Source organism: Phoca vitulina, unplaced genomic scaffold (assembly GCF_004348235.1).
Source record: "Phoca vitulina isolate PV1807 unplaced genomic scaffold, GSC_HSeal_1.0 scaffold42, whole genome shotgun sequence".
NCBI classification, from domain to species: Eukaryota; Metazoa; Chordata; class Mammalia; order Carnivora; family Phocidae; genus Phoca; species Phoca vitulina.
In genome coordinates, this window is record NW_022589745.1 from 2,260,478 (window position 1) to 2,330,724 (window position 70,247).

General features: G+C 50.4%; 3 protein-coding genes across 6 annotated transcripts in view; 1 reads left to right on the plus strand and 2 right to left on the minus strand.

Annotated features, from left to right (window-relative positions):
- Positions 1-12,276: 12,276 nt before the first annotated feature.
- Positions 12,277-23,994, minus strand: ADI1 (acireductone dioxygenase 1). The gene is made up of 4 exons (XM_032430107.1): positions 23,747-23,994; positions 20,879-20,998; positions 15,233-15,412; positions 12,277-14,475 (listed from the first exon to the last, which is right to left on the minus strand). Exons 1-4 carry the CDS (start codon positions 23,864-23,866, stop codon positions 14,356-14,358), a joined length of 540 nt encoding a protein of 179 aa, XP_032285998.1. The 5' UTR covers positions 23,867-23,994; the 3' UTR covers positions 12,277-14,355.
- Positions 23,995-36,202: 12,208 nt separating this feature from the next.
- On the minus strand, positions 36,203-57,941 carry RNASEH1 (ribonuclease H1). 3 transcript variants are annotated; one of them, XM_032430121.1, is made up of 9 exons: positions 57,700-57,941; positions 56,682-56,797; positions 52,916-53,074; positions 50,692-50,818; positions 49,707-49,761; positions 49,214-49,298; positions 48,498-48,622; positions 46,445-46,563; positions 36,203-36,632 (listed from the first exon to the last, which is right to left on the minus strand). In XM_032430121.1, the coding sequence occupies exons 1-8, from the start codon at positions 57,828-57,830 to the stop codon at positions 46,477-46,479; spliced, it is 885 nt and encodes a 294-aa protein (XP_032286012.1). In that variant the 5' UTR covers positions 57,831-57,941; the 3' UTR covers positions 36,203-36,632; positions 46,445-46,476. The 3 variants fall into 3 exon arrangements, with proteins under 3 accessions (XP_032286012.1, XP_032286014.1, XP_032286013.1); XM_032430123.1 differs by having other exon boundaries at positions 50,692-50,791; positions 57,700-57,940; XM_032430122.1 differs by lacking the exon at positions 36,203-36,632 and adding an exon at positions 41,212-42,180.
- Positions 57,942-69,886: 11,945 nt separating this feature from the next.
- Positions 69,887-70,247, plus strand: part of RPS7 (ribosomal protein S7) — a 6,206-nt gene continuing 5,845 nt past the window's right edge. For both annotated transcript variants that reach the window (XM_032430150.1, XM_032430151.1), the window contains exons 1-2: positions 69,887-69,985; positions 70,208-70,247. The exon at positions 70,208-70,247 is cut by the window's right edge and continues 44 nt beyond it. In XM_032430150.1, the coding sequence (XP_032286041.1) occupies positions 70,217-70,247 (31 nt within the window). In that variant the 5' untranslated portion in view covers positions 69,887-69,985; positions 70,208-70,216. The remainder of the gene's footprint in view (positions 69,986-70,207) is intronic.

Here is a 70,247-nt window from a genome sequence, read left to right on the forward strand (position 1 = left end):
GTCCTGTATCCGGCTCCCTGCTCAGCGGGAAGCCTGCTTCTCCCTCTGCTCCTCCCCCCACTTGTGCTGTCAAATAAAATCTTAAAAAAAATAAAGACCATGATACAAACATTTATTGCATAAAGCAAAACTGTTTCTATTCATTTTTATAATAAAGCAAAAACATGCAAATATAGTATCTGCAGGCAGACAGTCTCAGCATACTTGTTGAAATATAGATTATATGTTAAAAAGAGAAAGAGCCAAAAGGACTAGGATACTAAGGAGGTTTGAAAAAAATTTTTCTCTTCCAGGAGAAAAATAAAAACTGGTGAGGTCATTTGAATCCCTTCACCTTGAGGGTTTTCCTTCAAATCTGGCAGCTCTGGGGAAGTGAGACGGCCTGTCCCTCCAACCTGGGACAACAGCACGAGGGTCCCTGTGGGGGTCTGTCCATGGACTGCGAGCCTGTCAGCCCCAGGTCACTTGTGCATGGGGCAGGTGGTACTGCACAGACTCCTGCAGGACGAAGCCAAGGGAGTCCGGGAAAGGACCAAAGTTTCCCCAAGAAATTGGTATCTGCACCTTCAAATTCACCCTCCCTCCCCAACCCTGTTCACATGACCACCTCCAGGTAGGAGGACACCAGGGCAGCTCGCGAGCCGCACTCAGCCCCATGGGCTGGGGAGCCTGGCGTTTGCAGGGCACCTGGGCGGCCACCTCGCTCCTTCAAGGCGGGAGCAGTGAACCGCTGCCCGGTCTGGGGTAACTGGTGTGATTGATCTAGTTCACATGCACTTTTCCTTCATCTTAAAATTTAAAAAATAACCGCATCCCTAGAATCTATCCCAGAGCTAAACACAGTGACCCACTAACCCTGAGTGTGCCCTGCTCCGCTGGAACCTGGGGACTTGAGGGGACAGACCCAAACACCAACACCGTTCCATCAGGCACAGTGGGGACACAAACCCGTCGTCCTGGCAGCTGGTTGCCCTGTGGCCCACGTGTGCCGGCATCCAGTGGTGGGGGGAGGTGCGGCGTCCACTGATGCGGGGGGGTGCGTGGCATCCACTGATGCGGGTGGGGGGGTGGCGGTGGCATCCACTGGTGCGGGGGGTGGGGCGGACAGCTCCTGCCGGTCACTAGGAGAGGAGGGGGCTCCGCACAGCTCCGCACCACCAGTACCGGGTCCCCCACTTTTCATCCTCCCGGGGTCCCAGGCCCCATCAGCAGGCACTGGGATGTCGCCCCAGGATCTGGGAAGGCTCCTGCCCAGCACCTCTCTCCTTCCAGGGTCGCCCACGCTCCCCCCGCCCCGGGACCAGACAGGGTCTTGTGGGCGGAGAGAATCTCGAATCTAACAGCTTCACACAGACCTTCCTCCCTCAGGAGCCCCCCCCGGCCGCCTGCGCAGCCTGCGGGTCTCAGCCACTGGTGCTCCGCCACCCCCAGCAGGCAGGGCACCCCCGGTCCTCACCCCGCTTTTGCTTTCCTTCCGGAACCTCTCCACCGCCCCCGCGGGCAGCTCTGGGAGCCTCCTCCAGTGCTCCCAGGAGGCCTCCCCCCCTCCAGGCGGCCGAGTCCCCCTCCTATGATCCCGACACTCTCCCACGCTCAAGGGAATTCTAAGTACGGAGACCGCTGAGTGGGCATCGCTCTCCAGGACACGTGGCTACGACAGAGCCATTTGTAAAGACTTGCATGTTAAAAAGCCAGCAGATCAGCTTTCTTATCAACCATCATTATAATCACAGACAATAAAATCATCACCTGCCCCTCAGGAGCAGTTAGGCTTTGTCTTCCTCCTCCCCTGGGTCGTTAAAGGAAAAGCAACCCGACTAGCAGTAATGAAGTTTAGCATGCAAATTCGGTGAGCCGTTAAATAGGTGTCGACCCCTGCCACTGACGAGGACACCACGAACCCACGCCTCTGCCCTGGGGATGGGTCGCTCTGCTGGGCTGAATCCTTCCAGGTCCCATGCGGCCACCTCCACGAAGTCCTATTGGGTCCCTCTGGAAAGAAGGGACAACCCACACTCTGAACACCCCCTCCCCCCACGGCCTCCCATGCTCACACCACTAGAAGCAAGCTCACGAGGGTGGCGTCCTGGCTTGGCTCACTGGTGTTCCGGAAGAGAAGTTGGCACACGTTTTCTGGGAAGGACCAGATAGTCAATGTGTCAGGCTTTGTGGCCAGGGGCCAGCTCTAGCACAAACTCGGCTTGGTTTGTCTTTGTTTTCAAAACCTCTTAAAGACTATAAAAGCCATCTTAAGCTTGCAGGACATTCAGAAACAGGCTATGGTCCATAATTGACCAAAGGGCTGTAATTTGCAGACCCGTGTTCTAGACCACCACCAGGCACGTAGCACATGCCCCCAAGATGGTTTTTGCATGAATGTCATATTCTCTTCAGTCTGACAACAAAGGGATTGAGGGTGAGGTCTACACACCATGAACCATGTAGCCTTGTTAAGCAACTAGGATTTTGAGCCTCAGTTTCCCTTTTTCTTAGGGGATTACAGGGGTTTGGTTACAACTTCATCAGCCTTCTGTTCCTCACCCTCCCCAACCTTTTGTTCCCACAAGGCAGACAAACTGTGTCCCTTGCCCCCCTGCCCTCCACTGGTCCCCATCCCCCAATGAGGCTGCCCCCCCTCCCTTGAACAAGGGTCCGAAGTTCAGGGAGGTCTGTCCCGACCACTGCCGCACCACGTCTCCACTGCGTTCCAGCCACCCTGGCCTGCAGCCGAGGGAGGCAGCCGGTCCTGCCGCAGGCCCTTTGCACCTGCTGCTTCCCACACCTGGAAAGCTGTTCCTCCAGTGTCAGATTGAATGATGTCCCCCAAAATTCGTAGGTTGAACCCATCATCCCCAGTGTGGCAGGATTTGGAGATGGACCCTTAAGGAAGTAATTATGGTTAAATGAGGTCACAAGGGTGGGCCCTGACCCAATAGGGCTGATGTCCTTACAAGAAGGGACACCAGGAATGCATGCACAGAGGCCACGTGAAGACAAGAAGGGAGAGACCACAGGAGAAACCAGCCCATCGGCACCTTGATCTCAGACTTCCAACCCCCAGCACCATGGGAGGGGCAGTCTCTGTGGCTGAAGCCCCAGCTTGGGGTCTGTTATGGTGGCCTGAGCCGGGAGAGTCTGCTCAGTCTGCTCACCAGGTAACCCGGCGAGAGCAGAAGCCTCCTCAGAGCAGGAGCACGACGGCAGCTCTGGAGGAGGACTGGGCAGGAGTCCAAAGTTAGGTTACAGTAATAAGAAGAATAGGGGAATATATTACTAATTACCACATATACCTAAGAGAGGTTTAAACAAGACCATAAAGTTTTAATGACCTAGAAAAACACAGAGTAAAAGATACGTTTATATAAACAATGTTCATACTAAAAGACCGAAAATTACTTATGTTTTCTAATAGTTACAGGTAGATTGGGCATAAGGTCATTTTTACTTTCCCTTCTAGATCTCTGAACTTCAAAATTTTCCACCAAATGAGTGTATTTGCTTTCTCCTATAATCAGACAGAAGCATCAAAATTGGTAAAGGTTTTGCTTTTAAAAGGGGACTTAGGGGCACCTGGGTGGCTCAGTCGGTTGAGCATCTGAATCTTGATTTCAGCTCAGGTCATGATCTCAGGGTCTTGGGATGGAGCCTGGCGTTGGGCTCTGTGCTCAGCGGGGAATCAGTTTGAGACTCTTTCTCTGCCCCTCCCCCCCACACGCATTTGTCTAAAATAAATAAAATCTTTTAAAAAAAATAAAAAGGGGATTTAAACATCCTAGAGAGTGATAGGTTCTGTAATTGGATAGTAGACAGTGATTATAGGGGTGCCTGGGTGGCTCAGGCGTTAAGCATCTGCCTTCGGCTCAGGTCATGATCCCAGGGTTCTGGGATCGAGTCCCACATCGGGCTCCCTGCTCCGCGGGAAGCCTGCTTCTCCCTCTCCCACTCCCCCTGCTTGTGTTCCTGTTCTGTCTCTCTCTGTCGAATAAATAAATAAAATCTTTAAAAAAAAAAAAAAGGAATGATCTAGACATCCACTAATGAGCACATGTCTAAAAATTTGCAGGAATAGTTAGGATGGCAAGATTGGATGAACAATGAGTTATTTTAAAGATACATATACATTGTTATAGATACACATGCTTGCAGAATGGTGTAGAGACAGGTGCTGGAACTTGCCAGCCAATCTAAGGGACCCTCCCAGGGGAGCCGGTGTGGGGGGGGGGGGGTTCCTGAGAGACTACACCTGCGAACATTTTTAATTTTTTAAAAATATTTTAAGTAATATCTACACCCAACATGGGGCTTAAACTCACGACCCCAAGATCAAGAGTCACATGCTCTACCGACTGAGCCAGCCAGAGGCCCCCAATAAAGCATTTTTTTTTAAGATTTTATTTATTTATTTGATACATCACAAGTAAGCAGACAGGCAGGCAGAGGGAGAGGGAGAAGCAGGCTCCCTGCTGAGCACAGAGCCCGATGTGGGGCTCGATCCCGGGACCCTGGGATCATGACCTGAGCCAAAGGCAGACACTTAACGGACTGAGCCACCCAGGCGCCCCAAGCATTTTTTCTTAAATGGTGTTTTTATGTTAAAGTAATGAACCAGTGGTTTGCAGATGGCCCACCGGCTGGAGCGCCGACTCCCAGCGCCCTTGCTGCAGAAGGCAAGGTTGTCCCTCCAGCTCCGGAGTCACACACACCGACGCTCAGACCAGCTTACCTTCCTAGGGCCAGGGAGCTGCCCGGGGAACGGTGAGGACTCCCTCAGCCACGCGCCGGGCTCCCAGGACGGTGACGGGGCGCGGGGGAGGGGCGCAGGGCACTCTGCTTAGAAAAAAGTTCACGCAGCATGCGGTCACGGATGTGCACGGATCACTCACCCGGACCCTCCCTAGGCTGCTCAGGACTGTGCCCAGCGCCCTCCCCCGGGCGCCCCCCCCCACCGCCCCAGTGAGGCCCTTGAGAACCAGGCCCCACCAGTGCAGGGGGCCTGTAACCCGTTCCCCAGCCACCACCTGGAGGGGAGGGTCCTCCAGCCCGTGAGGCCCAAGTAGCACTGGATGGACAGCAGCTTCCATGGGCGGGCGCCCCAAGGAATGCCAGCGTTACCCCACGCAACCCTGGAGACAGATGCTGTCACCCCCGTGGGACAGGTAAGGACCCACAGGTGGCACCAAGAGCCAAGACCAGCCCGACCCCACTGGCCCCACTCGGCCCAGGCCAGGCCCGGGGAGTGTGGCCTCAGGGTCTACAGCCCACCACGCACCCCCCTACACACCACGGCTCCCCCCACCAAGCACTTACCCTGAAGACTTTATGAAATACTTAATTAAACAAAGAATCTGGTTAGTAGTTTTCATATAGATCACCTGCTAAGCCGAGCAGGTTGGAGATACTAGATGGACATCATTCGAATTCAGATCATCTCTGCTTTAAGCAACACCGTGGCTCCCCTCAGGCCACCGTGGGCAGTGAAGAAACAAGAAACTCAACAGGAAAGGACGGGGATGGGAGGAGCACTGTTAGGGAACCCGCAGGAGGGGTAACGCAGGCCCGGAGGGCAGCACACGGAGGCCGGAGGATGACGAAGATGCTCGTCACCTGAGCGGTGGCACGGGGCAGAGCCAGGCCCCGGCCCGGTCAGTGGTGCCCGAACCAGCTGCCAGGTGGGACCCGCAAGCTCACAGAAGGAGGTTCTGGGGTCTTCCTCCCCCTGGGGGGTTTGGGGGGGACAAGTGTGGCTCTGCCACATCCACTGCCATCATGCGGGGGGAGGGGCCCCATGCTGATCCTCCAGGAGCGGCGACCCCAGCCAGGCTGGCCCCAGGCCAAGACGTGGGACAGGCCGGGACGCTCACCCCGCCCGTGGCCGCGCAGGCCCTCCTGCCCAGCGTTCTGGTGGCCAAGTGACCCTCTGAACCTTAGGCCGGGGCCTCACGTGTTTGTAGCAACGTTCGAACAGGATCACTCCGCGTTAAGTTCCCAGCACATGAGCAGCACGAAAGATGTCAGTACCAGCCTTTCTAGGAAGTGGATCGAATCTTCTCCAGGCGCTGGGGTTGCTGACCCACTTGGAGGTCACCTTGCCAGGGAGCCTCGTGCGGGGTCACACTCCGTCACCGGAGGAGCCGAGGCCGGCCTTCCTCCCCGAGGCTTCTCCCCCCACAGACGTTACTGCAGCCGGGCCAGCCCGGGCGGCACCGGGACCAGGAGGGGGGAGAGGACAGCTGGGGGGCTGCTGACCGGGCTGAGGAGCAACACAGGAGCACTGGGGGCCCCCACGTGTGGCCCGCAGGACCAGCCAACCACCCCCGACGGTGGCCTCTGGGCACGCTCGCCAACCGTACGTGAAAGGCCACGTCAGAAAGGACAGGACCAGGTGCCAAAGGGTCCACGGCCAGAGTGATGCCCAGGGCAGAGCCACAAGGGAAGGGTGAGAGATGGGGGCGCCACCCACAGGACCCCACAGCTGGAAGCGGCAGGGGGTGGCAGGGTCAGCCTCAGACAATTCCCGCTAGAGCCACCCCACCCCTGCTGTGCGGGCCGGGTCCCCCTGCACGTGGCCTGCCCTTGGCCGCCTGCTTCCACCCTGGTCCCCGCACCACCCCCGGGGGGGGCGCAGGCCGGAGCCTCCTGCCCCTGCCAGTGACCTTACTGACCTTCACGACTCTCGTGGGAAAACAGGAGACTGTGCAGGTTTCCTGAAGCTGCCGCAGAAAAATCACCAGACGGGGGGACTGAAGACGACACTGGCCTGTCCTCTCACGGTTCGGGGGTCAGGTGTCCGCAGGCCCGTTCGTGTCGGGGGGGGGGATGTTGTGACCACAACCTCCACCTTCACACACCCGCCTCCCGCTGGGGTCCCTCCCTGTCTTACGGGGTCCCCGGTCCGGGAGTCAGGGCCCGCCCTCACCCAGGAGGATCCCACCGAGAGCCTTACCCGACCACAGCCACGAAGATCCTAGTTCCAAACAAGGTCCCGGCTGACACGAATTTTTGCGGATCGCTGTTGCGCTCACTACACCTGCTGAGCGGCGCGCGAGCTCGGGGGACAGCAGGTGTGGGCGGTACTCGGCAACAACCCGCCGGCCGCCGCGCCCTGCGCTCCTCAGGGGACCCTGCCCTCGGCCCTACTCCCTTTCCAGGAGACAGACCTGAGGCAGAGAATCTGAGGAACTTCCCCAAGGCCACACAGCTATGCGGGTGGCAGAACCGGGCCCCGTGCCCTCGCGGAAGGGTCAGCATCTGCACTCACCCAACGGGACGCCCACACCTGTGGGGGCAGCAGGGCTCCCTTTCTGTCCTCTGCGCGCCCGGGGAAGTGTGTGTGTGGAAATGGAGGCACCTCTCATAGGATTCCGGGGCGCTGTGGGCGCGGGGAGGCCCCGGGCAGCTCAGAGCCCCCCGCACTGATGCCAAGATGCGTGACCGCGGCTGGAAGGCCTGGCCCCGGGCAGCAGGACGCGCCGCTAGAGGGCGCACCTCCGTCCCTGGCTCTGCCACTGTCGTCTCCTGTCCTTGGGCACCCCCGCCATGTCCTGCAAGGGCAATCTACAGCGTCAGGCGCCACCAGGGGCCTGTCTCCCCAGAGCCACCACGATTAATTAACCATGAGCAGTCGGAAAATACTCAGGCACGAAAGCAGATCACATCGATCTCACTGATCTGTCCGGTGCCAGGCTGTTGTATCACGTATCGGATCCCACTTGGGTTTTAGGTGGAAGGTGGCCGGGGGGACCCGGGGATTTGGGGGAACAGCCTGCGTAAAATACAAGCATGTTTAACGTGGAAAAGACACTAAACTATAATGACAAAGGAAGCAGAAAGACAGGGGCCTTGTCGGAGGGCTTCTTGGAGAAGCGCTCTGCAGTGCAGAACAAGACCAACGTCCCTGGGCGAGGTCACTGTGCACACAGGCCCCAGGGCCCAGCCGCAGCGACAAGCCAGCCCCAGCCCCACTGGCCTGGGGTGTCATTCTCAGCCTGGATCGCTTCCAGTGCCCTGGGCCCACTGCCTTCCAGAGAAGGCTTTGAAAAATAACCTCCTAAAGCAGAAAACAGAACAGAATACACAGAAATTCAGAAAAGGGCTCCTACTCCCAGGAACACCGACCCCAGCTTCTTTCCAACTGAGCGGGGCCTGGCTGCGGGCCGATGAGCGCAGACGCTCCAGGGACCCCTCCTCCCCCGCCAGGCGCACCCTGTCCCCCCAGCCCCCTGACCCAGCTCCTCCACCCTCTCACAGGCCGCCTTTCCCTCCTCAGGGCCCAGCCAAGCAGACGGACAGGACAGACAGCTGGAGGTTTCCAGCATCCTTGTCCAGAGCTGGGTACGGGCATGCGTGTGTGTGCGTGTGTGTGTGCGTGCGTGTGCACAATACACACTTGGACATTTTTCACACCGGAGATTTTCCCCGCATTTCGTCAGCCTGTCAGGGCAAGCTAACGACTGCTCCGGTGCCTAATTACGAGCGTGAATCATCCTCTCCAGCAGCCAGGTGGAAGCTCTCTTGTTCGGGGAGGGCTGTTCACGGCTGGGGGAGGCCTGCTGGGCAGCCTGGAGGCGGAGGCTGGTGTTCTCAGCAACAGAAAGATCTTAAATTCCAAATTTCCAAAGGGAAGCTTTTCAGCTTCTGCTGCCCATGTGTGGTGGGCTGAACATACTCCCCCAAATTCACATGGTGAAGGCCTAGACCCCAGGGGATGGCGTTAGGAGGCAAGCCTCTGGGGGTGACTGGGGTCAGGGGAGGCCGTGAGGGCGGTGCCCGCGATGGGATTAGTGTCTGCGGAAAAGGGCAGTTCCAGAGCCACCTCCCCCTCTGCCATGTGAGGACGTGGCGAGCAGGCAGCCCTTCTGCAAGAACCCTGACCTCGGACAGCCAGCCTCCAGAACTGAGGGAACCCGGGTTGGTGAGCCCCAGCCGCAGTCAGGCGGCTCCTGAGGGGCACAGAACACAGTGGGTACCAGGGGCCATCCATTCTGCTCAGGAACTGCAGCCTCCAAAGTCTGCGTGTAATTTTTTTTTTTTTTTTTTTTTAAAGATTTTATTTATTTATTTGACAGAGAGAGACAGCGAGAGCAGGAACACAAGCAGGGGGAGCGGGAGAGGGAGAAGCAGGCTTCCTGCCGAGCAGGGAGCCAGATGTGGGACTCGATCCCAGGACCCTGGGATCATGACCTGAGCCGAAGGCAGACGCTTAACGACTGAGCCACCCAGGCGCCCCGCGTGTAATTTTTTTTTTATGATTTTATTTTATTTATTTGAGAGAGAGAGATCACCAGAAGGGGGAGGGGCAGAGGGAGCAGCAGACTCCCCGCTGAGCAGGAAGCCTGACGTGGGGCTCAATCCCAGGGTCCTGGGATCATGACCTAAGCCAAAGGCAGATGCTTAACCAACTGAGCCACCCAGGCATCCCCCAGGTCGCATGTAATCCTGATCTGGCTTTCTGGAAACTGAAGGACGGCCGTGGCTTGGCAAGCTGTCGGCTTGGCAGGTACGGGGCCCAGTGGCCAGGGCAGTGCACTGTGCAGATGGGTCTGTTCCCTCCCTAGATGGACCAGAAGCCCCTATGCCAACTTTGTGAGGAGATGTTTTAAAACACAGGGAGACCAGCTCCTCTAACAAAGTAATAAAACCAAGGTGGTTTCTTTCCCCGGGAATGGAGTTCAAGACATCTGTGCCCTAACAATCCAGAACTTACGCTATGGCTGAATGCGCCAAGCTGTTCTTACTTCAGGCCCACAGGACTTGCAAGCACGCAGGAAGTGGAGTGCACCGTTTGGGGTGGTGGCCCGGGCCCCATGGCTGCCCCTCCTGAGGCCCCACGTGGCCCCTCGCAGCATGACTGCTCCAGTGGGCCTGTCCTCAGAGCTGCCACCCCAGCGGCAGCCACACAGAACCCTCTACGGGAAGCACAGGGACGACAGCTGGGCAGACAGTGGGACACCACATTCCCAGTGTGAGGAGACGTCTTACTCGCAAAAGAGAGGAAGACCAACACGCAGAGGGGGGCAGACCGAGGCAGTCCCCTCCCACCCAGATGCACTCCGTGTGTCCTGCCAGCCTCGTGCTTCCTGGCGGAAGCTCCCTTATGTCGGGTTTCTGTCACCGCAGCGAAGAGCCCGACAAAGACCAGAGAGGAGCTCGCATCACACACGTGGCACAGGCGAGGACCAACCGCTGGGGCTAAGCCTCAGGTGCGGAAATCCACCCTCTTCACGTCTCCCGCCGCTGCCAGCCGTCCCGCAGGGGGACACATCTTCTAGCACCTTCTCACCGGCTGGGGTGCCACACACCCACCCTCTGCCCCTGGCTTCCCGGTTGGACCAGCAGCTCTGTTCCTGTCCCGCTTCCCCACAGGTCTGATTCCATTTGTTTCTACTTCTCAACAGTGCCTTTTTTTTTTTAAGGTTTTATTTATTTATTTGACAGAGACACAGACAGCAAGAGAGGGAACACAAGCAGGGGGAGTGGGAGAGGGAGAAGCAGGCTTCCCGCAGAGCAGGGAGCCCGACATGGGGCTCGATCCCAGGACCCTGGGATCACGACCTGAGCTGAAGGCAGACGCTTAACAACAGAGCCACCCAGGCGCCCCAACTTCTCAAAAGTTCTGGTCCACCAACAGCACCTTTCTGGGTGGAGGGAAGCACCCCTGTTAAGGACTTACAGTTAACCTATCTGTGATCAACACTGGGCAACACAATTCCTCCAAAAGTTAGTGACTTCAAAAAACGTTTTAAGGCCGTAACAACAAGGGGATCCATTTGCCATCACCCAGGCCGCATGCAGATGGCCCTGGAGGCTCCCTTCCCTGCTAACGCACCCGGGCCCTCACTGCCCCTGCGTGCACTTCTGTGAAATTTCTTACCTCCTTGACGATTAAATCTATACTCATCTCAGCACAACCACCTCTAAGGAAGTTGGAAGCCATCTGGGGCTTATCAAGCCTTAATGAAAGACAAATGTTTTGGGGCACCTGGGTGGCTCAGCCGGTTAAGTGTCTGCCTTTGGCTCAGGTCCTGATCTCAGGGTCCTGGGATCGAGCCCCACGTCGGGCTCCGTGCTCAGCAGGGAGTCTGCTTGTCCCTCTCCCTCTGCTCCTCCCGCCTCGACATGTGCTTGTGACCGCTCTAATAAATAAATAAAATCCTTTTAAAAAGGACAAACGTTCCCTCCCAGTCCTCCGCTGCCCACCACCAGCTCCAGCAGTGCAAGAAGGTGTGGACGCCTGGTTTCCCCGAGCCCATGCGAAGCGGAGCGTGGGGACATCTGTGTGGTGGGTACCGTGGTGTGGGGAAGACAGGAGGCCTGTCAGGGGTGAGAAACAGCCAGTGTGAACCCCCTGAAAGAACCTGCTGAGCCGCAACAGAAGCCATACAAGGCTGAACCCGAGATTAAATGTGAGCTTTGTATGTAATAAACAGAGTCACTGTCTCATCCTGGCAAGATCAGAATTGAATGTTTTTATATATTTTTTTTTAATTAAAGATTTTATTTATCTGAGAGCGAGCGAGAGAGGGAACACAAGCAGGGGGAGTGGGAGAGGGAGAAGCAGGCATCCCACTGAGCAGGGAGCCCGATGCGGGGCTCGATCCCAGGACCCTGGGATCATGACCTGAGCCGAAGGCAGATGCTTAACGACTGAGCCACCCAGGCGCCCCAAATGTTTTTATATTTTAAAGCGCTATTTTGAAGTAAGAATTAAATCCGGTAGCCTATTTTCTTAACCAAGGCTCAGGATACGTGGCCTGTTGTGGAGGCAGGACGAGGTAGGAGAAACGTCGTGAGATCCGCTGAGAAGCAGCCAGCGCCGCTCGGGCTCTTCCCGCGTGTTACTCCAGCAACACTTCGGATGCACTTGCCATGCTTCCCGCACTTCTGTGAGCACTCAGCTAGGCCTGCGGCACCTGGGGGACTCAGTCCGGTGAGCATTTGACTCTTGATTTCGGCTCAGGTCATGAGCTCGGGGTTGCGAGATCGAGCCCTGTGCCAGGCTCCGTGCTAGGCGTGGGAACCTGCTTAAGATTCTCTCCCTCCCTTAAAAAAAATACAACAAAAAAAAAACTCCATTAAAAAAAGTCAATTAGGGGGCGCCTGGGTGGCTCAGTCATTAAGCGTCTGCCTTCGGCTCAGGTCATGATCCCAGGGTCCTGGGATCGAGCCCCATGTCGGGGTCCCTGCTCCGCGGGAAGCCTGCTTCTCCCTCTCCCATTCCCCCTGCTTGTGTTCCCTCTCTCCCTGTGTCTCTCTGTCAAATAAATAAATAAAATCTTTAAAAAAAGTCAATTAGGATTTTTAGTTCAGAATGGTAAGTTGATAGTTGGGAACTCTATTATTTGAAGGGCAGAAATAGCAAAATACATGCAAAACTCTGCCTGGTTTAATTAGCAACAATCACTGAAGCATCTGGCTTCTCAGAGGCGGTGGGGACCCTCCTCCCTCGCCAGCTTCCTCTTCATCCCCGCACAGTCGGGGACCGAGATGGTGGCAAGGAGGGGCATGAAGACCAGAGGGAGGAGAGGACCCCACTGACTCAGGAGCCGTGGACAAGGGCAACCCCGGAGTGAAAAAGCAGGCACCCGGGAGCCTTACAGACCAGATTCCAAACAGGGAGAGTATCTTGGGGTGAAAGGGTGAATCTGGATCCAGACCCAAGGCTGACAAGTTCCTGGATTATTTGTGCCTGCCTCTTCATCAGGAACACCAAGGCATGGCCCGAGACCTCACTGGCCCTGTTCGCAGCGGCCTTTAGCCTAAGTCGGAATAAGGAAAACACGGAGCTTTCTTACGACGCCAGCACACAGACCAGCGTGAAGCTACAGGCAGGCATGTAATGCGTGCACACTGACCGATCAGTGTCCCAGCCATGTAACACCACGGCAGGGAGTGCTCCGCACCTTTAAAAAGAGGACACATTTGGGGTGCCTGGGGGCACGGTCCGTTGAGCGACCGACTCTTGGTTTCAGCTCAGGTCATGATCTCAGGGTCGTGAGATCAATCCCCACATCCAGTTCGCGCTCAACAGGGAGCCTCCTTGAGATTCTCTCTCTCCCTCTACCCCCAACCCCATGCTGTCTCTCTCTCAAATAAATTAAGCTTTAAAAAATAAAAATTTAAAAACGACACATTTGCAAAGCAACACCCATGGAGAGCTACCTTGTTCAGCAAGCAGGCCTCTCTCTCTCTCTAAAGTGATAACCACACAAACTTGACAGCAAAGCAAGAACTGTTCTACTGGGAAGACGAACATCTGTGCTCCCTGGGAAGATTCTGGTCTCAGAGCCCTGAAGGTGGTGACTGTACGAAGGATCCGTCCTCTCCCACATTCACCTCGGATGAGCGACCCGACCACGCAGGAGCGCCGCCCTCAGGAGGAGCCTCCCCGACTTCCCCGTCAGAGGCGGACACAGCCCGGGTCGCCCCTTACCATCCTCCTGCTACCTGCGCGCGTTCCAATCCTAAAACTCCGTTTACTGAATCGTCTAAAACGAGTTTCCTCCATGCCTCGGACACACATTCCCAAGGCCCACGCGGAGGCAATGAAAGGAATTTTAACATGAAGGTTTTTAATCCAGTTTAAAAAATCCTTAAAACAATCTGCCTTCAAAACATGAAATTGATTTGGGGTTTTTCTATTATTGTAACAAATCACGCAAAACTGTACCTCATAATTGTTGAGGAAAAAGATAATGTATTAATTTTCCTATTAAAATCAAAAACTTGGATGTAGAAGAGTTAACAGGGAAATCAACTTAGGAATCTCAGTGAACAACACCAACGCAGGTAAAATATAAATTCATCACATACATGTGCGAACCACCACGACCGTGATGAACAAGGCCTGCAAGCCAAGGGTATAAAATTAGGGCAGCTACTTTGTTCTGAACAAGAAAGTGGCGTGAGCGACTCCGAGCACCGCCCCACTAGCAGGAGAGACCTCGCCCCCGACAGCACGCCCCACCCGGTGCTGGGAGAAGTGTCTTCTGTCTGGCCGGCCCTGTTGTCCCCTGCGACACCTTCTTACAAGGCAGGCACCGCGCGGGCAGACGGCTGCTTACGGTCGAAGAAACGGGTGCGGGCGGAGCAGCCCCGCACTTAAACGATCGGGGAGACGACTCTCATTCGGGCTGATCTTGAATTAGGTAAGATGAACGTGGTTTGTCCACAGTCCCAGAGTTGCTTCCACGTAAAAATCACTCTTGTAATACAGCTCCTTCCATCACACACACCGATCGAACCGCCTCGCCCAGACAGCGCACCAGCCCTAGTCTCCGGAGTGAGAGGAGGAGGAAGGACCGGCTCCGCGGGGGTTCAGGACGCTCCCAAGGGGAAGCGCCGGGAGCCCGGGCGCCGCTAGGCTGTCTGCGCCAAAGACGCCACGTAGCGCCCCCGAGCCTCGAAGTGGTCCGCGGGCCGGTTGTACGCCGTCCACACGGGATCTCCCACGAACAGCCGCATGGCCTTCACGTAGTTCTAGGAAACAGACACACCGGATGTGAAGCCCGCCTCCGACATACGGTCGTGGCCGTGTTCGTGGCCCCGGCCGCGCGCCTCGGCGACACGTCACCCCGCAGACCGCGGTGTCAGCGGCCGCGGCCGGAAGCGCTCAGGCTCAGACAGCGCGCCTCTGCCGCGGGGGTTCGCTGCGGAACCCCACTGTCTGTGACCCGCCGTCTGCGCGGACAAGCGCGGACCCGCCCGCTCCCGGCCGCGGCCTTCGTGCCCTCCTCACGCTCAGCGGCCCTCGGGCTGCTGCACACCGGGAGGCCGGCGCGGCATCGCCCCTCAGAAGTGAAAACGAGGGGCGCCTGGGGGGCTCCGTCGCTGAGGTTCTGCCTTCGGCTCAGGTCACGATCCCGGGGTCCACGGACGGAGCCCCGAGGCGGGCTCCCTGCTCCGCGGGGAGCCTGCTTCTCCCCTGCCTGCCGCTCCCCCTGCTGTGCTCCCGCTCCCACTCCCCCTGCTTGTGCTCGCTCGCTCGCTCGCTCTCTGTCAAATAAAGTCTTACGAATAAATAGAAGGTGCAGAGCTTTCAGCCCCGTTTCCGCCTGTAGGAGTCTGTCCTATGCGCGCTCACACGTGACAAGTGACAGAGGCATGCGCTCCCGGATCCCGGCGCCGGGGACGACAGGAGGAGCCCGCACTTCCCGCACGCCCGACATGGGCGCCGCCCCCCGGAAGGGCTCCCGCCGGCCGCCCCGGCCCCGTCACACTCCAACAGCCGTCCTACCTTTTCATCCAGCGTGAAGCGGTGATAGATGCCCGCGGGCAGAGTGATCAGGTCTCCTTTCTCCATGAAAATGCGGATCCACTTGTCCTCCGCATCTCGCACGTCGAAGTACCCGCTGCCGTCCAGGACGTAGCGGACCTCGTCGTCCAGGTGCAGGTGCTCCTCGTAGAACGCCTTCCTCTGCGGACCGCGGGGACGGCGACTCAGAGCGGGCGTGCAGGTCCGCACGGCTCCGCGACAGCCCGAGCGCCCCGAGACCCGTGAGCGGCAGCCTTCTCCGCGGCGGGACGGTGACGACACGTACCGGAGCGGGAGCTCGGGCAGTCCGGGAAGCCCGTCATCAGACCAGCAGCGACACAGCCCTTCCGTGTGCCGGCGACATGCTCAGGGCCGCACACGGAACGACTCAGGGCACTGGTCCTCCCCCCGCGACCCTCGAGGGAACGCGCGGACAGGCCGGGCGCTCGCCCCACCTCCCGCGGCTCAGCGGCGCAGTCAGGGCTCCCACGCACATCCGGGCTCCTGCTCCCATCCGCCGCACACGGCAGCCTCACGGGCCTCACACGCACGCGCGGTCGTCACGGGCCTCACACGCACACGGTCATCACACGCCTTCCGTGCACACGCAGTCATCCCGCGCCACGCATGTGCGGTCGTCGCACGCACGCACGCACAGTTGTCACACGCCTTACGTGCGCGCGTGCAGTCATCACACGCCTTACGCACGTGCAGTTGTCACGCGCCTCAAACGCATGCGCGGTCATCATGCACCTTACGCACGCACACACTTGTCACACGCCTTACGTGCGCACGCAGTCGTCACGTGCCTCAAACGCACACGTGGTCATCACGTGCTTCAGATGCGTGCGCGGTCGTCACGTGCCTCGCACATATATACACACACACAGTCATCACACAGATCACACCAGGTCAGAAGCCACGTGTACACGTGAGGAAGGCAGTCACTGTTTCCAGAAACAAACACTTTCCATTTGTTCAAATCTTTTATGTCTTTCAAAAAGTCCTTATCCCCCTAAAATTGATAATAAAAATATTCAAATACGGAGAATAGTTGAAAGAATTTTACAGTAACCACCCCTGTACCCTTACCAAGATGCCATCATCGAACCGTCTCTACTCGCACTGTTAGTATCTCCCCAGCCCTCTGTGCCCCATGCAGGTGTGTTGCAGCTTTCCTTATTTAATGTTTACACATTTCTGGAAAATCCATAAATATCTGGAAAATGGCCACGTACAGTAAGAGCAGCACATTAACACCCGTCTTGAATGCTGGCAGGCTGTGGTGACGCAGGGGTCACGGCCCCCAGGAGGGGAACGATCCAGCCAACTACATTCGCATTACTCACGCACCCAGCAATCCCCTTCCCAGAACGGACCCTGAAGATTCGCCTCCGACTACATAAATATAAATTTGCACAAGGTTACTCTCTGCTGTAGTGTAAAACACCGGAAAGAACTCAGATGCCCAAACACCAGAGAGTGGCAGAATATTGAGGTCTACGAGCACCGCCATAACAAGACGCTAAGACAACCACTGTCGACGGGCAGACGGTGGGAACAGTGCAGTAAAGGTGGGGAAAGGGGATGACCCTTCTGGCAAAGTTGAGATTTTAGAACTTTGTTGGGTTTTACGTAATCATAAATAGGATAAGAGAAGCGTGGGAAGGAAAACTTAAACCATACTGACCTGAGTAATTTGTGACCATTATCACTTCACCCTGTCCTCAGTCTGAGAGAAAGACCTGCAAACCGGCCTCACACCCCACTCAGCAGGGCTGCCCTCTGCAACGGACGGGTGTAGCAGCCAGGCCGAAACTACTGTGTGTGCTGAGGGAAATGAGTAAGTATGTGGACACGATCGGGGGCCGGGGTCCTCACAGTGGGACAAGAGAGGGGCAAGCACTGAATGAGGGAGGATGAGAAAAAGTCCTGTGGAGTTGACCAGAATGAGAGGCATCAGCTCAAACCAACGATTTCTCTCTCTCTCACAGACACAGAATTCACTGCCCCATCTGCTGCAAGGACCTGGGGCAATGACCCCCGAGTAGCAATGAGGACTCCCGTCTGGGTTTCCAAGTACCAGTGACAGGTACCAGGAAGAGGGGCTGATTCCAGGGCGAGATCAGGGACCTGGAGGTGCCTGGCACAGGTGGGTCCAGCAAGTAAGGAGGTGCTCAGGAAAATGATGGGGATCTGCCAAAAGGACAGGAACCAGTTAGAAACGCTCCTACTTGCTAAGTCTGGGGCAATCCGAACATCAAAATTACTCACTGGCCTGTAATCCATGCCTGCCATGATTCAAGTAAGACTCTGTGAGCCCACACTGATGTAAACAGGAGGAACAGGCAGCTTTTCCTTACAGACGGAGGCCGATTCAATACTGGATGATAGTTAGAAGGTCACCATTTCTACCACCCTGATGGCGGTGACTGATTCAGGCAGGAACCATCAAGACTTACTGCAAACACTGAGTGAAAGTTTGAGAAGAAACAGGGTGTTCACAGACTCAAAGAAACTCTTCACAAATTTCTTATTAGTTATGAGGGGGAAATGGTAACTTCACATGAAGAACCCAATGAACATGAACTTAACCAAGTTTCCCATCAGCCAGGAAGGGTCCTCTGACACCACATGCCTCCCAACGGGGTGCACCGAGCAGACACAACACCTTCTGTGTAGGATTCCTGCCAAAAATGCATCACTTGAATCTAATCATGAGGACACCTAACACAGACATGACATATTAGAAAGTAAAGGTTTGTTTCAGAGAAACAAGAGAGATAAGCCTGTATCAGCGAGGGAGTTTTCCTCCAGGAGAGAAGCTATTCTGCAGGACTAGGATGATGGGGGAATATAATTACTAACATTAACAGCATCCGAGCCCCTTCGATGTAGTAAGACAAAGCACTGCTGGGGCGCCTGGGTGGCTCAGTCAGTTGAACGTCCGACTCTTGATTTCGGCTCAGGTCACGATCCTGGGCTGTGCGATCGAGCCCCGCACAGGGTTCCGCACTTACTGTGGAGCCTGCTTAAGATTCTCTCTCTCCCTCTCCCTCTGCCCCTCCCCATTCTCTTTCTCTTATGCATGTGCGCCTGTGTGCATTAAAAAAATAAAGAATAAAAACTAAACTAAAAAAAAAGACAAAAGCGCTGCTAAGAAGATGAGTAATCTAAAATTCATGGAAAAGCACACCATTTAAATCTGAGAGAATTCATGACCCGTTAGGGCATTTGGTGAGAAATGACTTCATCTTGTAAGGTACCGTAACACTCATGCTCTGACCGGCAAGAATAATTTGACAGCAATGACACCATGTGTGTATGTTTGCAGGGTCCGTGTTCTCATGCTGCTTTTGTTCTTAGTTCAGTGTGTTGGTATACCTGCCTGTTTCCTTTCTCCAAAACACACACAGAAGACATCCAAGCTGATGGAAGAACAGTCTGGGTGACTTTCCCTAGATCCATCAGAGGACTGAGGTCACAGGATAAAAGGCTCCCCTTAGCTCTGAGACAGAGGTGGACGCAGAGCCTCCTGGAGCAGGTAAACTGGTACAACACACAAGTGGTCATCCTGGCAAACTGCAGCAGGCTGAGTGTGCACCAGCTCGAAAGTGAAAAACTCCTGGGAGCCCAGTATTAAGGGAGCCCCACAGGTCTGTGGCTTTTATATCTAGAAACCCCACCAGGTTCTCATGATGAAGATCCCAGAAATAGCCTTTCACGTTGCAGGCAATGGGAGGGGAAAAGTAGCCATTTTTAAAAACTCAGAGAACATCCTGCATACCAAAGGCCAGTACTCCCAGGGAAACAACTGTACCAGAGCCTTATCTGACTTGCAAGAAGGCCACCTCCAGCCCCTCTAGCCCAAAGGGAGAATGAAAAGGCCACAACCGAAGAACTAAGCCCACTAAAAACTAGACTGAATCGTGAAATCACAAAGCACTTTTCCTCCCCGACAGCTTACCGCATGACAAGGCTTCAGAAGGATAATAGTGACTTAAAGCTCTGGAAGAACCATGAGACACAGAATCTATGTGAGGAAGAGTGCTTGGAGAAACAAAGACCTCAGGGGAGAAGAAAAACAAGGAAACTAGAAGAAACCAAACCCCTGACACCCGCAATAGCAAACAGGACTCCCACCCAGGTAACACAAACCCTCACACTAAAGGCCGACTTGCCTTGGTTCCTCTTAACAGACACTACACTCTGGCTTTAGCCAAAAATAACAGGGCATGTTAAAAGTTAAGAAAAAATCTGTCTCCAGAGACAAAGCAAGCATGAGAACCAGACAGGGATGTGACACACATTTCGGAAACTGAAGCCCAAGGTTACATAGCTAGTAAGTACTGGAGCCAGAATTTAAAGATTTTATTTATTTATTTGACAGAGAGAAAGAGAGCACAAGCAGAGGGAGCAGCAGGAAGAGGGAGAGGGAGAAGCAGGCTCCCCACTGAGCAGGGAGCCCAATGCGGGGCTCGATCCCAGGACCCTGGGATCATGACCTGAGCTGAAGGCAGACGATTAACCGATTGAGCTACCTAGGCGCCCCGAGAATCCCACTTTAAAATAAAGACACAAATAGGTTAAAAGCAAACTTGGAGAAAGATACACCATGTTAACAGTAATCAAAAGACAGCTCAGGGAACTATATTAATTTCAGACAACACAGACTTCAGAACAAGGAAAATCATCAGGGATAAAGATGGATGTCATGTAATGACAAAACAGTCAAATCTCTAAGAGGACATGACAATCCTGAACATGTATGCACCTAACAACAAACATCAAAATACACAAGGCAAAACTAACAGAATGAGAAGAACACATGAATTCACTATTTTAGTTGGAGATTTCAACACCACCCATCAATAAACAACAAGTTCAGCTTGCAGAAAATCAGAAAGGAACAGTTGTTGAATTGCACCACCGATTCATAGAATGAGTCAACCAACAGCAGAATACACATTCTTCTCAGACTCACATGGTGCATTCACGAAGATAAACTATGTTGTGGCCCATTAAAACCGCCTCAATATATTTACAAGGACTCAAGTCTTACAAAATATATTCTCTGATTACAGTGGAATTAAATTGGAAGGCAATAAAAGAAAAGTCTCTGGAAAAGTCCCCATATAATTAGAAACTAACACGTATCAAAAAACCCACATGGGTCAAAGAAGAAATCAAAAAAGTTAATTTGGAGGTATTCTGATGAAAATGAAGATCATTCAAAATTTGTGTGATGCCACAAAAGCAGTACTTAGGGGAAATCTACAGCACTAAATACCTACGTTTAAAAAGAAGGCTGCAAGTCCATGACCTCAGCAACCATGTTAGAAATTAGAAAAAGGATGGCTCAGTCAGTTTAATGTCCAACTCTTGATTTCAGCTCAGGTTGTGATCTCAGGGTCATGAGATGGAGCCCCATGTCTGGCTTCCTGCTCAGTAGGGAGTCTGCTTGGGATTCTCTCTTCCTTGCCCTCTGCCCTTCCTCCCCCCACTTGCATGCTCTCTCAAATAAATAATTAAATCTTAAAAAAAAAAAAAAGAAAAAACAAAGAAGCTTGTGTTTAATAAGAGTGAATATAACGATTCCCCTCTTCAAAGAATTTAGAGTTACCTTACCTTTTCTTCATAATTTGGTAGTTTATCCTTGCATATGGTTATTATGTCCATCCAGGAATAGTTTCTCTCTTTTCGGATCTTTTCTAATTCTGGATCATTCTCATATTTGTCAGCATCCAACTATTAGAGTTTAAACAACAACAAAAAGGAGGTCACAGGAACGCAAGGAAACAAAGAAGTGTTCTCTCTCTGGATCTCCAATATGATTGCACTCCAAATTTATCATCCAGTCCTCTGTCAATTGCAAACTAACCTTCCTTCCCCTCTTTTCCCTATTTCTCTGGAGGGTTTCCCAATTCTCCATTATAGCTAAGGAGAGTGCAGTTGTACTTAATTCTTGCCTCCCTTCTCCCCAGCAGTTCTTCCTGGGGGATTCTACATCCCCATTCTAGTCCCACTGCTAGGAGCCCAGGTGAAACATCCATGGCCAAGCCTGTCCAAGGTCACCAACCCCACCTCCTCCCCAGTCCTGTTCCTCCAGCACCAATCCTCTGCAGGTCTAACTGGTCCCTCTATGGCATCTCTTTGGTCAGCTGTTTCCCTTGGCTGAAATGACTGATGCTCTGGAAGCCTACAAATAAAACCCAAGTTCATTACACTGGTATGAGAAGCCTTCCATCATGTGGCCCCAGCTGCCTTTTCTACTCCTCTGTCCCTATCACCTGTTTTTTTAAAAAAATCTACATTCTAAACCAAATAGGATTATTTGCTACTCTCCAAAAGATGCCTCACATCCCCACATCCTTGCTCCTGACAGCTTCCTACACCTAGAAATCTCCTTCATTATTTTCATTTATCACAACCCTCTCTCTTCTTCAAGGTCCCATTCTAACACGTTTGTCATGAAGCACTCCCCTAGGACCCCAGCCAGAGTTATTTGCACTCCTACTTCAAACTATTGGCAACGAATTTAGCATACCTTGCATTATGTTGCGATAAAATGCACATTTTATCACAACTACTGAACAGCAAACTCCAGAATATCTTAAAATACTGGTCATCAACACATTAAGTTCTACAAAGATGACTCCCAAAATTATCAAATCCACCTCATGATATGCACAGTACTGCTCCACACTAAAACAATCTAACTTCAAATGATGTGTATGAGACAGAGCTTTTTATCACTCTGCTGTGTCACTGATACCAGATATGAAAAAATGCTCCATTTGTTCCCACTGACCAAGAACAGTTATTACGAAGGAAGTGTTTAGTAGAGAAGTCCTCTTAATGGCAAGAAGGCTAGCCCTGGCTTCATTTCCGCCCACCGTGAACGAAAAGGAACCCTGTTTACAACGGAGCCAGGGGACCAGCAGGGGTAGCCCTTACACCCAGCGCTGTGGGTCAAGGGCCGACCCAACAGGAAAAGCCCCACCTGGCAGGTGGATGCCACTCTACCACAGCAGGAGCAAGGAAGGGTTCCTCTGCCCAGCAACAGCCCAGCTAAGGAGAAGCCACTAGTCCAGCGGACTTGTTATAACAGCCCACCCAATTCCACCCCCCATTTTTTAATGAAAGATTGTTCATTTATTAGGGGGCCTTGCCTATGGTTTTTGCTGTGGTTTGCTTATACTGGATTGCAATTCTCTGCTATTCCTAAATAAACCCATTTTTGCTGGTGAAATAACTGGCAGCTTTCTTTCTTTTTTTAAAAGACTTTATTTGAAAGCGAGAGGGAGAGAGCACAAGCAGGGGCAGCGGGAGAGAGAGAAGCGGACCCCCCACTGAGCAGGGAGCCCGAGGCGGGGCTCGATTCCAGGACCCCGGGATCATGACCCGAGCCGAAGGCTCACCGCTTCACCACTGAGCCCCCCGGGCCCCGGTGGCAGTTTTATCTAGAAAGTTAACACTAGGGGCGCCCGGCTGGTTCAGTCGGCAGAGCCTGCGGTGAGTTCAAGCCCCACGTTGGCTGTAGACATTACTTAAAAATAAGGGAGGGGGAAATCTTTAAAAAAAAAAAAAAGTTAACACTACTCAACCAGAGGTACCATGGAAAACCGTCTCGCGTCTCCTCTGAGAGAGACCAGACGAGGTCTAAAGAGCCGCTGGGCTGGAACATTCTCTGAGCCTGTCTCATGGGGGAAAAGCGCGGCTCCGCGCACACCGGAGTTCACTCCACTCTGGCCCCAGATGGAGCCAGCGCCTTGGGAGCGGACATCACCGCGGGCTCGGGCAGCGGGGGCCCTGCAGCCGGCGGGGGCGAGGGCGGTCCCACGCGAGGAGACCCTCACCCCGCACCGCTGCGCGCACCTCGCCCGAAGAGCGCACCTGCCGCCTGCGGAGGAGGCCGGCGCACCACGGGGCACCGCACAGGGGTCCTGGGGACGGTCTCCAAGGTCTCCCAGGTCTCCCGCCCCGCTCTCGCCCCGCATAATCCACTAATAATGTGCCCGGCGCGAAGCCACCCGCGTCCTCCCGGCGCACCGCGTCAGACCACACACCCCGGCCCGGAGGCCATCTCGGGTGCCCGATTCCCGGCCCCGCCTGTCTGCAGGGCACGCGCACGGAGGCCAGGCCGCCGACCACAATGCTGAGCATGCGCACGGCGCCCGGAACGCCTAAAGCCGGGCAAGCGCAGCATGCCCCGGACGCCGACCACCCGCACCCCTACTGAGCATGCGCACCGCTCCCAGGGGGAGGGGTCCCGGCGCCGCCGACCACCCGGCCCCCCTACTGAGCATGCGCACCGCTCCCAGGGGGAGGGTTCCCGGCGCCGCCGACCACCCGGGCCCCTACTGAGTATGAGCAGCACCATTCCCCACCCCCCACCCCCGGCCCTGTCCCGGCCGCGGTCCCCACTCGCTGCACGTTGGGGTGTGCAGGGAGCACGGGGGACCCGATGGGGGGACTGCCCCCGCCCCTGCGTACCTTCCAATAAAGAACCCCGAGCCGGCGCAGCTGCTCCAGGCCGACCGGGCGGTTGGGCTCGGCGCGGTGGGGCCGCCTCGGGTCGTCGGCGGACTCGTCCATGTACCAGGCCTCCACCATGGCGGAGCCGGGGCGCCGCGAGCACCCCCTGCACGCCCGCCCGGCCCCCGCCCCTGACCCTGGCCCGCGGCTTCGGGAGGCAGCGGGGGAAGAGCGGGCGCGCCGCGCGGGGAGGCCCTTATCCCGGGGCGGCGGGGCGGGGCGGGGCCGGCGCTCCCGGCGGGGGGAGGGGCGGCGGGACCGGGGGCAGCTGCGAGGGGGAGGGGCTCAAGGGGGCGGGACGGAGATGGGGGAGCAGCTGCGGGGAGGGGGGCCCAGAGGTCATCTTGACTGGAACAATCTGGTGAAACAAGCAATACTGACGTGAAACAATTTATACTTTAGAGGACGGAGATTAAGTGCCACCAAGGAACCCACGCCACCCATGTGGGGCACAGCGTGGCTTCAGGTCAGGTCGCGTCACCGCAGAGGACCCAGGTGTCACTCAGGGTGGCATACCGCGTCCTCTCCATTCCCCCCATCTTTGCAGTATCAACAGTCTGCTCTGCATCTCCCTTCCCCATATGGCGGGTTATGTTCTAGGGGAGGAAAAGCAAGCCTGCCCTTCCCATTCCTTGAATTGGTCATCTGTTTAGCAGATTAGGAAAAAAAGGTTCATTTTTTCAAAGCAATCAACCAGAAAAGATCCGATCATCCCGCCATCCGGCACAGCCTCTACAGGGAATCAAGTAACTGGGAAGCCCATGGGACAGAAACTAGACCAAGCCGGCCCGTCTCCGGAGCCTACAGCCCGCTCTGAGCTCCAGGACACTGTGCGCGAAGCACACACACCCTGCGTCGGGTCTGCTGCTGCACTCCCACCTCTCCCTCTTCACACGCGTGGCCAGCTGCTGCTTGTCCCCCAGGGGACACCTTCCACGTCACTGCCCATCTCCTGTGCTTCATGACAAGGCTTCGTGACCTTGTCTGATGGGGGTCGCGCCCCACCAGTAAAGCTTCAGGGCTCACCCCTCCCTGCAGACTGCTCACACAAGGTGACCCAGGACCCTGAGTGGCCGGATCCGATCACGCACTTCTGGTCTGATCTGCTGTTGCCCACAGCTGCCCCCTCCCTTCCCAGAACGCTTCCTTCTCACTTGCCTCCAGCTCCCTCCTGGTTCTTCTCCTTGGCGGCACCGCAAAGTGGACTGTCCTGTCCTCTGGCCACACACACTCCAGGTGACCTCATGTAGCCCAGGATGCGCGGTGACTTCCACAGCTGTCTCCAGCCGGGGCCTCTCTGAGACCCGGCCGGCTGTCTAACTCGGCATGGCCACACCCGTGGCGAATCAGCAGGTCAAACCTAACTCAGCCAAAGCCGAGCTCGATTCCCCGCATGTCCAGGCAGGTCCCTCCCCAGCCTTTCCCAACCCTGTCAACAGCCGCACCAACCACCCAGTGCCTGAATCCCAAAGGCTAGGGGTTTTGTGTTTCCTCTCTCTTACCCTCAGCATCCAACCAAATCTAGCAACAGCACAAATCCACTCACTTCCTCCCAGCTCCTTCTGCCCTCTTCTCCGGACTGGTGACAGACTTGAGAAATGGACCCCTGCTCCCACTCGTGCACCACTGCAGGCCGTTCTCTGCAGAGCATGTATTTTAAAAATACAAATGGGGGTGCCTGGGTGACTCCATCAAGTGGGTGACCAACTCCATCTCAGCTTGTCATGATCTCAGGGTCGTGAGTTCAAGCCCTTCACTGGGCTCTACATGGGGAGTGGAGCCTACTTAAAAAAATTAAAAAATAATAAAAAGTAAATAAAAATACAAACAGGATCTTGTCACTCGTCTGCTTAACCCTCCTTTCCTGACTGCCGTGGCTCCTGACCACCTCTCCAGCCCCTCTCCCTCCCGCCTGTTCTCTGCCCTGCACACACTTGGGCCTCTCAGCGTCTGACCCTGGTGTCCTCCTGTGTGCCCTTCTGTTCTCAGCTTAGATCGCCCTTCCTTGCAGAGGCCTTCTCTGGCCCTCCCTACACCTCTGGGGAGGTCTCCCTGTTACACTGGTGCTGGCGTGTACTGGTTTGACTAATGTCAGCCTCCACCTTAGGACTGTCAGCCCCAAGTGAATTTGTATTGCCAATGACAACTTGTGCCTTGGGGTCAGCGTGTGTCCTATTAGTCTTCCAGGGACCTCGTATAGGCAGTAAAAGAAAGTTTGCTGAATGACTGTGGAAAGGATGTGAAGAGAACACTGCAGAGTTTTCACAGCATTACCGCAACTGCCCTCCTGACGCAAACCAGATCTTGTGCCCTAGGACGGAACAGCTCTGTGTGCTGGGTAATCTTACAAAGGCTTCCCGAGCACGGTCTCATCCAGGCTTACGAGCAAGGTGGGCAAGACTTACCACCGACCTATTAAAGACGAGACAGCTGGGGCACACCCAGCTCCGGTGACTCGCTGGAGGTCCCGTGGCCAGGAAGGAGCAAGGCTGGGATTTGAGCCGGGAGCCAGCCCCAAAGCCTGCAGACGTTACCGCGGCAACACAGCGAGGGAAGGAGCAAGGCTGCTCTCCTCCGGGGGGGAAGGACTGCTTCTTGGAATGGGGACAGTGCTTCCCGCCTGCTGGGGCTGCGGTACGGACAATCACGCGTCACCATTTGGGGGCCTCCGTCTTGAGCAGACTTGTTTTTTCCTATTAGGGAGGAGAGAGGGAGCTGTGTTATATTGTAAAACAAAAAACAAAAAACTTTGGGAAAGCAAGACCATCGGGATGCCCTGAAGAATTGTCACGGAGCCCAGCACTTGCAGCCAGAGCCCATTCAAGCAGGCAGACTCAGACCAGAACAGCACTCATTACATTCCCATGACCGTTGCTGGCCCACGGGATTGCTCCTTTGAAGGGAAGTCTTTTGAAATTGAACTACTCCTTCCAGAAGAATAGCCAGCAGCAGCCAAAAAATACGTTTTGCGACCAGAATTTATCACCCTAAAGTAGGCAACTCGGGAAGAATCTATTTAGATGTTCTGAAAGACAGATGGTGCCCGTCGCTGCAGCCCTGCCCGCGAGCACCGTTCTCCATCCCGGCTCTGGGAAGTGCTCCCAGCCCAGGGCCCGCCAGCCAGCGGGGCAGAGCAACGGCACAGCAGAAGGCCAGGGGCGCCGAGATGCTGGAACATGAAGGATGTGGACGCTTCCTCTGCGAAGGCCCAGGGAGTAGATCTTTTAGGCTTTGCAGGCCAAGAGGCAAAATCAAGAAAAATAGATCAGTCCTTCGGTAACAACCATTTTAAAGTGTAAAAACCATTCTTAGCTCACAGAACATACAAAAACAGGCAGCAGGCTGGAACCTGCTGACCCCATTCTATCCCATTAATGATATTCACATTTCATCTGGTCACCAAGTACTTTATTCCCCTGGCCTGTGGGGAGAGCTCTGAAGGGTTTGAGATTTCACGCTACTAACGAGCTGTGGAGTGAGCCTGCCGTCAGCTCACCAATGCTGGCAGAAGACGCGAGTCTCCTGGGTCAGAGGCTCAGTGCGGGGATCAACTGCAGGAGTCGTCGTCAGCATGTCTGACAGGTTCCCAAACACCAGTTCCTGCTGGGGACGTCAAGAGGCTGAGAGACACCTGCGTGCTCCGCGAGTTGCATTATAGGCAAAGAACCTTGAGCTTAGGACCCAAGACCTTTGCGTGCTGGGCAGGAAGCACAGCTGCCCTTGCTCCAGGAAGATACTGCATCTGTCTCGCAAGGCCATTCACTAAAGAAATCTCCCCGACAGGCCCTTTAGGATCTCATCTGTGGCTGCGCAGAAATGTCAGAGACCCACGGAGGATTGTCTCCTGATGTGCTCCAGGGGCTTCTGTTTTATTTGCATTCAATGGATACAGTCTAAGCCGTGTGGCAGAGGGCTCCCAGCCCTGCACGTCGGAAGTGTGGGCACAGTGGCTCTTCCTCTGCTCGGCGTCCCACAGGCTGCACTCAGGGGTCACTGGGGCTGCGTCCTTTCTGGAGCATGGTTGTTGGCAGAACTCGTGTGGTAAATCTGAGATCCCCATTCTCTTCCTGGCTGCTGGCCAGGAGCGGCTCTCCCTGTCCAGAAGATGCCCTCAGTCCTCTGCCCGTAACATAGAAGCTCAGTTCTCTAAGCCAGCAGGAAAGGCTTTAGCCCTTTGAATCTCTTCTTCTAAGAAGACCTCACCTGATTAGTTCAGGCTCACCAAAGATAATCTCCACTTTGATTAGCTCAGAGTCCAGTGGTTTGGGGCCTTAATTACATCTGCCAGTAATCTAACCAGTGGTCAGATGCACCGTTCCACCTGCACTCAAGGGTCTGATACACTGGGGGGTGGAAATCTCAAAATGCTGCCTACCACATTAGTAAGTCTATGAATTGTCCTTATTCACCGCTGCGGTGCCTGAGCAGAGACTGAAAATGGTTAAGACCAGTGGCACCTCTCTACTTTTATTTATTTACCTGAGTCCATGTTTTAGATAGAAGCACAGTGAGTGAATGTCACTGTTTCGTTGGAATTAGGTTAAAGGACAGTAAAACGAACTCTACGAAAGCAAGTAGAATCACCTTTAATCAAACTTAACACTTGCTGAAGCTTCTAGGTAAGCCTTAGAAAATGACCACACATTTTTTTTGTTGGCAGGGAGGGTTGTGCCCTCACTCCATACCCAGTGTAACACTGTCCTTAGCAAGAGTGGCTTGTTTAGTGTCTCATGTCTGGCCCAAGCCCGCGTGCCCAGCTACTGCCCCGGCACTGAGTACGGTCGGACTTTACCACGGCGGCCTCATATAGTCCGTTCTTGAGAAGATGTCTGCCAGGCACCCTCGCTGGAACATCCGTGGTCCTCTGGTGGCTGGTTGGGCTTGCAAGTCCCTCGTACGGGCATCTCTCCTAGCCACCATCACCCTTTGGTTTACAGTAGAAATGCTTTCTGTATGCCTACCATTTTGTCACAGAGAATATTACAACATGTCCACTCAAAGGTCAAGATTTAATAAAATGAAGTTTTACGGCTTCATCCAGGACATTCTATTTTTTTTTTAAGATTTTATTTATTTGATGGAGGGGTGGGGAGCACAAGCAGGGGGAGTGGCAGGCAGAGAGAGAGGGAGAAGCAGGCTCCCCGTTGAGCAGGGAGCCCGATGCAGGGCTGGATCCCAGGACCCCCGGATCATGACCCGAGCGGAAGGCAGATGCCCAACGGACTGAGCCACCAGGGGCACCGGGTGGCTCAGTGGGTTAAAGCATCCGGGACATTCTTGAGAACTTGGGCTTCGTGTTTGTTGCTGCACGTGCGTGCAGAGCAGTGACCTCGGGCGGGCCCTCCGCGGCCTTTGCGTCCTCACCGCGGGCTCAGCACAGTGAGGGCCACACGGCACCCCAGCGTTATCACAGAGCTTGTTTTGAGAAACATGCTTTAGGAAGGCAGCTGTCATCTCTACTGTTCTGGGTATTCGGGCTGCAGGAGACAGGAGTCCAGCTTGCTCAGCAAACAAGGATGTGTCGGCTCAGGAAGTTGAGACCGCTAGGCAACCTTGCGAGAGCCTGGTAACAGCTCCCACCTTCCCTGCCTCCACTCTCTCCTCTGTGCCCGGCTCAATTTCATCTACCGTAGTGAGCTTTCTGTAAGTGCAGGAAACACGGCCACCAGCAGCTCAAAACCGTGCTTGCTTGGAATTCAAGAAAAAAGGAGCTCTTTTATGTGGTGTCTGGAGATCTGGTCTCACGGAGGATTCCAGATGGCCCAGTTAGAACCACGTGTCCGCCCCTAGGATCTCTGCAGAGCCCAAGGTCTGGTTGGGTGGCCATGTGGGTGGCCATCAGGGGAGGCTGAGCCTCGCAGCCCCTTGGAGCCCCGGGATGGGTGCAGGGAGAAAGCCGGGTCCCCGAGAGACGTGCTGGGCAGACAATGGGCGGATGTTCACTAACACTGGACTGCCAGGTGTTTCTCCCAAAGAGAGCATGCGGGAGCTCAGCAAACTGCTCTCGACTTAACGCTGCCCCTGTGTCCTCAGGCCCTGGGCCCCGAGGCCCCTCCTCGCTGCTGAGACCCGTCCGTGCCATGGAGAGCAACCCAGTCCCCGAGGAGCCCGCGTCCGAACTGCTTTCCTGTCAGAGCCAACACTCAGCTAACGTCTTCTAAATGGAAAGCCTGGAGGGCTTTCTGGAAAATAGAGCAAATGTTAAGGGAGAACGGGTGTCATAAATAATGGCAGACATGCCAATAGCTGGAAGCAACACAGGAGCCCCTGTATAGAAATTACTGTCCCAGGGCATTTTGAAAGAAAGAGCTGAAAATAAGAGTTTGCTGTGACACACAAGGGCCCGTCTATAAATAAACAGAGGGTCGACACTAAGACCTTGGGAATGAAAACCAGTGGGACTGTCCAGATCCTCCACGTCAAGGAAACCTGGCAAGTTCACTGACAGAGACTTGACTACAATGAACCTGGGTGACAGAGACATATGGACATTCATGAAACTATTCTTTTTGTCTGTATATTTGAAAAATTCCAATGATGTTTACAGAAAGTTATGGTATTTTGAATTAAGAAACAAGCCATCTGTGCATGAAATTTTCTTAACTGAGAAAAGGGAGTATGGGCTGCATTTCTTAACCAGAGGAGAAGCACTCAAACATCACTGCCTGGAGGCCACAGTCAGCAAAATCTCGTTCACACTAATTAAAGGAAAGCATTTCTCTCGGTCTTAATACATCTTTGAAATAAGACAGAAGACATTCATAGGACTCTAGGCTCTCTTTCCCTGGGGACAAATGCAGGCTTATTTACAGCCTTTCAGTGAATTTTCCCACATCTCTGTGCTTCCAGGATGAAAATAAAACCGCATGTTTATTCCAGTGTGTGGGCACCTGGCCCATTCTCCAGTTGTCACCGTATCTGGGATCATACTGTCCCCTCGAACACTTGCTCCAATAAAACTCTTCCTCAAGCGTGTTCCATGTCACATACATTGAAAGAAATGATGAGCAAAAAGTGTTTTGAGGTCAAAACCTTTGAGGAAACTGGAGCGTCTCGGTGGCTCAGTCCGTTAAGTGTCCAACTCTTGATTTCGGCTCAGGTCAGGATCTCAGGGTCGTGAGATCGAGCCCCATGTCAGGCTCCACATAAGGCATGGAGCCTGCTTGAGACTCTCTCTCTCCCTCTGCCCCTCCCCCACCCACCCGCATACATGCTCTCTCTCTCTCAAATAAATAAATAAATAAATAAATAAATAAATAAAACATTATTTAAAAAAAACTTTGAGGAAACCTCCTATGCTGTCTCTCTTCTGAAAAGTGGTAAGGTTCATAATGAAGAAATTGCTTATGGGTAACAAAACTTTTCCCCATGGGGTGGGGGTGCATGCACTAATTCCAAAAGTGTCCCACCCAACATTCTTCGGTAAACACTGTCAAAGGTGCAGTGAATCACCGAAGCAGTAATTAGTAGAAGTTTACTGGGCATACACCAAAAAGACCCTTTCCAAACTGCGAGCACTTCACCAAAACAAGGACAGGGCTCAGGTGGTGAGGAGACAGCGACTTCCCGACTCACAGTGAGTGGTTACAATATTAGAATTTCACATAATTGAGTAGTGGTTACCTAATACCAACTTTTGGGAAACAGTGTAATTTTCGCTTACGATTTCCAGGGGCATAAAGGGAGAAATGATTCAGGTCAAGCTAGTCTTGCAAAATAAGCTAAATTAATCTTTGTTCGTATGACCAAACTGGTTTTGTCTGCTCAGGGAATGTTCAAGGCTGGTCTCTGTTTGCTTTTGATTTTAACCCCCACCAATGCTGGGGGGCAGGGAAGCAGAAACACGAGAACACCAAGCAACTACAATAAGGGTTAGGACTAAATCTTCTTAGTAATAAAACCCACAAGAATGTATAAATAATAGATACTGAAATTTGGACTATAAGGATAGTTTTTCAGAAAGCCAATCTCACTCTGATGGAAAATAAACTTTGACCAACATCATAGTTTCTCACGGGGCAGCGGGGATCCCTTGACTTTGGCACATTTGAGCCATTAGACTAATGTCCCACACACTGGAGCCAACGGTCCCAAGTTACTCCTGGAGGAGTCAGTGGGGGAAACTGGTCTGACCTCAGGGCCTGCCCTGTGTCCTCTCCCCCTGCCCCTCCCAGCCCCCCCTCCATTCTCAGCCTGCTTGCTCTGCCCAGGGTCCCACTTCCAGCGGAGAGCCTAAACCTGCTTTTCTCCTATGCTCAGCCCCTTCGGACTGATGCTTTATCAGTCCCTTCAACAAATATTTACTGGGTCCCTGCCCTGTGCCAGGACTTGCTCTAGGCTCTGGGTAAGCAACAGAGAGCAAACAGAAGAGCCACACACAGTAGGTCAGAGGGTGGTGAAGGATAGGTAGGAGCATAATGCAGGGAAAGAGGAGTAACAAGTGACCTGTGTGTGTGTGTGTGTGTGTGTGTGTGTGTGTGTGTGTGTGTCGGGAATGATCACACTCTGGATCCGTTCTGCACGAAGGCTAACCAGAGCTGATGATGCAGTGATGGGAGGCATGGCGCGGGATGGTCAGGGGCATTCCGGGGGTGCAGCCTGAGCGCCTGGAAGGATGCCACGGTGGCGTGCTGAGGCCCAGGAGCCCGTGGGCTGCGCTGATAGGGGTGGGGGCGGGGCTGTGAGGTTGGATTTGCAGACGTCTGAGTGGAGATGCTGTGGGATGAGGGTAGAGCCCGGACTGGGTGCCCCTGTCTCGCAGAAGTTGGAACAGTGAGTGGGAGCTCCACCCTGATGGGTGCAGACGGCAGGGTCGAAAGGACTCGTGTGGTCTGATGTTGAATGTGAGCTACCCACGATGGGCGTCTGTGCTGTTTCCCTTGGAATCTTAAGCCACGGGGGAGCATGCTGCGAGTTCCCTGCAGCACGCTGGGGTGCCTCGGTGCACACCTCCAGTGGGCTCAGGTTGACTGGGCTTCCTTGGGCAAAGGGGGTCCTCTGGGGCTATGCAGCACGGTGGGCAAGGAAGGTCCCCTGGGTGTGGAAGAGTAGAAAGAGCATTTCAGGAGCAGAGGGGAGGCTGGTGCATGCAGGAAACCAGGTGAAGCCAGATTCAGAGAGGCTGGGGAGGCAGAGGCTGGAGGTGAGGGAGAGGACAGCAGGAGCCCAGGGGCCATGGAGCTTCAGAAAGCCTAGTTACTCTATAGCTGTTCTTTGTGTAATGCAACCACAGAAAAACCCCACAGTGCATTTTTGGATGGTGGGGATATGCCAAAGATGAGCAGGAGACGGCGCTAGATTTTACAAGGTTGAGAAGCATACGTAATTGAAAATGTTTTTGCTCTGATGCATTCCATCACCAGTTTGTCACCTGCATGGGGAATGTTCAGGAAGTGCCAGACGAGGCACTTAGACACAGCTGTAATAAGGAATGTAAGGACAGGAAAGAAGAAACGAAATGATTATTCTTAGCAGATTACAGGATCGTAAAACCCAAGGAAAAGAATGGGAGCAGTTTTAGAAATAGTGGGAGCCCTATAAGTTGGTATTACAAAATTAATGTTAGGTAAGACCGAGGCTTTTCTGTATACAAACAATAGTCAGTCTTAATAACTGCATTAAAAGCAGATTAGCTTGGAATAAACTTAACAGGAATTTTGAAGATGCCACAGGAACGCTGTTTTTCTTTTTTCCCATTTATTCATTTAACACATTCTGTGTGCATCCTCTTCCCCCGGCTTTCCTGAGGCATAACTGACAGGTACGACTGTATGCATGTAAATGTATGTGATGTTTAAGAAGACTTTATTATTTTAGAGCAGTTTTAGGTTAGGAGGAAGGTACAGAGATTGCCCCTCTAGCCCCCTCCCCAGCCAGACTCCCCCGCCGGAGTGTAGATGTGTTACAACTGAGGGAACGTGAACTGAGGCATCATCATTACCCAGAGTCCAGAGCTGACCTTAGGATTCACTCTTGGTGTTGCACGTTCTGTGGATCTGGACAAATGGTAACAAAGTGCATCCAACACTATGGCCTCCCAAAGACTACTTTCACGGCCCTAAAACTCCTGTGTGCCCCACCTATTCATCCCTCCCTCCACCCCCACCCCACCCCCAAAACCACTCATCTTTTACCTGTCTCCATAGGTTTACCTTTTCCAGAATGTCACATAGTTGTAACCATTCAGTACGTGGCTTTTTCAGACAGGCATCTTCTACTTGGTAATGTGCATTTCAGACACTCGTGTCTTCATGGCTTCATGGCTCACTGCTTTTTAGTGAATACGGATGTCCCACTGTTCACCCAGTCACCTGGTTGCTTCCACCAGGTTTTGGCAATTACAAACAAAGCTGCTATAAACATCATGTGCAGGTTTTTGTGTGGACCTAAGTTTTCAATTCCTTTGGGTGAAGACCAAGAGAGTGACCGCTGATCGTATGGTGAGAGTATGTTTAGTTTTGTAAGAAACCACCCAACCATCTCCCGAAGCGGCCGCACCACTTTGCGTTCCCGCCGGCGATGAGAGAGAGTTCACGTTGCTCCGCATCCTCGCCAGCGTTTGGAGTTGTGAGAGTTCTGGATTGTGGCCCTTCTCCCGGGTGTGCAGCGCTACCTCACTGTGGTTTTAATCTGCATTTCCCCGATGGCATGTGATGCCTGTGCTCACTCGCCATCTTTGTACCTTCTTTCGTGTCTGTGAAGGTCACTGATCTATTTTTTAGTTGGTTGTTTGTGTCTTATCCTGGAGTTTTAAGAGTCCTTCGTATATTTTGGGTAACAGTCCTTTTGCAAATATTTTCCCCTGGCCCGTGGGTTGTCTTCTCATTCTCTCCACGTCTTTCACAGAAGTTTTTTATTTTAACAAAGTCCAGCTCGTCAGTCCCTTCCTGGATCGCATCATTGGCGTTGAAGCTAAGAAGGCACCACCATGCCCATGGGCTTCTGGGCTTTCTGCTATGTTCTCTTCTAGAAAGTTTTATAGTTTTGCATTGTACATTTAGGTCTATGATCCATTTTGAATTATTTTTTTTTGAATGGTGTCCGGTCTGGGTCTAGATTCATTCTTCAGCATGTGGATGCAGTTTTCCAGCAACATTTGTTGAAAAGACTACCTTTGCTCCATTGTAATGCCTTTGCTCTTTTGTCAAAGATCAGGTGACTATACTTATACTTTTGGCCAACTGATGATTTGTGTATACATTGTAAAATGATTATCACGATCAAGTGAATTAACACATGATGATGACTTCGCAGGTAACCTTTTATTTGTATGTGCGTGTGACAATGCTTAAGATTTACTCTTAGCAATCTTCCAGTATACAACACAGTATTATCAACTATAGTCACCATGCTATACACCTGTTTCCTTTTCTGAAGAATAAATTGATGGGAAGCCATATATACAAGTGACCAACAGATTTACGGAAAGATGATGCCCAACTTCTCCAGAAATCTCTAATGTAAGTCAGAGCAAGGAGTCTGGTAAGGGCCTTGGCAAAGAGAAAAAGAGTATTTCCAGTGAAGGTCTGGGAAGACTTAATATTAGCAAGGGTGCATCCTTACAGGCACTCTTTTGGAAAAATGCAAACTTGTGTCAAGTTTTCTGAAAAGCAGTATGGACACACACACACACTGTACATTTGGCCTGGAGTTGCCTCGCTCTCTCTGGGGATCACAGAACAATGGAGGGTGTCTTCCCTTAGAGGAGATGACCCAACAACTGGCCCTCTCACGACATCCTTCTAGACAAACTATTCTCCTGCCCTCATTGCAGAGGCTAAGGAGACCCTCAACTCTCATGTCTTGGTGTGCATTCAAGGCACAGGTGCCACGGGGAGTTAGTAGGAAGAAGACATCACGTCCCCCAACCACAAGCTAGTTCATGATGTCGTTCATGGACAGGTCCTGTGTGAAGCCTAGCAAATTCACTGTGACCAGCAGTGAGCCCCAGACGGACGCCCTCCTGAGGGTGGGTCAGCCTCATAGCCCTAGGAAAAGACATGGGTCACGCTGAATCATGACAATGTGGTGGCCAAGGAGCCCTAATTGAATGATCCAAGAATCTTTTTCAGAGCCGTTTTAATAAAAACCATAAAGGGAGGGGCGCCTGGGTGGCTCAGTCGTTAAGCGTCTGCCTTCGGCTCAGGTCATGATCCCAGGGTCCTGGGATCGAGCCCCGCATCGGGCTCCCTGCTCCGAGGGAAGCCTGCTTCTCCCTCTCCCACTCCCCCTGCTTGTGTTCCCTCTCTCACTGTGTTTCTGTCAAATAAAAAAAACAGAACAAAACAAAAAAACATAAAGGGGGCGCCTGGGTGGCTCAGTGGTTAGGCGTCTGCCTTTGGCTCAGGTCATGATCTCAGGGTCCTGGGATCAAGTCCCGCACTGGGATCTCTGCTCAGTGGGGAGTCTGCTTCTCCCTCTCACTCTCCCTCTGTGCTCTCCCTCTCTCTCTAATAAATAAAATCTTAAAAAAACCAAAACCATAAAGGATGTGCTTCTTTGGGGTATTATGGGGAGAGGAGCCACATAACCTTTTAAATTCTTTAATTCCAATTTCTCTTTTTACATTTCATTCTCTTGCCATCCAATAATCTCCATGCAGGACTTCCCCATCACATTTTAACAAACACACAAAAAACCTCATTGTGGGAAGTGACAAACGCCCTCAGCGGGGAGACTCGATGAAGCCCTCCGCTCCGAGGGGATGGCAGGCTTACTGAGGCTGGGAGGGAGGTTTTTGAGTGAGAAATCCGTTTCCTGACCAACTGAAACTCCTCTTGCAGTCTTCTGTCTTCACAAAGTCCTGCCATCCTCTGTAAGACTCTTCAGATCTGGTGAGCTTCCTCTGGAAAGAAAAGCAGTATTCAGTAATACTGAGGTGGTGATCAGAGAGATTTTTAGCATGTGTAAACATTTAAGAAAGCCCCTGAGAATTTTTTTTGAGAGAGTGAGCACACGTGTGCAACCCAGGGGGAGGGGCGGGGGGAGAGAGAATTTTTTTTTTTTAAAGATTTTATTTATTGGGGCGCCTGGGTGGCTCAGTCGTTAAGCGGCTGCCTTCGGCTCAGGTCATGGTCCCAGGGTCCTGGGATCGAGCCCCGCATGGGGGTCCCTGCTCCGCAAGGAGTCTGCTTCTTCCTCTCCCTCTGCCCCCACTTGTGTTCCCTCTCTCACTGTCTCTGTCAAATAAATAAATAAAATCTCTAAAAAAAAATAAAGATTTTATTTATTTGACAGAGAGAGACACAGCGAGAGAGGGAACCCGAGCAGGGGGAGATCATGACCTGAGCTGAAATCCCGAGTTGGGACGCTTCACCGACTGAGCCACCCAGGCACCCTGAGAATTAACTAAAAATTGAACAAGATTATTTACAGAACACACCAGAGCCAAGAAAGGTCACTGGCCCCTTGTCAAAAGTACAGCCATTCAGGGCCGGGCCAGCAGTGCCTTTACCTGCACTAGGGTGCTGGGTCCTGGCTGACAGGGAGCTGCCACAGCCCCTCACGGGCGCGTCTCAAGAGATGGGCCCCTGGGCCCTCTGGGCGGCTGGGCAGAGCCCCCGGGCCACCAGCAGCTCTGTGCAGAGATCGTGGGAGGGATCAGGCAGCCCCGGAGACCCGCGCACGGGGCAGGTCACAGACGGGGTCCCAAGGGCACGGGCGGCCTCTCAGCAGCTGGCCCCAGCGCACATGGTGCCCTCAGTTGCGGGCCTGGGGCTGCTGGACGTGAGGGGCCTGGGCGGCCCTAGAGGAGTGATGTCATCTGACGTTGCGGCTGTTGCGTGGCAGGTGGGAGAGGGCAGACCTGTCAGGAGCTCCGGCACTCACGCAGCCGGAGCGGATGTGCCCGCAGTAGGCTCAGAGGGAGGAGCGAGAGATGCCCAGACTCTCCAAGTGCTCTGAAAGCCTCTGCTGACAGAATGCCGGGGGCGGTCCCCACGTCCGGTCCTCCAAGCCTGACCACAGTCACTCTGGTGGGCCTCAAGACGGGTTTCGTGTGCGGCTCTCAGGTATTTAAAACAAAAAGCGGAAGGTCACCACCAGAGGCCCAGACACCAGAAAGGCTCTTGGTGCTTATCAGTCCCTATCTTCGAAAATGGAAAACAAGGACTTGCTGGAAAGTACTCATTTCACTGATCTCTGCCTCTTAGTTTTCTGAAAGTCTATCTGAATAACTTTAAAAAGATCAATCAACTAACTAGTGCCTGTCACAGAGAAGGAAGTCCCCACCAATGTTGAGATTCCTGACTCTAAATAAATAGACATTTTTCTGGTTTAAAAAAAGTCACAGACCAAATATAGGAGTAATAATTTTGTTTCTCTACAGTTCTATTTCTTAATTTTTATTTTTGTTCTTCTGGGCTTCAGCAAAACGATGTGGATGCTATGAGCTTAACAATCCCATTCAGGAAAACCTGTCACCCAACAAGGCAAAGCTGTCTCACTGACACGTTCAGAGCGGAAGCCCGCGCCCCGCCTCCGGAGTCGGGTAACGCAGCCCCGCGGCCAGCAGTGAGGACAGCCAGCACCCGGGGGGCAGACGACCGGACCGCAACGTCACTGCCTCCCCAAAAACGAGGAGACTGGACTTCGCCAGGCGTCCTTCACTGGGGACCCAGCTCAGGCTGCCATTCACAATGCCACCAGTGGGTCGGGGGGGCCTTAAAGTATTTATTTCTCACAATTCCAGAGGCCAGAGTCCAAGATCAAGGTGTCAGCTGACTGGGTTTCTGGCTTCACTGTGTCCTCACGTGGCCTTTCCTCTGTTCCCAGTGGCAGAGCAGGGAGGGGGTGAGCTCATTTGACCTTAATTACTTCCTTAGAGGCCCCATCTCCAAATACAGCCACACTGGGGGTTAGGGCTTCAACACAGGAACTTGGGGGGCACGGTCATTCAGCCCACCACAGCTCGGACTCAGCTGTTGGCCTCTGGGTATTCAAATGTTAGGTTAAAGCAGGTTGTGTACCTGGAAGAGGGCCTGTGCTTGTTCTGTGCCTCCCAGTACAAACGACGCCAGGGCCTGAGCAGCCTGTGTGGCTCCAGTCGATGTGGATGAGAACACAGAGGCCCGCACTCAAACCCTCAGCGAGCCCCACCCGCTGGACCAGGCTTTCTGCCAGCAGGAGTCCTTCGGGCGAGCGCACCAATCCCTCCCGTTCCCTAGGAAAACAGACCTCTCCAATTGTTTCATTTTTGAGCAGGCATTCCAACATGATTCAAAATCAAGACAACGTGCAGGGGTTTACACGTGGAGAGGTGTCTTCCTGGCACCTGCTCCCGCCCGCCTTGCACCCCCTCAGGGTACCGTCTCGGTGCTCCAGCACGAGGGTCATATCCCACCCTCCTGCACAAAACGCTGCAAGCCCTCCGTGCTCTGCTTCTCGAGGGGTCAGGGGACCCACTGTGAGCCGCCCGTGGCCACTTTGGCGAGCCCCAATACCATTTCCTTTTCAGATACTACAAACCTCGTCTTCTATTTGGATGTCTGCAGGTCTATCTGCAGTGCAAATTCCAAAAAGTGGCAAAGGGCGGATGAGAGGTAAGTGCCCTCATCATTTCAGTACACAGGGCAAACTGTTTTCCATTTTGTGCTCACCACCATAGCACGGAAGCGCATGGTTTCCCAGCAGCCTCACTGACTTTTGGATTTTTGCTAATAAATCCTGCACTACGAGGTATTAATAGGATACAGAAAAATGATGTCTCTGTAGTGTCAATTTGCATGCTCTCAGGAGTGAAGCTGCATCTCTTCCTTGCCCGAGGGCATGTGCATCTGAGTGATTTATGACTGGCCCGTTCTTCTATTATTAGGCGTTTTCTCACTTTCCACAAGTTCTTTATGTATCAGAGAAATCAGCCTCCTGTCATAGCAGTTCCAGATTTTTTTCTGAGTTTGTCTATGCTTATGGCTTTTTAAAGCCTTTTTAGTTCAAGGGGCACCTAGGTGGCTCAGTTGGTTAAGCATCCAACTCTTGATTTTGGCTCAGGTCATGATCTCAGGGTCGTGAGACTGAGCTCCACCTTGGGCTTGCGGAGCCTGCTTAAGATTCTCTCCCTCCCTTTACCTCTGCCCCTCTCCTCTGTGTGCATACACACACTCTCTAAAAAAATCAAGCCTTTTCAGTTCATAACTTTTTGATTTTTATGTAGTCTTTACTTTTCTTTTATGGTTAATGGTTTTTGAGTCCTAGGTAAAAAGGCTCTGTTTACACCACTGGTGAGTTACTGCCCTTTATACTAAATTCTTGTGTACCTTTGGGATTAAGAAATAGAGCTTATAAAATGGGGACAGGGCTGGCACCTGCCAGTCCTCTCTCCCACTTAACTGATCCTGTTTGTGTTCATCTAAGATCCTTCCTTCCACTGTGGCTCCCCAGAAAGCACCAGGGAGGAATCCTAATTTTGAGCATATTTTGATGAAAGCTGTTCTTTGCAAAATCGTAACTCACGTCAGTGTTCAGACCAGAGTGGTCCTGTGCCGATCTCTCTCCCTTCCATCCCCTTGGTGGACAATCAAGAACCACAGCTGTTTCCACAAACTGGCACAGGTTTTCTTCAAGTATCTGAACACCTTCCACGCGCCGGGGACATGACACCGACAGGAGCACCCTGCCCGTGAGCTCCCCTCCCGCGTGCCCCCCTACTGGAGGCGGTGATGAACGCCAGAGCCGCAGACCGAGGGACAGCGGCGCTACAAGACGCTCTGTGCCGACGGCCTGCTCTCACCCGGTTCTGCGGGTCCGATCAGCACGGTACATGAAAAGGGGCTCTTACTGCGCAGCTCCCTGTCCTTGTTCCAGAACTACCAGAACATGAGCATGAGGGAGACATCTAGACATGGAGGCCGAGGTCTTCCTTTGAAGGCCCCAGGCTTGTCTGACTCGGGATAAACATCACTGGAAATGAGAGGTGCCCAACGGCCAGAACTGGGGTTTCGGTTTGGTTGTGTTTAGCTGGTATTTCATGTGCCTGACCTGAGAGACTGCACAGATCCTCTCGATTTTCTCAAACCCCAGCAAGGGAGTCACCTCATCGCTCTGGCGTGGAAGCTACAAATTACAATTCAACAGCCTCCATTTGCAAAGCATTAAGCTCGTATTTTGAGAGGAGCTGCAGCTGAGAAGCTTCTGTATTCCACGACACAGAGCGTATGTTCTATACTGTAGTCCTGACCTTGACAAAGCTGACAGAATGACACATTTCTAAAGCTGTTATGCAGCTACTTTTCATTTATTTTTTGAGACAGAGAGAGAGAGAGAGAGGGAGGGAGAGAGAGAGGGAGGGAGGGAGAGAGAATCTCAAGCAGGCTCCATGCTCAGTGCGGAGCCTCATGTGAGACTCGATTTCACAACCCTAAGGTCATGACCTGAGCCGAAATCAAGAGTTGGCCGCTGAACCGACTGAGCCACCTGGACGCCCCAATGCTGCTGGTTTTACATAATCAATAAGATGTTTTCTGTTAGTAAGAAGGAGTTTCCTGTACCTTTATTATTCCCCTTCCCACTAAAAGTGGCTGGGCTTCATCTTACCTCAAGCTCCATGCACTTCCTGTTCTGTATGGATATTACTTGCATTGGTGCAAATCCCCTAGCTCACTGGAAAGTTTTGGAAGGCACAATCTTTCATCTCTGTACTTCCAATCTTGGGCACATAAAGAGGAACTGCCCAATTAAAAAAAAATCAGATTTTTGGAGGGTAGTGTCAACAGTAAGAGCACTTTTAGATCCTCCCAAACCCTCACCTGAAACAGAACCACAGATGTCTGTAACAAACCTAGGTGACAAGTACCACTGACAGGGATGGGGAGCACACTGGAACTCTCCTGCCCCGTTGATGGGAAAGTAAAATGGTAAAAGATGTTGGTTGGTGTTTCTTAAAGTCGAATACACACCTGCCATGTGACCCAGCCACTCCCCTCAAGAGAAATAAAAGCACATGTTCAGGAAAAGACGAGTACATACATGTTCACAGCAGCTTTATTTACAACAGCCCCACACTGGGGACGACCAAATATCCATGAACAGGAGAGTGGGCACACAAGCTGTGGTGTACCCATACAATGGATACTCCTCAGCAATAAAAAGGAGTGAACTATTGATAGACACAGCACGCGTGAATGCCAAAATAATTACACTAAGGGAAAGAAGCTCCTGACTTAAAAGGAGTTTATACTGTAGGATTATATAAAATCCTAGGAAATACAAATTAGTCTATAGTGACAGGAAGATCGGTTGTCGTCTGGGGATGGGGTCAGGGAGGGAAGGATTTCAAAGGGGCATGAGAAAACCCCGGCGGGGGGTGACAGGCAGTTCTGGCGGGGACTTCACAGGGGAATCCATAGTTCACTTTCCACACGTGCCATTTGCTGTCCGTCAAGCACACCTCCATAAAGCTGTTAAAAAGCAAAACGGTATGGTGACTCCAAAAAGCTGACACACGGGAACGAAGGACAGGGCCTGCCCACCACAGCCTACACACCTGTGGGGCAAAGCACAGTGGGGCCCCTGGGCCCCTGACAGATCTCTGAAAGGACACCCCAACGGGGCCAACAGGTGTCCACTGCCAAGTGTGGCGGGCCAGCCTGAGGCCAGTGGCTGGAGCAGGACAGCTGTCCCTACCCTGGGGGTGAATGGGTGCAAGGGACCCACTGCAAGAAGCTCTGAGGGCTGGAGCCGTAGAGCCCAAGAGCCACCGCAGCTGACCCGCAGGGACCCAGGTGGTGGGGACAGAGCCAGCACCAGCAGGACAGGGACAGTGGAGAGAAAGAAGGACTCGATGCAGGTGCGGTAGGGCCAGAGCTGCGAGAGCTCCAGAAACTAGCTGCCATTTTTTTAGCCATGATTCAAAATTCAACAGGAAAGAGAACTCTGTGAAGTGAGGAAAAACTATCTCAACTAAATGTTTAGGAAAATGAGTGACGGTAAAGTATCAATCCCACAGAGAGCTATTCTAAGACAAAAGAAAAAGGAGCAGAACAAACACCCCTACATACAGCGAGGGCATGCCAGAAAGACGTACCCACCAAAGAGACCAAAATTAACTGCTTCGAAACATCAAAATATAAGATCCAAGATGGGAGGATGACACATGGGCATGAAAAAATATCAGAAATAAGGTGACAGAATTCAAGGAAACTAGAGAGACAAGAAAATTAATTTCAGAAATGAGAATCAAGAGCAAACAAAGACAAATAATGCCTTTAGAGATGGGACATCAATAGGAGGACAACTTTTAAAAAACAAAATAAACTTAAAAAGAGATGAAAGACAGTCAAGAAAAAGTGGAAAACACAGAGGATGGACAAATCAGATTTCAACACAGAGATACTAAGGTCCCCCAAAACAGAAGGCCAAAGCAAGAAAAACAGAACACTAAGCCGCAGTTCAGGAAACGCTCCTGAAATAGCAGATGTGAACGTACACACACAAAGAGCCTACTGTGCTCCTGCAAACACTGACCCAGGGCGACCAACACACGACACAGTCTAACACAACTTCGGACTGGAGAAGCATGAAACCAAACCTCGGGACACTGAAGCAAAAAGGGGACATGACTTGTAAGAAAGAAAGTAAGACTCCTTGGGCTTTTCATGCTGGAAAAAAACCGAAATAAATACTTCAGACACTCAAGGAAGCAAAATGTGAGCCAAGGATTTCATACCCTACAAAACTGATTTCAAACATAAAGCAAACAAATTAAGGTCAATGTGGGGAGCTCAGGGAGTATGGTTCCAAGATGACACTGACCAAACGCTGGTTGTGTAACCACTGAATACACAGAAGAGAGCTGAGATGAGGGTAAGAGGGGGAGATTTTACTGTGTGACGGCTGACCATGGACATCCAGTGCTGTTTCACCATCACAGCAGAACATTAGTATTAGTACCCACATACTGCATGTTACAGTGGGATAAAGCAAGAGCGTAATTAGGGAGCATCTCTCCCAGGATTCTCAGTGTAGGACACAGACATAACACAGAAGAGTTAAGGACTCTGAAATCCTGAGTTTCTATTGGAAATATCAATATGAGCTCAAATATTTTATCTTTAAATGTGTGTACATGTGTGTATGCTTTATAATTCTGTCCACTGAAAAGCCCTAGAAGCAATGACCAACCCCATAGCGACCAGCACCAAGCATTTGAAATACCTTTTCTGCCATTAAAAGAAATTGGGATTCTAGGGCATCTGGCTGGCTCGGTCAGAGAAGCATGCGACTCTTGATTTTGGGGTCGTGAGTTCAAGCCCCACTTGGGTGTAGAGCTTACTTAACTTAAAAAAAAAAAAAAGAAAGAAAGAAACTAGAGATTCTTAGAGAAATAGGCAATTCCAGATCTGGAGCAGGAAAAGTACAAGAAGGGTCTAGAGCACCTTGACACACCAGACTGCAACGGAGCTACTGATGACCGGGTGCACATGCGTGCGTGGTCCGTACACGTGTGTGTGTGAGCCTACGGTGCACACCTGTGTACACGCGTGGTCAGTGCATGTGTGTGCACACATGAGGGTCAAATCAAAAGAAATAAAGAGCCAAGCTGAAGCGCCCCCCTCCTACAAGCCCTAGAAGATACAACTTGGGTTCAATAAAGATAAAAATTGCAATGACCTGAAACCTATCCAACAGCCTTAAGTAGATGAGTTCATGACACATAAGTGTTATAAAAACGTATAAATAAAAAAACCTTAAGTGGCCACCTTCTAAGGATGACAGGGAACTAATTTACTTTGCATTTATCCTGCCTTTCCTAAATGAACACTACCACTGGGTAACCAAACAGCAGACGAGAGGAAGCGTCTTTTTCTAAAACCATCCCAGCCTAAGCAAAATCACAGAATATAAGATTTATAAGCAAAATCACAGGATATCACCATTTTGGAACCTCCGAATCATTAACAGACCTAGGCACTGAGCTCCAGCAGCCGCCAATTCCAGAAAAATGCAAACAGCCTATGCCTGCTGATGAAAGCACGTGGCCATCTATCATTCGCCGAAGGTGTGGAACCTGATTCTGATCAAGCCTCTGGGACCAGCTGCCAATTTGCAGAAGTACAGAGGCCAGAAGAAAATGCTGGACTGTGCCAGGAGAATGCATGTGGCAAATCTAGACTCTGGGAACCAATAGGACAAATGGCCCAGGTTCCTCAACAGGTAAACCTTACAAGGAGACCAATACATGCAATAAAGAGACTTCAGAAATACCGAGTCTAAAAAAAAGTAGGCGAGGCTCAATTGCCATAAAGAAACACAAAGAAGTCATTTTTATAAAAGTCAGGATTAACTTTGGAGGGAGGGAGGGGCTGGGGTTGGAGGAGCACGTGGAGAGCCTTCTGGGGTGTTTGGCAAAGTTCTAGTTCTTGCCCTGAGTGGTGGTCATAAGGGTATTCACCTTATAGTAATGAAACTCAATGAGCTAAACATTCGTGTCATTTTCTGTACCTTTTTTTTTTTTTTTTTTTTTTTTTAAAGATTTTATTTATTTATTTGACAGAGAGAGAGACAGCGAGAGAGGGAACACAAGCAGGGGGAGTGGGAAAGGGAGAAGCAGGCTTCCTGCCGAGCCGGGAGCCCGATGTGGGACTCGATCCTGGGACTCCAGGATCATGACCTGAGCCGAAGGCAGTTGCTTAACCAACTGAGCCACCCAGGCGCCCCATTTTCTGTACCTTTTTATGATAAAGTAGTAAAAAAAAAAATTGGGGTGCCTGTATGGCTTGGTCAAAGTGTCTGCCTTCGGCTCGACTCATGATCCTAGGGCCCTGGGATCGAGCCCCACATTGGGCTCCCTGCCCAGCGGGGAAGTCTGCTTCTCCCCCCACTCTCATTCCCCCCCTTGGGCTCTCTCTCTCGCTGTCTCTCAAATGAATCTTAAAAAAAATGATATCAAACTTTAACTTGCATAGTGCTTTTTTTTTTTTTTTTAAAGTAGACTCCTCCACACCCAGCATGGAGCCCAATGTGGGGCTTGAACTCATGCCCTGAGATCAAGACCTAAGCTGAGATCAAGAGCTGGACACTTAACTGACTGAGGCACTCAGGGGCCCCTGGTTGCATAGTGCTTTTAACAAAAACAGCCAAAGAAATTTTAAAAGATTTATTTATGCATCTTGCTCTGTAAGATACTTCTATACACAGTCAAGCAGCCAGGGCTATGTGCAGGCTTGCCTGGTACACGGGTGTCAGCCCGTGAAGACTCAGCCCGCATTCCCTCGGCTGAGGTGTGGGCCCTGGCATGGGCTGTGGCCACCAAGGGAGCACTGCCTTGCTCTAACCCACGGGTACGTACGTACAAGTCAACCTGAACATTCTGAGACTCAATCCTGCCAACTAGAAGATAAATGAACACTTTCAGAACGGTTCCAGACCTTGTCTGCATTTTTAAACCACTACTGTATTCATGCCTTATTAAATCAAAGTCCTAAAATTTCTGTCCAGACTACAATAAAACTAATGAGAACAGTGTCAAACCCAATAAAGCATAATGCTGAAATTTCAAATAATGCTCAAATCTCGAAGGATGCTCAATTTATTATAATTTAATGACTTTTTATCACAGGATATCACAGAATGACTGATTTACTTTTGCAAGTTGTATCTGCCCATCTACTGCAAATTTTATTTTTCACACCAGTAAGGAATGGTAAGAAAATAGTCACTCACTCAAGTTTTTCCAAGAATTAAAATTACTTCGTTCAGTCTTCTGATTGCTTAGCTCCTTCTCTTGCTAATCTGTCAGCTTCTTCATTGCCTATAAATCCCGAATGACCAGGAACATGCATCTGTTAAATAAATATTTTTTCCTTTTATCTTTACTGATTTTTTACACAAGCAACACACAAGTACATCCTCACTGACTTCCCAGTGGGCGGAGTGGGAGAACACTCCTCCCCCCAAGGCCCCCCCCCCCCCACAGTTCTAAATGGCACAACATGTATGCCCAGTGGATTGATGCAACGCAGGCATCTACAAAAATCCCATTTTGATTTTCCACAAACTGTACTGATTTTTTCCACCTTAATGGTGGGACTTGGAAAGTTTTCCAGGTAAAACATACATATGTATAGATGGGGACAAATATATATCCAACACACATACTTTAAGTGCTGTCAGAAAGAGCAGATATACTTATGTGATTAGTTTTTGTTTTTTTTACTAAGTAGGCTCTACACCCAGCACAGCCCCGACGTGGGGCCTGATCCCACAACCCTGAGATGAAGACCTGAGCTGAGATCAAGGGTCAGACGCTTAACCACTGAGCCACCCAGGCGTGTGCTTCTGTGATTTAACCACTGTTTACATCCTCATTGCTGAAGGGCAGATTTAAACCTTACATTACCAAGCTGTTCTCAGTGGTCCTGAGGCGGAAGAGCAATATAGGGTTAAGAAATGGTTGCAGTTTAACTTGCTCTGTATTGTTTGAAAAAAGTTTTTTTTTTAAAGATTTTATTTATTTGACAGAGACAGAGCGAGAGAGCATGAGCAGCGGGGAGGGGCTGTGGGAGGGAGAGAAGAAGATTCCCTGCTCAGCAGGAGCCCAACATAGGGCTCAATCCCAGGACCCTGAGATCATGACCTCAGTCGAAACCAAGAGTCGGACACTCAACTGACTGAGCCCACCCAGGCACCCCCTGAAAAAAGTTTTAATAAAAACTATCTATTAATAAGAAAAATATTTCCATTTTGGAAAAAAAAGTCATGTTACTAAAGTCTTATCACACTTCATTTTTAACAAAATACCTTATAAATTAGTTTTATTTTGACATTATGGCTGATTCCAAAGAAACCAACAGGTTGACTATCACGAAGTCACTTTAACAGTGATGAGGTTAATGAAGGATAGTGGGAAGAAAGGTGGGCAGGGACAAGCCCCCCGCCCTCCACCAAGAGGAAACAACCATTAAAAGGATTTTACACCACCCTGGAAGGAGCCTTCTACCCTTTCCCACGTGATAGATGTCAAAAACCTGACTGGGTGACAGGCGCAAGGAGGGTTACTCAGATTAAAACAGCCCGCCAACAAGCCCATAAAAACCCCTAGACTTAGAAACTCTGGTGGCAACCCTCTCAGGTCCCCCCCCTTCAGGAGCTTTGTATTATCTATCACTCAATAAACTTTGCTTTGTTGCCCACCACTCTTCATCTGGTCTACCTCTTCATTCTTCAAAGTGGCATGACCACAACCACGGGCACTAAAGAAAAAGAAATCCTGCAACAAGGTGAGCCCAGACGAGGCACTCCTAAGCACTGCCAAGACAATGTGAGGAATACTGAACACCCCTAAAGTCACGCTGCCCCAACAGTGTGTTCTACACACAATCACACCAACGATAAGCAGCATTACTTATACGGTAGTCAAGACTCAAATGAGTTCCAATTTCTAATACACACTATGATATAGTACATATTCATGTAAACGGTTACTTTAACTTAAGTCATTAAATCACTTACAGAAAGCACTAATCTCTCCAGTTAATTTAGAATATTTGGTCCTGGGCACCTGGCTGGCTCAGTCAGTTAAACGTCCAACTCTTGATTTTGGCTCAGGTCACAATCTCAGGGTGGCTACACAGAGCCTCACATCGGGCTCCACACCGGGTGTGGGGCCTGCTTGAGACTCTCTCTCTGCTGTCCCCCCCAACCTTCTCTCTCTCCCCCCTCTCAGAGTATTTGGTCCTCACAGCCATGTGACAGGACTGGTTCAGACAACACGCACCCACTGGATGTCCATGCCCTGGATGAGCTGCTCCAGCGCCATGAAGTCCTCCTTGTTGATCACCTCTTTCCCTGTGCTCGTTTTCCACCCATTCTTCTTCCAGCCTTGAACCCAATTAGTGATACCTACAAGAAATGCACACTCACAGCCCACTGAGCTTGAATGTCCTGGTCTCCTCCTCCCTAGACTTCCCTCTTCTACCCGCTCTACTCATCTTCATGGTGGCGTGTGGACCTGCCACTGGCCCACAAAGGCTGTACTCTGACAGGAGGTACAGACCTGGCACACTCCTCTGCTTGTCCCTTTGCTCGGACTGGTGTTGACCCACAGCTCCCAGCCTAAGAGGACGCATCCTCCGCCTCTTCAACCCCCTCCCCGTGTCCTAAACATGATTATTTCTCAAAGGAGCCATCAGCACGCCACCTTAAGTTACTTATGCATGTTTACACTCGAAGGACCACAAGAGCAGGGATATATCTATCTTGCTGCCCTATCTTAGGAGCCTGGCAAAGACATGTCTATGTGGCAAACTCCAGAGCAGCAGAACTGAGCTCCAGAATCCCCAGCTTTCTCTTTATACCCGACAAACCAACTGCTGTCCTCATTTACCATTTGGGTCCTGCCCTGATACAATACTTCCTACAGGGAAAGGAAATACCTATTCTCCTTCATGTTTACTAGAAAAACACTAGAAGAAGTAAAATGTAAAAACTTACCATTTATAGTAAACATACTGTCCGTATATAGAACCAACTTCTTGATGTTCTGAGCCTTTGCTTGCTCGATGGCTTTGCAGGCTGCCTTGAAGAAATGACGAGTCAGTCATCATGCTATAGAAACTGTTCAACTTTCAATGTTACTGATGTTCAAAATCACTTCACCACTTAAACATTTTTTTTCTGAGCTAACTGTAATGATTATATGCTCTGTGTGAAATAATGCTACACATATAGTTCTGCTTGCACACCTATTTGAAGTTACTTTTAAAATTCTTCTGGAAAATTCCTACTCGTCAGAGTCGTTAGTAACCCCAAACCAAGTTTCTTCTGGGCTCTGAGTACCTTGTGCACACAGAGCACACAGCTCACCGCTAGGATGGACTTACTCTCAGCGGGAAATGTGTCACTCTGAGTACCTTGTGCACACAGAGCACACAGCTCACCGCTAGGATGGACTTACTCTCAGCGGGAAATGCGTCTGACAACTTACATGGATTTCTGCTCTTTGGTTGGTCTGCCGCCCGGGAAGCCTAATGCCTACGTTCCTGGGATCGTAAAAAGGAAAATGAAATCAATTAAAAGAGCTAATTCTCAAAGTGATTCCTTAAGCTTCTCAATGGACGATAGGCTTGATACACTTTTTTGACATATGAAATCATACAAAAATACAGCCTTTAAAAATCAAACCAAGAGCACTAACGTTTTACAGAAAAGCACCATGGGATGGTCTTGTGAAGAATACTGGGCCGGAATTCAAAAGCAAACTTTTATTTCTGGCCCTGAAATACATTAGCGTGTGGTCTTGGGTGAGCACTAAGCCCGCAGACACTCAGTGCCACACAAGCTCGCTACCTCTTACAGCGTTTGAAGCTAAAATGAGATATCACAGGGAAAGAACTTTGTAGACCACAAGTCGAGAGAAATATAGTCTTACTGTTACTGAACAGTTTATGTTACATTATGCCCAACAGTGCTGTGGGCACCTGCAAATGCTGGAGACAAAGCTCAGAACTGATGTGGCTACTTCACAGACTCAAATCCCTCTTTTACACTGATTTTTAGGCTGCCCAGTGTATCTGAATGATCACATTTTGCATCACCCTGGCCTTGTGCCTGGTGAAAAACTAGGAGTCGCCTCTAAGCTCACACGTCCTCAGAAGAGTCGTGGGGACATGACGGGTTCCAGGCCTGGTGACCTTGGACATCCTTGCCAAAACCATCCCACAGGAGACATGTGACTCTCCTAGAGGGCAGGGAAGTCATTCTGGTAGAAGATGTCATCAGCGGGACACAGAGACTTGTCAAGATTCAGGGTGAAGAAAGCAATGCCGGGGTCTTTTAATCCTGAAGAACAAAGCTGTCAGTGTTGACATGACCTGGTCCTGCGTTCCCTCTGCCAAAGCTAACCAAACAGTCAGCAGACCTTGCCTCACTCCTTGACAAGTTTTAGAATGCGATTCACTTCGTTTACTCACAAAGGATGGCCCGGCCCCCAGTAAACGCCGATCCCTGCTCGTGCCCTCCTCCGCCCGTTGCTGGAGCAGCAGCCGTCAGTGTAGACGACGACAAACTCTCCTGGAAGAGGGGACTTCCTGAGTGCCACTGCATCCAAAGCACCCAATTCAGTAAGCCTGTATTCACATTTTAAACTGACAAAGTACTGTGCAATGGAAAACATTACCGATTCCTTACACAGGGGCCCTCAACCCTTTCTCATTAGCATGCACTCCTATTTCGGTTCTGCATGACAGGCAAATTAAGGGTAAAGGCAGTCATTTTGTGAACCTAGAACCCCCTGCAGCGAGAGCCGCTGCTGCCTCCCCCACTACAGAGGTCAGAACGGTGCCACTACCCCTCTCCCCGTGGGGGGCAGGGCTCACACTCACTCCCAGGAGCTGTCCTGGCAAACAAGTAGTGCCTTGGCATGATAAGGACCTGTCCGCCGGAAGGTCTAGTCCTCTGACAAATGTTGGTCTAATTTTTTTTTCTTAGTATATTTGCCATTAGTAAACTATGGTCCCCTGTCTTTGCTTCTTTCCATCAAGACAGAGGGTCAGGGGCACCTTGGTTGCTCAGTCGGTTAAGCGTCTGCCTTTGGCTCAGGTCATGATCCCAGGGTCCTGGGATGGAGCCAGCCCCCCCCCCCCCCCGCCCCCAGTCAGGCTCCCTGCTGAGCAGGGACCCTGCTTCTCCCTCTCCCTCTGCTGTTCCCCCTGCTTGTACTCTCTCTCTCCCCGTCAAATAAATAAATCTTAAACAAAAAAAAGAAAAAAGAGGGTCTGCCCAACATAACAATGCTGTAAAGAAGTAGGTAGAAGAGATCTGATATGAGGCCACTCTAAGGCCACTGATGACTAGAACACTCTTAGCAGGGGGGCAGGAGAAGTCAGGTTGGCAGATCTTGAAGAGTAGGGCCATGGGGGCAAATAGAGGCTTTGTGCTGTTTCTCAAAAGGATTATAGACTGGACAAGGCAGAGGCAAAGGGAAGAGGAGGGAGGACGTTAAAGGAAGAACATGTTCCTAGCCAGAATGGGGATGGGAGTGTGGAAAAACATGGGTGTTGGACAAGAATCCTTGGTTCAACCGAAATTGACACCATCCACACAACAACCTTTCTGGTCACTGAATTCGGTCTCAACCTATCAGGCACTGCGTTAAATGCCACTGTACTTCAAACCACTGTTAGTACCTTGGAAATGGCTCATCACCCAATCACTCCACACATATGTGCTCTGATTACTACTGGCAAGTAACCAATCCAGAACATCTGGTTTTTTTTTTTTACATAACTGCAAAATTGATTTATACAGTTTTAATACAGCTTAACAAAAAACATTTTCTATTGGTTTTCCTTGAATTATAAGACAGCTTATTCTTGGAGAAAACTTGGAACCTACAAACACACTGATTTATATAAAAATCTTACTTACTAAAAAAAAAAAAGCTACTTACTCCTATTTTCTGTTCATACGTGTAAAAAACAAAAAGGAAATTTATATAACATAAGTAATTAAATATAAACCGATCCCTGGAGTTAAAGATAGAGGAAAAATTCAGCTCTTTTGCTTCTCGGGACTAGGTAAAATCATTTATGTTTTGCAAAGGCTAAATGTAAATGGTATTAAGATACTGGTTCTAAGAAAGAGCTCTGTCTGGCCCTTACTTCTTCTTTTTTAAAGATTTATTTATCCATTTGAGAGAGAGAAAGAGAGCGCATGAGCACATGTGCAGGGGAGGGGCAGAGGGTGAGGGGAAGCAGACTCCCTGCTGAGCACGGAGCCTGACATGGGGGCTTGACCCTGAGATCAGGACCTGAGCACAAACCAAGAGCCAGATGCCTAACCAACTGAGCACCCCAGGCGCCCTCCAGGCCCTTTCTTATTTGAAGAAGCTGAAGCCTCTGCATTTTCTCATAGTGACCTGAAATGCTGTGTGCACAAGAGAATACTAGGGTTTCAAAAGATTACGGTTTTTCATTTGTAGGCCACATAATGCTTTTCTGATGAATGTCCAAAGTTTTAATAATTCTGCAGTTTGATCAACTATAAAATAGTAACCTTAGAAATTTTTAAATAACCTTTTCAGATGAGAATGAAAAGGCTAAACATTAGCTCAACTTCCCCCTATTAAGTGGGAAACGTTCTTACACTTATTTTCACGATTATTATATGGAAAACTTAAAAATCCAAGAGATATACCCATATAAGAAAACGAGTCTTTGTTAACTGAAGGCACGGATCCTGTGTTCTGTCTCGCATGCTTCACACAGGGCTCTGCGTTTTCCTCTCCATCCGAGGGTTCACGGAGTCGCTTGTTGACTTTCACCTGTGATTCTTGTTCATGCTTATTTTCTGTCCCTGAAAGATCGAGTCTACTCATAAACCAGGAAAAAACAAACATAACATGAAATGCTTAAGAATCCAGAAACTCAGTAAGTGATTTAGTATCACTAAATCAGACTTACATACACTTTGTCTGTGGCCCTATAGAGGCTATGACTTAAGACAGTCCACACCGTGTCAGATTTTGATGTTCTACGAAATTACTCTAAATTTTCCATAAGCTTGATTAAGGGCAATATGAAGACAAAACAACATTTCTATTAAAGTAGAAGTCTGCTTTTGACAGAGATAGTAGAGATACCAAAGGTTTTGAATCCTACAGGGATGGTGGGCAGTTTGACAATCTAAGGGACTCTTAACCCAGAAAGAAAACAAGGGCTAGAATTTTGTAGCTACTACTACTCTAGATACTTCAACTCCATCAATGCCAAGTTGAGAACCTCCAGGAAAGTTGAGAGGGCACGGGTAACTGGACCTTAAGTAAACCGACAGTGGGCTACACTGAGAAAGGAAAGTAGAAACCAAACAGCAGAAGGGACTGGGTTCCTTCAGGGCGGTAGCTGCAGAGCTTTCCTTCAGGAGCTCAGCCAGGGGACGCAGGATTAATCCCAAAGGTTCTCACACACTCTCTCAGGTTATGTGGGAGCAGCTTTTCCTACATTCTCATTTTATGGAGTGGGAATAGGGGCACAGAAGGAGCAACTAATTCTATTTCCAAAATAACAACAAAGCCCAACACTACAGAGTTCACTTTAACCTCATCCCTGAACCAGGGATGGAGAAATGGGGCTCCAATGTTGACTGAACACCCACCACTTGGGTCCAAGCCAGAATGTCCTGCCTGGAGTAGCTTGTCCACCCACACCTGTCAGAAGACTGCTAAAGGTTATCTAAGCAAAATCTGAGTGAAGCCATTATGGAGAGCAATGTTTGGTTTTCCACTCTGCTGTATTTACCTTTAAAATATTCCTCTAGGGGGGCGCCTGGGTGGCTCAATGGATTAAGTGACTGCCTTTGGCTCAGGTTATGATCCCAGGGTCCTGGGATGGAGTCCTGCGTCAGGTTCCCTGATCGGTGGAGAGCCTGCCTCTCCCTCTCCCACTCCCCCTGCTTGTGCTCTCTCTCTCTCTCTCACTCTATCTCAAGTAAATAAATAAAATCTTTAAAAAAAAAAAATATTCCTCTAGGGACTTTACATAAGTAAACCCAAAAACACAAGTATAAGTCAAAGGGTAATTTTATAGAAGTTTAATATCAATACAAATATTGATTTTACTTGTAGTAACAGAAAGTTAAATTGGAATGAAAGTTTTTAAAGGACAGATAAGACTTGGAAGGAAAAGGAGCCCATAGCTGTCAGATAATTTTCCCTTCACAAAACTTGGTTAAGTTAACCCCAAATCAGTTTACATAAATCATGATAACTGCCAAATAGCTCAAGAATCACAAAATAAAAATATATGTCACATTAAGAGAAAATTTGGGAAAGGGGCTAACACTTCTACTTTGACAGAGTTCTTGAACATTAAAGATGTCAAATTCCAGTTTATATATATAAGTCAGTAACTTGGAGGTCTCTGTAAACTTTTAAGAAAGGTGATTCATAGATATAAAGAACTATCTTGCCTTAGGATTTAGAGTATTTAATAAACAGAAACATACTTCTATTCTTCTGTTAGAAGAATTGAAGTATAAATAAATTACTATTTGGTTAAAACAAAAGAGCAGTGAAAAGGAAGCATTAAGAACCCAACTAAGACAAGAGCCATACTTGCACATTGGTTTTCTGTCCCAAACTGATTTCTCCATCAGGGCAGAAAATGTAATGGTCACATCACAACTTCCTTAAAAGCTGCTCGGGAGACAGGGTGAAGCAGATGCACAGTGAGTGAGGTTCTGCCCTGCTTCAGAAACTTGTCATGCAGGGTAGATTCCTAAGCGTGATTGCCTCTCCCTGAATTCTGCTTTGACTGCAGTTGTTACGGCCTCCCAAAGGAGCAGCTGTTCAAAGCTTGAGCATCTCAGTGGGATTGTAGAGAGCCTGCTCAAAAAAAGTGGACTCAAACTATTGTCTCATCTTAATCCACTAGTAAAAATATTTGTGAGTAAAGCTAATGAGACACAACTTCTTCAAAATAGGTTAAGATATATAGTTTGCCCCCAAACAACGTGGGGGTCTGACGCCCTGCTCAGTTGAAAATCTGAGTACAATCTCTGATTCCCTAAACACTTAACTACTACTGATAGCCTACTGTTAACTGGAAGTCTTACTGATGTGAACAGTTGATTCACACATATTTTATGTATGTCTTTATGTACTGTAGTCTTACAATAAAGTAACAGAGAATAGAAAATGTTATTAAGGGGCACCTGGGTGGCTCAGTTGGTTAAGTTGTCTGCCTTTGGCTCAGGTCATGATCCCGGAGTCCTGAGATCGAGCCATGTCTGCTCAGGAGGGAGCCTGCTTCTCCTTCTCCCTCTGCTCCTCCCTCTACCCCCCGCTCATGCTTGTGCTCTCTGTCTCTCTCTCAAATAAATAAATAAAACTCTTAAAAAAAAAGAAAAGAAAAGAAAATGTTAAAATCCTAAGGAAGGACACCTGGGTGACTCAGTCGGTTGGGCGTCTGCCTTTGGCTCAGGTCATGATCCCAGGGTCCTGGGATCGAATCCCACATCAGGCTCCTTGCTTGGCAGGGAGACTGCTTCTCCCTCTGCCTGTCCCTCTCCCCACTTGTGCTCACTCTCTCTCTCCCCGACAAATAAAATCTTAAAAAAAAAAAAAAATCCTAAAGAAAATTTACAATAAATGTATATTATATGATAAATGTAATATAATGAAGTCCACATATAAGTTTACCCACGCAGCTCAAACTCATTGTTGTTCAAGGGTTAACTGTATTTTAAAAATTTTGTGCTCTCAAGCAGTCACCCTTAGTTCTGCATACTTGATGTTCTTTATACTGGGACTTAAGCTTCAATTAATTATACTTTCTGCAACATGTGAAACTGTAGGAAATTCTGATTGTGTGACCCTGTCCTAAAAAAGAAGGAAACACCATACAGGTGCATGCCAGGAAACAAACTACATTCAACACTTTAAAACTGTAGCCCATTCAGTTTGATAACAGAACAAGTATTTTTTAAAAGATAGAATTAGGGGCCCCTGGGTGGCTCAGCTGGTTGAGCATCTGCCTTCGGCTCAGGTCATGATCTCAGGGTCTTGGGATGGAGCCCCATGTCTGGCTCCCTGCTCAGCGGGGGGGCCTGCTTCTCCCTCTGCCTGCCGCCCCCTGCTTGTGCGCTCGCTCTCTGACAAATAAAATATTAAAAAATATATTTAATAATAAAAAATAAAAATAAATAAAACAGAATTAAATAGAGGACTCCAAATGAACATGAGATTGGAGTCCCAGCTTATCTCTAATACTGTTACTAACAGAAACCACTAAGCTAAACCATTAAGCTGAACTACTTTCTGCCTGTTTCCTCATCTGTAAAATAGGAAAGTGGAAACAATCATCACATCTTCTGTTTGGAAGACAGCAATACAGACCAAGTGACGCTGGGGTATGCAAGGTTTTGAGCAGGTTAAAACGCCACAGTGACGAGCGCAGCTGACTACCTTCTGAGCCATCCGGGCTTGCAGGCTTTCTGACAAAGGCCCAGGCCTCCTCCTCCGTGGCAAATTTCTTAAATCTGGCAGCAGGAAACCGGTCCACCTGGGCTCTACATTCGCTCCTGGAATAGAGTGGGGGTTACTTCCTTCCTCCCTTGCTGATCCTCTTTTTAACAGATTCCTTTCTTAGGTTGGGAATAGTGTGAAAAGGTTGGGGCTGTCAGCTCCAACTGGACAAACGGTCAGGGCTGTTTGTAATTTTGTCCCCGGCCCAAGCCTTCACCCGGTGGTGCTATGTACCAGCCAGACAGGACACCAGCATGTCACTTTCCTCAATCTGAAAACATACTAGAAATTTGGGGTCTTTGAAGAAGGAAATCCTATCAACCATTTCACTACAGCTAAGGTGAGCTTCTGAGATGCTTCTGCCGCAGCAGCATAGCGACGAAGGGGAACAAGTGCCCGCCCACACACAGGTAACAAAGCCTGCTACCGTATGGCGGGGACAGTCCTGCTCGTGGCGTCAGGACGCGCGGATACAAGTCCTACCTGTGTCACTTACTAACCCCAAGAACGTCCTGACCACAGTAACTACCCCTGGAAATGATAAACCCACCTCAGAGGACCGTTACAGGGATCCAGATTTAGTTTATAAGAATTTCCCTTTTTAAAAGCACAGGGAAGACTGGGTTCGGTATCATCAGAGTTTGACTACGTGTAACCATTTGGAAACTCTTTCCCTGAAACAGGAAGGATTAAGTTGAGGCCCCCGGCCACCCTTAAACTACATGTGGCATTTCCGATACTGCCAACAAAAATGAAACCGACTTGGAGCCTGCGGACGGGACCAGCAAGCCCACGTCAGCGGAGACCCGCGGCGGCCGGCCCGGGGTCCCCACTGCCCGGCCGGCGGCGGGGCTCCCACGCGCTCCAGCCCAGGCCGCCAGCCGGGAGCTCCGGGCCAGTCAGGAGAGCCGCCTGCCGCCGCCCTGCCCTCAGCCTTGGGGAGTAGCAGCCCACTCACCAGGTCTGGAAGACCCCGGCCTTGCGGCCCCTCCTCACGGCATAAAACATGCTGAGACCGCTGCTGCCGTGGGTGCTGCAGCGCACGGCGGCCAAAGCAACTCTGCGCGCCACGGCCAGAAGCCTGGTCATCGCGCACAGCTGGCCATCGCCCAGCACCTTAATTCCCCGGCTCCCGCCACCACCACCACCACACAGACCCAACTTCCGGCGGCGGCGCGGGGGAAATGACGCACGTCCCCGCAACGCCTGCGGGGCGGGGCCTAGGGGCCGAGCGCCCTGCGCTTTTCCGGCTCAATTTCCCGGAGGTCAGGGAGAAAGTCGGGCCTGGGCGGTCCCGGGAGGGGCAGGACCTACGGAGGTGGGTGGGGACTAGAGCGGGGCGGGGTCTGGGCCGTGGGGGCGGGGCGGCCCCGGGGGGAGGGGTCTGGGCGGTGTAGGCGGGGAGATACCGCTTGAGGGGCGGGGTCTGGGGCGGTGCCGAGTGAGGGGCAGGATCTGGGTGGTGTAGGCAGGGAGGTGCAGCGTGAGGGGCGGGGCCTGGGCGGTATAGGAGGGGTAGGGCCGGGCGAGGGGCGGGGCCAGGGCAATGTGGGCGGGACGGGGGCCGAATGAGGGGCGGGACCGTGCCTGTGGCGGGCGGGGTCTGGGGAGGAGCCGCGCGAGGGGCGGGGTCTGGGCGGTGTGGGCTGGAGGGACAGCTAGAGGCCCCTCCTCTCGCCGCTCCTCGGCCTCGCAGCGGTTTGGGGGGCTGTCCCGGGCCCTTTGTGTGCAGTCGGGGCTGTCCAACCAAAGAAATAGTTGCTTGCCCCCTAACTGTCGTAGAGGCCGGAAGGACTGGCATTCCGCGATGAAAAAGAGAGCCGAGGCCGGAGGGAAGAGGAGCGCTCCACCCACGTGGGTGCGTGACCAGCAGGGTGTCAAAACCTAATGCACTGGGAACCAGGGAGAAAATTTAGTCGTAAAGGCGATTTGTTAGAATTCTGCCCGATATTTGACTTTTTGCTCTGTAAGCAAAACAACTTCTTTGCAAAGTCCTGTCCACTGGCAAGTACTGCTTTTCGAATTAACTTTAAATGACTTTAATTTTCTCTAGGTGTTCAGTTGGGCAAACCTTACCGAACACCTACTGCGCGCTGCCCAAGCCCGGGGTATGCACGGTTGAGTAAGACAGTCTGAGCACCGAGAGGAACCGCCGAGGTGGGCACGTGAACGAGGAGACGACAGTGCAAAGCCACCAGTTTGAGAAGTGCGGGGCGGACAGTAAGACTGCGTGGGGGGTCCGGGATACGGTTTTGAAGGACAGAAAGTTCGTTCTCATGCATTAAGCAGAGCGAAGGAAGAAGGAACAGCAGAGGGGAGACAGACCTTGCTGTGGTCAGGTGTGTGCTTGTCTGTGAACTCAAAGAACATCCATTTAAAAAATTTCAACTTTCCTCATTTAAATTTAAATTGGCTAAAGTCCATTCCTCATTCCTATTTTTATTGCACTTCAAGATAGCTTCTTAAAAAAAAATTGTCCTGGGGGCACCTGGCTGGCTCAGTTGGAAGAGCGTGGGCTTCTTGATCTCTGGGTTATGAGTTCGAGCCCCGTGTTGAGTGTAGAGATTACTAAAAAAATAAATAAGCTTAAAACATAATTTAAAAATTGTCCTTAAAAATCATTAATGACCGATCATGCTATCTCTTCTCGTGTAGCTATGAAACCCAGAGATGCCCTGGCCACTGCTCTCGGGATGACCGCAGCCCCTCTTTCTACTGCAGTTCGTTCTGTCTTTACTCAAGGCCTTGGAGCGCCATGGGCCTCTGAGTGAGCTCAGGCTAGACCTTGGACAATTTATTTCTAGACTTGCGTTCTTCAGAGACATCACTAGCCCATCCTTTCCAGGTGACAACAGGTTCAGTTAGGGACACAGATGGCACCGGAAGACCTGGTCGCAGGTTAGGAGGCTGAGTGGAAGTAGATCAGGGTAGTGGGCCAAAAGCAGAAGTTTTCACTCTAAAACTGAGCTGGGATGGTCAGTCCACTCTGAAATGTTGACAGTAGAACAGGTTATAGACGCAGCTGCACTCACAGTGTTCCCCTGAGGAGGAAGGAGGCTGGGCCGCCGTCAGAGTTCGGCCCACAGCTGCTGCCCCCCACTGGCTTGATCCTGGGCTCAGACCCACTTGGGACTTGCTTTTCCATGTAAAGTGGCTGGCTGTGGTCCTTTATCACAGGGCACTCATCATCCCTGTAAAATTGTAGGTTAGAATTATCTGAGTATGGTAAGAAAATCGCCCATGCGGCTTTCTGTAATTCCAAAACTGTTTCTTCCGGTGTTTCATTAACCAGTTACTCGTCTGAAAATCTTTTCTATCTTAATCTCGGGCTCCAAGTGTATGTGACTTTACCTATCCTGGCAAATACTAGCCCATTCGCAATACGGTACTGAGCACTGACCCAGAAAGTGAGACTCGACAGCGTTCAAAATGAGTGAACTAAGTTTCACTGACACACAATTATGGATAATTATTAGCAATATGATAGTAAGTGAATAAAGCAAGTCCCCGAGTGGAGATAGGACATCCTTCTTATAAATCTAAAAATGAAAATGAAAACATGTACTCCTTGAGTTACACATGCATGCAGAAAGCAGTAAATCTAAAGGAGAAGAAGAGAGGCGTGTCCTCTAGGCCAGACATTACCGACATTTGCAAAAGGTAAATCAATGCTACTCTTCTCACTTTGGGGGCGAGGGATATAGTTATTTTTATTTTTAAAGATTTTGTTTATTTATTTGACAGAGAGAGACACAGCGAGAGAGGGAACACAAGCAAGGGGAGTGGGGAGGGAGAAGCAGGCTTCCCACTGAGCAGGGAGCCCGATGTGGGGCTCGATCCCAGGACCCTGGGATCATGACCTGAGCCGAAGGCAGACGCTTAACGACTGAGCCACCCAGGCGCCGGGATATAGTTATTTTTAATAAGATAACTGATATTAACTTGAAATGGGTTTATTGTTTCAATGAGTAATTTAAAAATTTTCTCCATTTTATGTTGCATGCAGTAAATATCAATAGTCATAACCTACAAAAAAATTCTTCAAGGCCTTCAATAACTTTCAAAAGTCCAAAGAGTCCTGAGACCAAAATCCTAGGAACTTCTGACCTAGAAGATAATTACAGATTAACACAGGAACACATGAAAAATAATACATTCAAACTGTGTCCTTGTAATTCCAATTTACACTTTTCCTGCAAATTGTATTTTTTGAGTCAAAATTTCTACCAGTCTGTAACATGCTTCTGTAGAACACATTAGGAGTTCCCAAAATGTGTAATTTGGGATAGATAACAGTCTGAAGCCCTCCCTTGCTTCAGAAGCAGCACATTTGTTTATTAGCACCCTGCTGTGTGCAGACACCACGGAATCACTCTGTACACAGTCAGAACGGACTTTCAGGAGGCCAGCACGATGTCCCAGGCGCCGTGCTAAGTACTAAATACACACAGCCTATCTGATCTGCACGTACTAACGTCATCCAGTTTACCGCCAAGAAAGCTGAGATTTCGAGTGATCAAGTACTTTGCCTGCAGCCATGAGGACAGGCAGGGCTGTGGCCAGGACTCCGACCCCGTCCAGCACCCATCCTGGTAAACCTAAGTCGGTTCTCACAGTGGGGCCCTCAGACCAGCTGCAAAAACATCACCTGGGAGCTTGTTAGGAATGGGAATTCTGGGTCCTGCCCCACATCAGCAGGATCCGAACTCTGTGAGGAGAGGAGGGAGGGGGAGCCCAGCAGTGTGTGTTTTAGCAAGCCCCCCCACCCCACCCCGTGGTTCTGAAGCACACTCAGGTTTGAGGACACCCCTCCCCGCAGTAGCTGGCCACGCTGCTTCATTTCTGTGACTCTGTTCACTTCCCACCTCAGTCCTGTGAGGTCAACAGGCAGACCTTAGGTTTATTTGACAGAGAAATGGGCTCAAGGAGTTTTTGATGACTTGCCCAAAGTCACCTAGTTAGTTGTGGAACTGGAACGTGATCCTCAATCTTCTGGCTATCAGTCTGAAGCAGAGATCAGCACCAACGAGGAATCCAGGGCAGTTGGGTGAGAGCAGAAGCCAGCGAGCTCATTTTGCTGCCTTTTGTCAAGGAAGAGAGGTGAGCCCCAGAGCAGGGGTTCCCTCCATGGGCCCGGCCACTCTGACGGCAACCCACCAGACTCCATCCCCTATAAGCCATGCACGGGGCACAAGGATCACCTGCTGCACTGAGGATCTTACAGCTCACGCCCTGAGGTCCTGGGGTTAAGACAGTCACCCCTTGAAGTTCCGTCCATCCAGAATCTGCATGAGGTGTGGTTTGCTGCAAGAGTCAGTTCTTCATCTCAGTCCTTCACGTTCCGTCCATCATCCCACAGCCTCCTCCCACCATGATACCAATGGCTGCGTGGTGGGAGCTTGGCCCTGCTGCAGGTAATATGGGGGTGCCTTTTCTGTAGAGGATTTTAAAATAATAATAAAACTAAATCAAAACTTTCTAAATGTTCTAAGTGATAAATGCACCATCCAGAAAAAAACCTTTCTTGTTGGTCTAAGTCTAAACAACCAGTTGTGGTATACTGAGTTTTAATCGTGTGTGTGTGTGTAGTTACCCATTTTTATTATAAATTTTTTTTTTAAGATTTATTTTAAGTGTGCATGAGTGGGAGGGGCAGAGGGAGAAGGAGAGAGAATCTCAAGCTGACTCCACACTGAGCGCAGTCTGACTCGGGGCTTGACCTCAAGACCCTGAGATCTGGACCTGAGCCAAAACCAAGAGTCGGGCGCTTAACGCACTGCGCCACGCAGGCACCCCTATTATAAATCTTTAACATTACATTTGACGTGGACCTCCCAGTCCACGGCGGGCTCCAGGCTGCCAGCACTCAGCGACAAGCGCGGGCTCAGGAGCTCTGGTCTTGCGGCGGGCTCGGCTGCGTGCGGCTCGGGCGCCGGGCTCCCGCCTTTGGACGGTACGGCTGCGGCCAACAGCGGCCGCGCGGTGACTGTGAAGACAGAGACGTCGGACCGGAACTTGCATTACTCCACAGTGTCATTCCGTGATCACTTGTGTTATCAGTAGACAGTGAGTGGCGGTGACAGCTCCGAGGTGACAGATTAAAGGGGCGCCTGGCCGGCTCCGTCGGAGGAGCGTGCGACTCTTGATCTTGGTTGTGAGTTCCAGCCCCACGCTGGGTGCAGAGATGACTGAAATAAATAAAAATAAAGAGCAGATTTTAGTTTGTACGTTAAATATTTTACTGAATTTGAACGATGTCTTTAAGATTGAAATTTATTCTTTTTAAATATTAATGATTTTAGAAGCGTGAATTAGGAAGATAATGAGGACTATGACATGGTGATAACTGAAAACACTTTTGACTGGAGAAGGATGCTAACAGTAAGCCACTCGGCATCACGCAGGCGGGGGACGCCCTGCCCCGCTAGCCCCTGACACAGGCACCCCGGGTTCCTACTAGTCGTGGGTCTTATTCCCAGTCTCAGCCTGAATAGTTGCAGAAAATGCCCCCATGTAAGCCCCAGGAGCACGATTACCGAGCTAAGGGCATTTCAACTGCAGTCTTCCAGAGACAAGTACTTCTGTTACTTCCCTAGAGGTGACCTGTTACCAAGAACAATACCAGGCAAAGTGTGACACCTGAGGATCATCAGGTCCGCAGGGCTTTGTCAATCGACTTCCTGGACCTCGACCTCCGGAGGCCCTTGGCTAATGGGGGTGGGGTTACTGATGTGCCAGCACTGCTGAGAGGCCGTGGACTTCTGCGGAGTGCACGGATGAGCATACTGAAGGACCGCGGGTAGAAATGCAGCGAGTGTGTGAATCATATTCCCCAGACCTCTCCTGTTCTCCCCCAGCCCTGACCTGTGCAGCTCACACACACTGACTGCAAATTCCAGCTCTGTAATTTACTAGCTGTATACATTTGATGCGTTCCCTAAAGTCTCTGTTCTCTCATTTGAAAACTGGGGATAATGACACCGTGTATGGTGGCTGTGAATACAGACAGTGTGCAGCCTCTAATCTGGTCTGATACACAAGCCGTGTTCCCAATGTCACATTACTTCTTTCATCCTGTACATGTTTCATGAAGGTTCATGAGAAGAACTGTGTTGCTTTTGGTGAAATATATTGAAGATGAGCAAATTATCAGTTTATGATAAAAATCAAGTGCATTCCTCTGTACCTTAAATATTAATATTTGAACAATTGCCATTCATCCACCTGATAGGTGACCCATGTCTACAGATCAGATACTGTTACATAGGAAGAGTGACTTTGAAACTTTCCAGAAGAAGCCAGTGACCTTGCTTCATTATACACAGTTGATTTTCACATTCATCGCAGGCTTGCACCTTCATTTCATTCCCATGCTCCCTACTGGCCACCGGGTAATAATTATGAAAACCCTGGCAGCTGTAAGTGGTGGGGAGAGACAAAACCTTTTGCTAAATTCAATCTATTAATTCTTGATCGGCCAGACAGGTCCATAAATTCGTTTTACTTGCAAGGACTCTGCGGTAACTCTCCTTCTGTCACTTTATCATTAACACTGGGAGCAGCGGTGTGGAAGGGAACGACTTTGCAGCCTGGGCACGCTCATCTGTCTGACCTCGAGGCTTTTTGCCTCAGGTGCTGACATTCTACATTCCCAGCATAGGGTCCTTTTTAATGGGGGACTTTACACAATGTAGAACTAATATATATATTAAAGGAGAACAGATCTTGGCTGTTTAACTTCATCCCCTCCCAGACGGTATTCTGTCCTGGACCAGAACTACCCAGGCAGGGTCTCTTGGTCCCTCCAGGATGAAACTGTAGATTCTCTAATTCATTTCCTTCATGCTGAAAGGGATCTTTCTCAGTTCCGTTACTACATCTATTGTAATTCTTCTCGACATCTGGTCCGTTGTTACTCAGTGTGGTCACTGGACCAGCCTCATGGGCATCACCTAGGAGCAAGTTAGCAGTATAAAATATTGAGCCTCAGCCCAGAACTTCTGAAGTCAGAATCTGTATTTTACAATGATCACCAGGTGATTCCTTTGAATGTTAAAGTTGGAGAAACACTGATTTTTAAAGAATATAATTTTGTGTTTTAGTGACAAATGAAGAATGCATAGTTGGGGAATTCAGGACATGACATGTTTGATTTCAGGTAAGCATTTTCTTCTTTAAATAGCTTAAGATTTATGTAACTGTGATGTAAAACATGGGATTTAAATTGCAATGTATTGCAATTACATTGTTATAATTATACATATTGGTGTCTTTTATGAAACAATTCTAGCAGGATTCAGACAATCTGAAAATAACGTAAACCTATGGAAAAATTTCCACTTGAAATTTTGGTGATTTAAAGGTATAATATATATTTCCCAGTTATTTGGTGATTTAAAGGTATAATATATATTTCCCAATTATTTAAAAATTTTGATTTTTATGTACTGATTATACTTTATAACATCATAATTGGCTTTAGGAAGTTTCAACTGGATTAGTGTTAAAGTAATAAATACTTGTTTATCCAAAGTCTTCTGAGAAATCGAAGTTCTACATTTATGACTTTTTTTAAAAAGATTTTTTATTTATTTATTTGACAGAGACACAATGAGAGAGGCAACACAAGCAGGGGGAGTGGGAGAGGGAGAAGCAGGCTTCCCACAGAGCAGGGAGCCCGATGCGGGGCTCGATCCCAGGACCCTGGAATCATGACCTGAGCCGAAGGCAGACGCTCAACGACTGAGCCACCCAAGCGCCCCTACATTTATGACTTTTTAAAGATTTGAGGGAGAGAGAGCACACACACATGAGTGTCAGGGGGAGGGGCAGAGGGAGAGGGAGAGAGGGTTGTGTAAGAGGTATAGAATTCCTATGCCATGACATGCAGGGTTTTTTTTTTTTTTAATTCTCCTCCTAGAAAGGACTGTAAGGTTACAGATACATAAGGAGGCTAGTAAATCAATCATATGAACCTAAGAACACCTATTGAAGATCATCATGCTAGTTATGAAGATCAAGGCAGCCTCAACAGTACCCCCATGAGGTACCCTCGTGCCAAGATTCTGGTCTCTAATACCATTTTTCCAATAAAAGGAACCAAGTCTTTTTTGGAGAAAGGGTTAATCCCATGTCTGAGACGGAATGGTATAAAACTAGCCTGGATCACTTTGTGCTAGAAAGCAAGGTGTTCACGGATGAATGGAGATGATGGGGCGTGGAAACTCATTTAAAAGGGGCTAATGTCGGGGCACCTGGGTGCTCAGTCGTTAAGCGGCTGCCTTCAGCTCAGGTCATGATCCCAGGGTCCTGGGATCGAGCCTCACATCGGGCTCCCCGCTCCGCGGGAAGCCTGCTTCTCCCTCTCCCACTGCCCCTGCTTGTGTTCCCTCTCTCGCTGTGTCTCTCTCTGTCAAATAAATAAATAAAATCTTTAAAAAAAAAGGGGGGGGGCTAATGTTTTAAACGTCTTCTGAAAGTTCTGCAGGCCAAAACCGAGTGTGACAGTTTGAACATCAAAGCGAAACACTGGCAGAGGTTGACTGATAGACCGTATATCTGAGCAGTCATGAGTCCGTAATACACACAAACAAAACGGCTGACAAAGTAAAAGTGTGAAGGGGACAGATTACATCCCTCTTGAGACTTGTGACTCAATCCTGTTGGTACTGATTCATTTATTGTACAGTTAAATAAAGAAACCAGTAAATACATAAACACCACTTAGTAGGCATTTCCTAACATGGATGTCAGCAAAGTGATCCATAGTTGTGACTTAGAGCCTAAAAACACCTGCTAAATGTACACATGCAGCATTCTATCAGGTTCCAAGTTTTAAAAATTCAGCATATTCCATCAGGCTTATAATAATGTATTGATTTGAAGGTTCTCTGTGAAATCTACTTAAAAATATGCCTAAAAAAAGTTAGGAACACTAAAAGGATAATAAGAGAATACTATGAACAACTCTACTCATGTAAATTCAACAAGTTGAAAGGGAGCAATTCCTCTAAAAACACAAACTGCCAAATCTTATTCAACGTGAAATAGATAATTTTAAAAACCCCTAAAAAAGGAAATCTCCAGGCCCTGATGATTTCATGGCAGAATTCAAGTAGATGCTTGAAGAATTAACAACAATTCTCCACAATCTTTTCTGGGAAACAGAAGATGAGGGAACACTTCCCCATACTTTCATTTTATGAGCTGGTATTAACCTAATAACAAAACCAGACTATAACAGTAGAAAACAGAAAACTATAGATCAATGTCCCTCATGAACACAGACACAACAAAGTCATCAACAAAATATTAGTAAATGGAACCCAGCAATATTAAAAAGAATGATATTCCATGACCAAGTGGGGTTTATTACAGAAATTCAAGGTGGGTTCAATACTTGAAAATCAATTAATGCAGTCCACCATATCAACACGCTAAAAAGAAAAACATATGATCCTAATGATTGATGCATAAAAAGCATCTGACATACCACTCAAGAAAAAAACTCTCAGGAAAATAGGGATAGAGGGGATCTTCCTCAACCTGATAAAGAACATCCACAAAGAAACCTAATGCTAACATTACACCTATGATGAAAGACAATGCTTTCCCCGAGATGGGGAACAATGCAAGGAGGTCCTCTCTGACCACTCCTATTCAACAAAGTACTGGAAACCAGAAAGAACGTCACTGAATACACCTCTGCACTACTTTGGTAGAGTGCGGAAGGGATGAAAGGACAAGAACATGGTTTAGCAAGCAAGTTCAGAATGACTGCCCAGGTAAGATTAGAAGAGCAGCTCTACTTTTCTTTCTTTCTGGAACAAGTTTCAAGTTGACTTTTCATTTTCCAAGAAGATAGTGGCTTTTTTTTTTTTTTTTAAGCATTATTAGCAAAACATATCTAACAAATCTGATGAACGTGGGGCACCTGGGTGGCTCAGTGGGTTAAGCATCTGCCTTCAGCTCAGGTCACGATCCTGGAGTCCTGGGATCGAGTCCTGCATCGGGCTCCCTGCTCAGTGGGGAGCCTGCTTCTCCCTCTGCTCCTCACCCTGCTCGTGCTATCTCTCTCTTTCAAATAAATAAATAAAATCTTTAAAAGAAAATCTGATGAAAGCAATCATACCTATCACCTAATGTAATGTTTTCAGCATTTTTCAGTGCTTGGCCCGTAGGGGACAGTGACTGTTAAATCTGACAGATGAGGAAACTGAACCTCAAGTAGATGAAATTCTGTGACCACAGCCAGAGAATCTGACATAAATTTTTCCCTGTCTGGAAGGCTCTTCTCCCTGGTGAATAGCTCCTACTTCTCTTCTACATCTCAGGTTAATTCCCTCTTTCAAAAACTTCTCTGACTTCTCAAAGCATGAATCCTCCTTGTCCCCTTTGATGTGGGAAACAAAGGCAAAAGAAAAATTAAACTTCCTTACTACTTACAGCCCACTGACAAGTCCTTAGAACAGGCAGAGTGACCTTCCTCTGGGAGCTTGGCTGCCATGATGTTGACACTTTGCTAAGGGCAAAGTCAGCCCCACCCCAGGATCCTGTGAGTCTAATTTAAACATATAGAAATTCCTTTGCAATTTCCCCCAATATGTATGCGGACAATCATCCCCCAAGCACATGGCCCACCGATACACATCTGAAGGGTCTCATGACTCAGGTTTTATTAGACAGTAATAAACGACCTTTTCCCAACAATAGCTAGCCCCCTCAAGGTCCTGGAAACCTTGCTTCCAAATTCCTTAGGGACTAAGCTATCGCTAACCCTCACCAAACTTGAAAGTATATAGTGGGCCACTCCTCATGACCCCAGTGCAGCTTTCTGCCCACACTCCCTGTCCGCGTGCTTTAATAAATCCACTTTTTTGCACCAAAGACATCTCAAGAATTTTCTTGGCCCTTGGTTCCAGACCCCAACATTTCCACAACACCCTTCACTCATTTTACTGCTTGTTCCCATAATTTGTCATTATATATGTATACCATTTATGTGAGGTCTTCTTTACTAAAGGGTAATCTTCCCGAGGGCAAGGATTCAGCGGGTTCCACTCAATCCCTAGCACCTAGCGCAGTATCAGCACAGAGTGCGACATCATACATTATTTGTGAATTACGTTTTTAGTTCCTCTCTAGGGCACAGAGTCCATCTCTACACATGAATGTGAAGGGACAGCGTGGGCACAAACGTAGGCACTTTTCCAGTAAATGCGTTTTTGTTGAACCGGGTATTTTTGTGCCATCCCCCAAGCTTTCATCAGTGTGCTGGCGCTTGGTCAGGCTCTGCCCAGCTGGGCAAACCCTCTCCGCGTCGGGGACTCCCGAGCCCGTCAGCCCTGGCTGACTCTGGCTGTCCATCCCTGGTCCACCGCCCCTGCCCGCGTCGGGGACCCCCGACCCCCTTACACCCGGCTGACTGGCTGTCCATCCCCGGTCCACCCTCCCAGGCGCTCTGCCCCCGCCCGCGTCGGGGACCCCCGACCCCCTTACCCCCGGCTGACTGGCTGTCCATCCCTGGTCCACCCTCCCAGGCGCTCTGCCCCCGCCCGCGTCGGGGACCCCCGACCCCCTTACCCCCCGCTGACTGGCTGTCCATCCCCGGTCCACCCTCCCAGGCGCTCTGCCCCCGCCCGCGTCGGGGACCCCCGACCCCCTTACCTCCCGCCCCGCCCTCGGCAAGCGTCGCCGCGAGCCCTCCCCAGAGCGTTTGCGGACGTCCCGCAACTGTCCGCCGCACCGAGCCTCGGACCCGAGAGCTAAGTGTTTACGGCCTGACGAGCACGTTTAGACGTAAAGCACTCCGCTGCCGAAGCGCTGACAAACGTTACGCCATTGGGTTCTCTAAAGGCACAAACGGAATCGGAATCTCAGGTCCTTTCATGGCCTCAGCGGGGAGGGGAGATTCTTCGGGTTAAGTGGGTGTTTTCTTAAACGGCCTCTCTTCGGGGCGGAGTTGCTTTTCGCGGGGCCCCGACTCCCGCCTGAACTTCTGCAGCTGCCGGACCACGTCAGCCAATCACAGCAAAAAGGAGCCGCGGCGGTCGGCGGAGAGTTAGCAACGCCCTTGTCCCCGCCCCCACCCCGCCTCTTCCTGGGACTCTCTAGGCTTCGACCACTGTTCAGCGGTTCTTCCGGTTACTCTGCCCGCACTGTTCCCGCCTCTTCCCGTGCGCCGTCGGGATTTGAGGCGCTCTCGCGAGACTTAGGCCTCTTCCTAGGCCGGCGCTCTCAACAAGGTATGGCGGCCTCCTCTCGGTTGGACTTTTCAGCCAACTCGGAGGAGCCACGTTTCGGAGTCCGCCCTGGACCGGCGGGCCCTGCTCAGCGGGCGGGGATACGGCCGATTACCCAGGCTGTGTACCCCGATGGCCTCTGCGGGGTGGTGCGGGGCCGGGGGCCGGAGGGGGTCTGCAGCTCGGGGCCGCGGAGACCTCAGCTAGGACGCTGTGTGCTTGCAGGAGAAGGCCATGTTCAGTTCGAGCGCGAAGATCGTGAAGC

Bases quoted from the DNA above. Each gene is read 5' to 3' on its own strand.
- ADI1 (XM_032430107.1), bottom strand. From the start codon at position 23,866: ATGGTGGAGGCCTGGTACATGGACGAGTCCGCCGACGACCCGAGGCGG. The intron at 15,413-20,878 runs GTAAGGTAACTC...CGCGGTCCGCAG, and splicing joins TACCAAATTATGAAGAAAAG to AGGAAGGCGTTCTACGAGGA. The intron at 14,476-15,232 runs GTAGGACGGCTG...TCTGTTTCCTAG, and splicing joins GCTTCACGCTGGATGAAAAG to AACTACGTGAAGGCCATGCG.
- RNASEH1 (XM_032430121.1), bottom strand. From the start codon at position 57,830: ATGACCAGGCTTCTGGCCGTGGCGCGCAGAGTTGCTTTGGCCGCCGTG. The intron at 48,623-49,213 runs GTAAGTTTTTAC...CATTTCTTGTAG, and splicing joins CAGTATGTTTACTATAAATG to GTATCACTAATTGGGTTCAA. The intron at 46,564-48,497 runs GTGCGTGTTGTC...TTTATTTAACAG, and splicing joins AGGGCATGGACATCCAGTGG to ATGCATGTTCCTGGTCATTC.